General features: G+C 53.7%; 4 protein-coding genes across 7 annotated transcripts in view; 3 read left to right on the forward strand and 1 right to left on the reverse strand.

Annotated features, from left to right (window-relative positions):
- Positions 1–8,291: 8,291 nt before the first annotated feature.
- Positions 8,292–18,300, forward strand: LOC144717959 (uncharacterized). Of its 4 annotated transcripts, none has more exons than XM_078593802.1 (10): positions 8,292–8,506; positions 9,724–9,816; positions 10,616–10,740; positions 11,548–11,697; positions 12,147–12,199; positions 12,790–13,291; positions 13,646–13,989; positions 14,319–14,383; positions 14,802–14,873; positions 16,014–18,300. In XM_078593802.1, exons 1-10 carry the CDS (start codon positions 8,344–8,346, stop codon positions 16,235–16,237), a joined length of 1,791 nt encoding a protein of 596 aa, XP_078449928.1. In that variant the 5' UTR covers positions 8,292–8,343; the 3' UTR covers positions 16,238–18,300. The 4 variants fall into 4 exon arrangements, with proteins under 4 accessions (XP_078449928.1, XP_078449929.1, XP_078449930.1 ...); XM_078593803.1 differs by having other exon boundaries at positions 16,017–18,300; XM_078593804.1 differs by having other exon boundaries at positions 14,802–14,845.
- A 1,979-nt stretch (positions 18,301–20,279) lies between these two features.
- Positions 20,280–48,111, forward strand: LOC144717960 (CYFIP-related Rac1 interactor B-like). Its single transcript, XM_078593806.1, has 11 exons — positions 20,280–20,395; positions 33,444–33,527; positions 34,374–34,495; positions 35,212–35,317; positions 35,979–36,115; positions 37,647–37,724; positions 38,186–38,302; positions 39,853–39,935; positions 40,532–40,658; positions 41,391–41,461; positions 42,127–48,111. Exons 2-11 carry the CDS (start codon positions 33,452–33,454, stop codon positions 42,188–42,190), a joined length of 981 nt encoding a protein of 326 aa, XP_078449932.1. The 5' UTR covers positions 20,280–20,395; positions 33,444–33,451; the 3' UTR covers positions 42,191–48,111.
- A 1,583-nt stretch (positions 48,112–49,694) lies between these two features.
- LOC144717961 (N-myc proto-oncogene protein-like) lies at positions 49,695–52,557 on the forward strand. The gene is made up of 3 exons (XM_078593808.1): positions 49,695–49,996; positions 50,965–51,625; positions 51,955–52,557. Exons 2-3 carry the CDS (start codon positions 50,998–51,000, stop codon positions 52,554–52,556), a joined length of 1,230 nt encoding a protein of 409 aa, XP_078449934.1. The 5' UTR covers positions 49,695–49,996; positions 50,965–50,997; the 3' UTR covers position 52,557.
- Positions 52,558–58,780: 6,223 nt separating this feature from the next.
- LOC144717987 (retinol dehydrogenase 10-A-like) overlaps positions 58,781–69,540 on the reverse strand; it is a 16,345-nt gene continuing 5,585 nt past the window's right edge. The window contains exons 5-6 of the mRNA XM_078593846.1: positions 59,128–59,170; positions 58,781–58,918 (exon numbers count right to left, since the gene is read on the reverse strand). Coding sequence (XP_078449972.1) covers positions 58,781–58,918; positions 59,128–59,170 — 181 coding nt within the window. The remainder of the gene's footprint in view (positions 58,919–59,127; positions 59,171–69,540) is intronic.

The raw sequence follows: 69,540 nt of genomic DNA on the forward strand, positions 1-69,540 counted from the left end.
ATCCGTGAACATAAAGCTGACCTGAAACACTGTAGGACAAACACCTCAGCCGTGGCAGATCACTGTTACAACTCAGTGGGCTCACATGACATTGACTTCTCCAAGACAGAGGTTCTCTGCAAGCCATCTGGCTATCATGAGAGATTCGTACATGAGGCGATCCACATTTACAAACACAGAGACAATTTTAACCGAGAAGATGGATTCTGGCTTAGCAATCACTGGAAGGACGTAATAAACCATTTTGATACACATTAGGGTGGGTAGAATAATACATAGTGTTATATTAAAAATGTATAAGGTATAGGGTGGTTTATAGCAATACAGTATGTAATTTAATGTTGGTTTTGCCTATGGAAGTATATAGTACGGTATAGACGCGTGTGATGTAAGAGAATAAAGTTTAGATGGAAGCATATTATATAATTTTTTTACAACGTAGAATTTTTCATGTATTACTTACTGTTAGTAACTCAGCTTATTGTAGAGTATAGTAAGTTTACTGATGATGCTATGTAGTTTATACTTTAGTTTGTCATGCAGTTTATACTGTAGTTTTTTACGTGGTTGTTTAGTAACTACAGCTACATACTATTAACATTCCTTTCCTTTGTTAATGCTCCCCCCCTTCCCCCCCCCCCTTTGATGCTGCTAATCCTGCATAATGCACGGGCATAGTATTGATTTGGAACCCCCCCCGCCCACCTCCTACGCATTTTCCATATGCTGAATTCCTCTTGATATGCAAATTATTTTGTTTAGGCGCTCTTCTTCCCACCTCCCCCCCCTCTAACCCAGCTTAAATATACGCTCCAAGCTTGGGGTGTTTCATTCTTCGCCTGAGGATGGCTGCTTGCGTTGTGGCCGAAACGTCGTGAGAATTGTTTTATTATGTTTTATTTTTATTTTTTTTATTATTTTATTACTTCCCTTCTACGTGACTTTACCGAAAGAACCAAGAAGATGAATCCCTGCAGTCACGAAAGCTTTAAATCGAAATTTAACCGCCTCTACGGGGAGGGTTTCCACATAACTTTGAGATCCTTCAACAAGCTCCGGGACAAGAAGGCTCAGCTAATCGAGTCTCTCACCTTTCTGAAGAGATGCCGCGACTCTAAGGTAATACCGAACGCATTTACACTAACATCTGCTGCTGTAACTTCTTCTAATGCGAAACGAATTCTGTCTAGAACTAGCTTAGCTCTTATCTCAGAGAAAATCAGACTTACGCGCACCGAACTAGATCAGTTAGACAAGACACTCTACAAATCACACTTATCCTTGAGTGCAACAATGTCCACATCGGATTGGGAACATGTGGAAAAAATGACTGCCTCTTCAGCTGCCGCTATGTCGACTAAATGTAAGGACAACTTGATTTCCAAATTCAACCGCCTCTCAAACAAGAAACCGGACCCACACATTAAAAAGCTAGATGTTAACAAAGTCGTAATTAATCGCAGTAACAGTCCTATTTCTGAAGGTTTGAAATCCGTTTTAGCTAAAGGACTAAACTTTGCAGTCACACCTAGACACATACCAGTTAATGATATAATTGCTCGAGTAGATGTAGCTCTCAAGGGCTTGAGTCACATCGCTGCAGACGTAGCAAGATCGGAAATCTCTGTAACCCTCAAAAACGCTAAGATGCCAGCTAGCAACATCAGCAAAGATGAGCGTTTTGAATTAGCTCAATTAAAAAAGAGGGATGACATTGTCATCCTCTCAGCCGACAAAGGCAATGCCACTGTCATCATGGACAAAATAGAATACAACAACAAAATTCAAGAACTACTCACCGATGGCAGCTATACAAAAATAAAAAGAGACCCCACCAACAGCCTCGTCTCCAAAACCAACAACATCATTTCTGCTTCAACCGCATTAATTGATCAGACCAAACAGTTCTCGTTGAAACCTTCTGCAGCCAGGCCACCAAGATTGTACGGCTTGCCAAAGATACATAAAGAAGATACACCTCTTCGTCCCATTGTCTCTACTATCAACTCCCCGACTTACAAACTGGCTCGTTTTTTGTCCGAAATCCTACGGCCTTTCACTGGAAAAACCACCTCTGCAGTACTAAACTCTACTGACCTGGTATCAACAATCAAGGGGATTGCCCTGTCCCCAGACGACCTGCTTGTCAGTTTTGATGTGGTTTCCTTGTTCACCAAGGTGCCTGTGCCTGACACCATCGCAATCATTGAAGACTTGGTTCATCAAGGACTGAATGCTGGGGTACCCCCCCTGGTGAGACACTGCTTAACCAATACATACTTCACCTGGAATGGAACCTTCTACAAGCAAATTGAGGGCACCCCAATGGGCTCCCCCTTATCTCCGGTTGTAGCCAACATCTTCATGGAGAAATTTGAGACGGACGCCATCCAGACTGCGACTCTACGCCCGACCTTATGGAAGAGGTACGTAGACGACACTTTTGTCATCTGGCCACATGGCCGGCCTGCTCTAGACCAATTTCTCGACCATATCAATTCCATACACCCAGCCATCAGATTCACCATGGAAGTCGAAAATGATGGCAAGCTACCCTTTTTGGATGTCCTAATCAAAAGGAGACCTGATGGTTCAATGAGCCACTCTGTCTACAGGAAAGCCACCCACACGGATGCTTATCTAAAACCGGATTCCCACCACCATCCATCCCAGAAGAATTCTCTCATCAAGACTCTATATCATAGAGCCCAATGCATCTCCGACCATGAACACATTTCCAGTGAACTCAAACACGTACGCCAAGCTCTTAAGGCTAATGGTTACTCCGACTACACAATCCGCAAAGCCATCACTCCAACCACCAAGAAAGATCCTGTTGAGGAGCCTTTCAAGACCATCACCTTACCCTACATTGCTGGGGTCACAAAAAAGATCTCCAAAATCCTGATTAAACACAAGATCCAGGTCCGATTCAACACAGTACATAAAATCCGTGATCTGGTACCGTCTGTAAAAGATGTGGTTCCAGACATACAGTACCCTGGTGTCTACAAACTAAGTTGCCTCTGTGGTAGCAGTTACATTGGGGAAACCAAACGACATGTCTCGGACCGCATCCGTGAACATAAAGCTGACCTGAAACACTGTAGGACAAACACCTCAGCCGTGGCAGATCACTGTTACAACTCAGTGGGCTCACATGACATTGACTTCTCCAAGACAGAGGTTCTCTGCAAGCCATCTGGCTATCATGAGAGATTCGTACATGAGGCGATCCACATTTACAAACACAGAGACAATTTTAACCGAGAAGATGGATTCTGGCTTAGCAATCACTGGAAGGACGTAATAAACCATTTTGATACACATTAGGGTGGGTAGAATAATACATAGTGTTATATTAAAAATGTATAAGGTATAGGGTGGTTTATAGCAATACAGTATGTAATTTAATGTTGGTTTTGCCTATGGAAGTATATAGTACGGTATAGACGCGTGTGATGTAAGAGAATAAAGTTTAGATGGAAGCATATTATATAATTTTTTTACAACGTAGAATTTTTCATGTATTACTTACTGTTAGTAACTCAGCTTATTGTAGAGTATAGTAAGTTTACTGATGATGCTATGTAGTTTATACTTTAGTTTGTCATGCAGTTTATACTGTAGTTTTTTACGTGGTTGTTTAGTAACTACAGCTACATACTATTAACATTCCTTTCCTTTGTTAATGCTCCCCCCCTTCCCCCCCCCCCTTTGATGCTGCTAATCCTGCATAATGCACGGGCATAGTATTGATTTGGAACCCCCCCCCGCCCACCTCCTACGCATTTTCCATATGCTGAATTCCTCTTGATATGCAAATTATTTTGTTTAGGCGCTCTTCTTCCCACCTCCCCCCCCTCTAACCCAGCTTAAATATACGCTCCAAGCTTGGGGTGTTTCATTCTTCGCCTGAGGATGGCTGCTTGCGTTGTGGCCGAAACGTCGTGAGAATTGTTTTATTATGTTTTATTTTTATTTTTTTTTATTATTTTATTACTTCCCTTCTACGTGACTTTACCGAAAGAACCAAGAAGAAGGTTGTTATGATAAGAGCTTGCGAGGGATGAAGCAGAAAGTGTGGCGAGTCAGTGAGTGGATGGGTTGGTGGACGAGTGATTGGCCGAGTGACTGAATAAGTGGTTTCATGAGTGAGTGAGTGGGTTAGTGAGTAGGTAATTTGTTGTGAACATGCAAACAAAAAAACATGATCTGGTAGTCTATGATGCATTGTCTTTGAAACTGATTGGTCCACACCAGAGACAGCTTTCTTTAGAGCCTCGTCTCAGTGTTAGACCAGAGGACGCCAAAAGGCAAACAGTGTGGACCAAACAGTTTCAAAGACAATGCATCATCATACACTGCCAGAGCAAGTTTTTTTGTTTGCATGCTCACCACAAGTACGTGTGGTTAATGCAGACAGGATTCCTTGCAGAAGGTTTCTGTTTGGTGTTATAACATCTTAACACAACTGTCTTCCATAATATAGGGGTTTTTTTGGGGTTAGATCACCTGATGAAGCTAGCAGAGGTGGGACAAAGTCATTGTTATGCAAGTCCAAGTCGAGTCGCAAGTCATCAAATTCATGACTCGAGTCTGACTCGAGTCCAAGTCACATGACTCGAGTCCACACCTCTGGAAGCTAGTTGTAATTACTGGCAAAACGTCGTACTCAGTTTGTAAATATTGTGGCTTGGCTCTCCAACACACCGGTTAGTGCTGTACTAGTGACGAATTGGCACGTTCTGTTTACGTGACAACCCTTACTAGTTGGCTGTGTCGGGTGATGGTGGGTTTTAACGACACATTTTTATAATTACATGATCTAACCCAAAAAAAACCCTCTTAAGGATGATATTGGTCGCAAAAGCCTACTACGTGTTAAACTCACAACAGTCTTGATAATTGTTTTTTACCCTTTTATCTGGCAACAAAACTGACACCTTTTTTTACAAGGAGTCATGTTTGCATTGACCACAATACCTGCAGTCGGAATGCAAACAAAAAACACAACTCTGATAATGTATGCACTGTCCTTGAAGTTGATTGGTCCACACCCGAGACAGCTTTCCTTAGAGCCTAGTCTCACATGGTGTTGGACCAGATGACGCCAAAAGGCGCACAACTCAAGGACAATGAACCATCAGAGTATGAGAGCTCGGGGTAAGCATTTACACCATTGGAACCTCATTTGCCAGTAACAAAATATGATTAGTTTTTTACCCTTTTATCTGGCAACAAAACTGACACCTTTTTTTACAAGGAGTCATGTTTGCATGACTCCTTGTAAAGTCTTATTGCCAGAAAGGGTAAAACCTATTCTTATATAAGCCGTATCGTTCCACCCACGTTTAAACCTGGGTGTGTGGGTGAGTGAGTTTGTGTTATTGTGACCTGCAGTGTGTGGGTGGGTGGATGAGTGAGTGGGCTTGTAGGTGGGTGGGTGAGTGGGTGTGTTGTTGTGAGCTGCAGTGCGTTGAGTGAGTGTGTGAGTAGGTGGATGAGTGAGTGGGGTTTGTAGGTGTGTAGGTGGATGAGCGAGTGGGTGTGTAGTTTGACCTGTGGTTTGGATGAAACAAAACAGTTGGTAGTCCGAATCCTCAACAATGAGTGAAGTTCACGGGGAACAGGAACCCTGGTAGGTAGTAGTAGTCGTAGCCGCAGCGATAGAAGAGTGATCAGGGGGCGACAGAACACCGCTGATGAGTGAGCGGAGTGAATCCGTGAGCACTTGGATCATCAGTCACCCCGACTGCTACGTTCTGCCGGGTACCGAGTAGAGCAGCAGCGGTGAGGCCGGAGCTCTGGGCGCTCCACCACAGATGTGGCAGCAGCAGCAGCAGCAGGAGGCCAACTTGGGCCAGATTGGTGCTTGGCACACCGGCGGTGACGATTGCTCAGGAGTTCGATCACGTGGGCAGCGCGTTCGGCCGCCCTCGACGAGCGAGGAGCAGCCCCAGTAACCGGAACCACATCGGCCGCACGGCGCGCGGGGGAATCCTGATAATCGAGAGTTGACTCAGTATTTTTTTAAACTTGCCGATGCTGCTGATGCACTGGCAGTGGTGCCACAAGCAGAGCCCAGGAACACGGCAAGACACTCAACACGCGTGTCAACAACAACACCCCGTGTGTGTGTGTGGCCTGAAAAGGAAAAGCATGTATCATGGGGGGAATTTTCAGCAATGGCCCTACTTGGTGGCACATTGATGTTGTGTGCTGTGAAGGAGGCCCATTGGCTGAAATGTTGCTTGTTATATATTCTCCTTCTAATGCCACACGCGGCGTGTTGTTTTTGACACGGAACCTGTCGAGACTTTTTTTTCTCCAAAAAAATACTTCCATTTTGTTTACATTTTAAGTTTATATATATATACACTGTACAGTATATTTTTTATTGGTGATTTTTTTTGGTAAATGTTATTTAATTTACTGAAGACTAACTTGACACGCATGGGAATTGAGAAGAACCGGAAATTCGTGTGTGCACAGCGTTGGAGCTGTTGTAGAGGTGGTGTGTGGTGGTGGTGGTGTAGAGGTGGTGTGTGGTGGTGGTGGTGGTGGTGTAGAGGTGGTGTGTTGGTGGTGTTGTAGAGTTGGTGTGTGTTGGTGGTGGTGGTGGTGTAGAGGTGGTGGTGGTGGTGTAGAGGTGGTGGTGGTGTAGAGGTGGTGGTGGTGTAGAGGTGGTGTGTTGGTGGTGGTGTAGAGGTGGTGTGTTGTTGATGGTGTAGAGGTGGTGTAGAGGTGGTGGTGGTGGTGGTGGTGGAGAGGTGGTGTGTGTTGGTGGTGGTGTGTGTGGTGGTGGTGTAGAGGTGGTGTGTTGGTGGTGGAGAGGTGGTGTGTGTTGGTGGTGTAGAGGTGACGTGTGGTGGTGGTGTAGAGGTGGTGTGTGGTGGTGGTGGTGGTGTAGAGGTGGTGTGTGGAGGTGGTGGTGTGGAGGTGGTGTGTGTTGGTGGTGGTGTGGAGGTGGTGGTGGTGTGTGGTGGTGGTGGTGTAGAGGTGGTGGTGTGGAGGTGGTGTGTGTTGGTGGTGGTGTAGAGGTGGTGTGTGTCGGTGGTGGTGTAGAGGTGGTGTGTTGTGGTGGTGTAGAGGTGGTGGTGTAGAGGTGGTGTGTGTGGTGGTGGTGGTGTGGAGGTGGTGGTGGTGTAGAGGTGGTGTGTGTGGTGGTGGTGGTGTGGAGGTGGTGGTGGTGTAGAGGTGGTGTGTGTGGTGGTGGTGGTGTGGAGGTGGTGTGTGTTGTGCACGCTGTGTCAAGGTGTTGAGTTGGTGTCGGGGTGTGTGTGAGTCTTGTGAGTGGCTATTGCAAATGTGAAAAGCTTTCAAAACAAATCATATCACCTGTACGGGCGACCTGTAGAGAATAATAAATTACATCACTGTGTGTGTGATGCTGTACACGGAGTCATAACGCACGCTTGTCACACACCCCTAACGCAACACCCCACTCGCCGCTGATGTGATGCGCTAACCGCTGTCCCACCGTTCCCTCCGACGTTATCACAGTCTCACTCGGTCTGGCAACACAAGCTCGCATTGTGACAAGCATGTCACAGGATAAAGACAAAGATCCCCATATAGTCTACACAGGCTGTTGGGTCAAGTGCTATTCTGCGAGCACCTATGAAGGCCAGCACGGCACACGAGGGTTTGGGTAGCCAACACCATGCCTGACCGTCTTTGTATCTCCAGTGCTGATGTTTACACACCGCATCAAGTAGGAATTTAAGGCTGGGCCAAACCTTGGGGAGGCCCAGGAACCACTGCGCCACCACTCCACACTTTGTTACGGGAACCAGGAGCACATACAAACAGTTTAATGAGTTGAATGTCCATGATAATGGAGATGATGGAGCCGCTAGTGCTGGAGATGGAGACCTGTGATGATTGATGATGTGAGTATGAACGATACAGATATGGATGATGGTGTTGGCGATGAGCGATATAGCTGAGGATAGTAATGATGATGGTGGTGATGGCGATGATAGCATTGGGATTAATATGATGACTGATTATGTTGCTATGAGACTGACGGTGGGGTTATCATAGGGACATAGGTGATGATGGTCCTTGACGTAGTGTGATGGTTCTGGTGAAGACGGTTGCTACGGTGGTGATGGTTGCCACAGTGGTGATGTTTTCCGCGGTAATTTCGGTCGGCATGATGATGATGGTTACCTAGGTGATGATGGTTGCCACGGTGATGATTGCCGTGGTGATGGTGGTTGCCCCAGCAACGGCGGTTGGCATGGTGACGACGATGGTCGCCATAGTAATAATGGTCGCCGCTTCTGCGCGGCCACGTGATGCGGCGGGGCTGAGTCACGTGACACGAATGCCGACATGGCGGAGGTCCGTGACGGCCTCATCTCCGAGTACCTGGACGCGCCGCTGCTGCGGGAGCGAGGGGACCGTCTCCTCTTCGACCACCTCTACCGACTCGCCGTCGCCTACTTCGAGCTTGGAGACTACGAGCGCCTCTCCGGCGTCTACCGCGCGGCCAGCGGTCAGTGGCAGTTGTAGGCCTCGGCCGAGCCCTCCCCTGTTGCCTGACTCGCCTGCCGCTCCCGAGGTGTACGGTTCCCGCGGAGGGATGCGTCTATGCGCACCCTCCTCGGGGCTCTCTCGTTCGTATCTCATGTCTGTCTGGTCGCTCTCAGCTCTCTCGCATCTGGCCTCTACCCATCGCTTCCCACCCGCCTGCTCCGTCTCATCTCTCCTTTCATTTCCTGCGCCCACTCTCCCGGCTCCCCACCCCCCATCTTCACCACCATTACCTCTCTGTTCCCGCGCCTCTTCTCGTGTTGCAGAACGGCGCGAGGAAGCCGATACCCACGCACACACACGGATCTACCTCCGAGATCTCTTCAAGTGTCCCGGTGCAGAAAGTAGGAGGCAGCACTTTGCAACCTGCCCTGCCACAGACGAACGAAAGATCGAACGAAAGTTCGTCTGTGGCAGGGCAGGTTGACGACGGTCAACTCGATTTTTGAATTCTGAAAAGCAGAAATTCATTCCAAATGATGAGCACGGTGCAATCATTTGTGACCATCAACTCGCTGTGCGAGTCGTTTGACCTCACATTCATGGGCACCTCTCCGTGTAGGCCTCTGGTTCTTTTTGTAAGTCTGTGGGGCCTCTCTGTAAGTCACTGGCATCCTGCCTGAGGCCGTCCAGTGGTTCTCAACTGGGGGTATGTGGACCCCTGGGGGTACGTGAGTCGATTTGTATGTGTGTGGAATTATATCATGCACGAGAGTTATTTGTGAATAGTTTAATCACGTATGAATTTGCAAATATAAAATAACTACGATACATTTGAATGCGGTGTTTAAACTAGAACGATATAAAAGGCTTTTCTAAACTCACGGATCGTAAACAATGTGGTTTCCAGGAGTAACCAGTGAGCATGCAGAGCGTCCATTGAATAGTGTTATTCCTTTGCAGTTAGCTCGTTACCTCACAACATTGATAATTGGTTAAAATATTGATGTTAATTATTTATACGTTTGATTCTCAGAACCATTTTGGGCCAGGCAAAAGGGCCTACTCCGTTAAAACAGATTTCAACAAGGCGGGGCGGGGGGCGGGGGTAACAGTCGTATCCAAAAAAGGTTGAGAACCACTGCTCTAAGCCAAGCGGGAATCTCGTCGTCGTCTTTGCGGAGTCCTGCTGCTGCTTCAGCTCCACCACGTGTGCGCGTACCGTGCTGGGTGACGCAGGCGCCCTGCAGTTCCTGCGGGAGGAGCAGCCAAGGCAGGTGCAGTGGAAGTTGATCCAGCTCATGGAGATGGTGATGCGAGGACAATTCTTTGGTGAGACGCGCGAGCACTGGAGGTGGTGTTGGTTGCTGTGATTATGGTGGCGGAGTGATGGTGCCGGTGGTGGTGATGGGTGGTAATCGTATTGATGGATTTCGGTGATGGCTGGTATTGGATGGTGGTATTGGGGGAGTTGTTGATCGTGATGGGCACTGATGTTAGTGGTGGTAGTGCAAGAACACCTGCGCCTGCTTGAAAACAATTAGGCTGGCCTGCCTTTGATTCTGCCTGGGTTTATTCACATGAGATTGTGTGAGGTGATCACAAAGCATTGAAAGATACGGACTTTTTTTACAGAAGTGAGATCCTCCGGCAAGTGATGTTGCATTTGCTGTGTCATGTAGCCCACATGGTAAACCACTCTAGTCGACTTTATGATAAAAAACAGGTAATGGTGCAGTGCTGAAATGTCTTGCTTATGCCACTGCTGGCAGAAGGGCCTCCACTGACGGGGGCTCTACAGAGCCCACCCCCTATAGAGTATTTTGGCTTATGGTTTCACATTCGTCAGCCGCCACGGAACAGGTGGAATCACCTAATCTACTAACTGCTTTGTGCCAATTTATACTTGTGGGTGGACAGAGGCGTTTGAGAAATTTGTCCATTTGAACTGAAGCGTGATCAAATTGGACTGGTGACGTCTGTATTGCAAGTCCAGCGTGTTAACCACTACACCATGGACCTTATGTCATACGGTAGGGTATATCCTAGCATTGCCAGATTGTGGCAACCATTGTATGGGGGGTGGGGGACGGTCGGCTGAGCGGACGCTTGCTATGTTTTCCGTCGTCAGACCCCGTCCGCGAAGGCAACCAGATGCTGCTGGAAGGGGCCGTGGAGATGGTGGACATGCTGGGCAGGGAGTGTCAGTTGGAGCCCGAGGTCACGCAGGAGGTCACGAGAATACTCAGGCTTAAGGTGCGACCCCCCCCCCCCCACTGACGGTGGGAGCCTCTAGACATGACCGCAGAAGTTGAGTTCTGTGATGATGTCATCCTCTGCGGCCGCTTTCCCACAAGGTGGTTCGCTGCTCACTGTGAGAATTTCGGACGGAGATTTGTTTGTGGCACTGGTAGTGAGTGAAATTTAATTCGACGGTGGAACAAAAATAAAAGTTTAACTTTTGCAGATAAAATTTGGATGGGAGATGGGAGAGTGGTTTTCTGAGGCCATGTATCCTCATTGCCCGTGGAGCATGGGAACAGGAACCTGGGTCCTGGGCCCATGCTGGTTCACACGGATGCTCATTGGATGCACAGCTTTGTTACCAGGTCTCTGTAGAATCTTTTGGTGCCTTATCTGATGACTTTGTGTCTCAACGATAGGCCTCCGCAGGGCATTAAGATGAGGCGTAGCTACCTGCATGATGAGAATACCAGCTATGGCACTTTGGGTACTCAGCTCCTCGCCCCTCCCTTGGTTCTCTGAACTAGAGAACCTCGTGGGTGGAGGAGGAAAGGGTGATGGTTTGGCCACAGGCTCATGGCTGCATCAGAGAGCCTGCGATTGTCGACACTCAGGAATTAGAAGGGGGCTCACTTGGGCCTTTGCCAGGAGGGACCCTAGGAAGGGGGCTCGTTTGGGGGGCTTGGGGCAAGAGGTACCATTGGGGTTGGTGCTGGATAGTGGATGCTGCTTCGTGGTATCTTGGAGTTTGCTTGACTTGAGCGCGCGTGTGCGCTGTGCTTGTGTGCGTGTGGTGACTCGGTCTTCTCTCTTGCTCAGCTCCTGACGGAGGCGCGCGTGCAGGTGCAGCGAAACAAACGGCTCCAGACCGACCTCGTGGACCCTTGGTACTCGCTCGACTTGAAGCCGCATATCTTACGATTCATCGACTCCGTCCCCCAGAGCAGTCAGACGTCCTCCTATGTTCAGGTGCCAGCCCCCGAGCTCTCCGCCAGCTCAGCTTGGTTAACAAAGCGATGTTTCCATCAGGCCCGGCTAAGCTCCTGTTGGGTTGTGCGGCCAGCCAGTATCCTGCGAAGGAGAGTATGTATATATGTATGTTGAATTTCTTTCGTTCTGTACGTAGCCAACTGTGTTAATCGGATGTGCAGGGAAATCTGAGGTTGTTCTGTTCATTATAAAACCACCCTTGTCGACTTCCCCAAAATGGTACTAATTTTTCGACCCTGGAGGGAGAGATGATTGGCTGGGTAAACCCCAGACCAGGATTTGAACTCGCAACCTTCTGTTTGCGAGCCGCTCGCTCTTCCGCCGAGGCATCTTTGAGACCAAACACCTCGCACTGCTGTTGGTGAGCGGTGTGGACAGGAGGGGGAATGTAACACGACTGATGCTGTTGTTTGTGTGTTTGAAAAAAGCTCCTGAAAGAAAGCCTGGCTCAAGAGACACCTCCAGCTGACAAAACAAATGGGTAGGTGGTGTCCGTGTGTTTGTGACGGGAGTCCTTGGTGTGGCTGTCGAAAGGAGAAGGTGGAGTCGCGAGTGACGCCTAAGAACCTTGATCTGGTTAGAGAAATGGAGGCGTTCGAGGAGAGATCGCGAGGCCCAGAGTCACAGCTGCGAGGCGGCAGTGTACTCCGAGAGCATCTCGGATGTAAAGGCGCGTTGGTGGGGTCGACAGGTGAAGTGGAGGGGCTGTCATCTGCGTAGGAATGATAATTGACTCCTAAGCCGTCGACGTGACAACGAGCAGGAGACGTGTTGGCATCAAACAACAGGGAGCCGAGGACAGCATCCTGAGAGACTCCCGTGTTAGAACGTTGATGCTTGCCCATCCAAACACCATCGAGACTCGACGTCAGCATATAATCCGCATATAATTTGTTTAAAACGAATAGCGATTCAATGCTTGAATCGTGAGCATCAGAATCGAGGTTTTAGTGGACGAGTCGATTGAGTGGCCGCCGGCTTGTCGCCCGGCACCGGCTGTGGTGGCATCGGCTGGCATTCCTCCTCCGGTCCGAATGACACCGGCCTCTACCCGTGTCCTCATCCCCACAGCGGTGAATTCCTACACAGAGGCCACATCAAGGAGGCCTTCCTCTCCATCTCCGACTGCCGAGAGGCCGCGCTCAATACCTTCGAGGTCCTGCTGCTCACCGACGTTCCGCCTCTGGGCCTCAAACTCGCCCAGCCGGCCATGGGCGCTGCCAAAAGCTCGCCAGGGCCCAAGCGCCGGGAGGACTCCTCCGAGCCCGACGGCGCCGCGGCCAATAATTCGGTGGCGCCGGCACGGGTCATCTCTGTGCCGCCGAAACAGTCGTCCCCGGCTAAGGGACTCGCGGGGCCGGAGACTCCTCGACGCGTTCCTGAGGGCAGCCGGGAGGAGAAGGAAAAGGTGGTGGCAGCACGGCAGGCGACACCACCATCGCCACCACAGCCACCACCGCTATCCGCTCTCGTTTTGAGCGACTCGGAGGAGCTGCTGCCGATGCGGATGATCGTCCAGAGCAAGCGGAGCGACCCGAGCACAGCTGAGGCGGCGTGCGACGATGCCCACCAGGTCAGAGCCACCACGTGCGAGCGTGGGGAGCGGCGGTGCAGTGGTTAGCGCACTGCGCGAGGAACCCGACGACCCGAATTCGATTCCCGTTCACAGCCAAGACCGGTGACGATTATTTGAACCGGAACCGGTCTTGGGCCACCCTTAGGTGGCTTCAGCCTTGACCGAGTACCTGGTGTGACGTGTTAACATCAGCACTGTAGTGACCAAGTCGGCAGGGCGTGGTGCTGGTCACCCAACCGCTTTCCTGTTCCGTGCCGGCCTTAATAGGTGTTCACTAACACCTTCTACCGCAACAGTCTGTTACAGGCGATATCGGTGGGGGTGTTTGTTTTTCATTGTGCACGCGTGAAGATGAGCACCACCGACTTCATCCCCTCCACTTACGAGGAGATACCGCCCACCGCCCCCGCCAGGGATGTCGCGCATCCCGGCTCGACTCCACCGATTTTGGCGATCATCGGAAGGAAGAGGAGGAGCGACAGCCCCAGGGGGCGGGTGGAGGAGGCGGCCGCCACCCCGCGGCTCGTGGAGGACGGCGAAGTCCCGGGGCCCAGCAAACCCAGGGCAGCCAAGATCTCGCCAGCGAAGGCGACCTGCGACAACTGGGCCAAAGGTCACGGGCACGTGGCGCGCAACCACGTTGAGCGGACCGGCAGGTTTCCCGGCGACGGCTTCAGCTCAGCAGAGATACGGGGGTGAGTTGGGCGCGCCTGGCTCGGTTTAGGCCTGAGCTGTGGAAGGGGGGTGGGGCTATGTGGAAGCGGGGTGGAGCTAACATGACAGGGGGTGGGACTATAGGGATTTCTTGCAAACTGCTTTTTGTGTTTAGTTTTTGTTCTTCCCCCGCACTTCCGATAATCAGGGTTGGCTACGTACGGTGCGAAAGAAGTTCCACATACGTACATACATAAGTGGTAAGGGGGTCACTGTCGGGGTGGAGGAGTCGAGCTGTTTATGACCCCACCGCTAAAGTCGTGTCGATTGTGTTGCCCTCTCTGACCCTTGCCCCCCCCCCCCCCCGCAGGCAGCCCCTCTTGATGATAAAGGACGAGTGGTCGGATGAGGAGGACTTGTTTGGGCCGAGCAAGGGTGAGTGTCGTGCGTGCGACATTGCCACAACCGGTGGGACAGGGAGTTGGTGCGTGACGTGATGATTGCCAGCAACACGCGTGCATGTGCACACACGTACACACGTACACACAAACCTGTTTGCGTGTGTACGTGTGTATGCGTGTACGCGCGCCTCAAGACTTTTTCAAGAGTGTACGGCTAAGACTTCGCAGTAGCAGGGGCGATGTTGCTGCTGCTGTGTGTAAAACAAATTGAGAAATGTGCAGGTCAATACCAGTTACATTATTTGCGTGTGGGAGGAAAACAGGAGGCAAACGTACATACTCCAAGCAGCAAGGCACCCGAGTCGGGAGTCGAACCCAGGCCTCTCTTGCTGTGAGACACGAATGTTACCGCTGCCGCCCGAAACCAACGTCTCCCATGTGCGCGTGTGCAGTGGCAGGAAGACAATCCAAATTCGGCTCGTCGGCAAAGAAGAAGGTGAGGGAGGCTCGGGCCCCGAGTGAAGGTTGTTTATCCACTGTCACCACCACCACCGTCACCACCACCACCGTCACCACCGTCACCACCGCCGTCACCACCACCATCACCACCACCGCCGTCACCACCATCACCGTCACCATCACCGTCACCACCACCGTCACCACCGCCACCGCCACCGCGTGGGTTGAGAACGAATTCCCGTTGGCCACTGTGGCGGTCGCTTGTTGAGACTTGGCCCCACAGCAGCGACGTGGCCCAGCTCGCCCTCGACCACACACACGCGCAGTCTCCGCCCTTTGTCGCACCGCGCGCCTCCCACTCCCGTCCAGCGTCGACGAGCTGTGGTCTCGGGGTCACTCCGAAGGGCGGCGGGGTCAGGGACGTGTGACAGCGGCGGTGGTTGGAGGGGGGGGGGGGTCGCGGACAGTGCGGTTTCACAGCCGCGTTCACCGGACCGTCCTCGCGGTTAATCCGCGTTGGTGTCACCACCACCCTGATAATGTCTGTCGTAGTGATCATCTTAAGTCATTGTCATCATCATTGTTGGGCATGGACTATCCACTCCCCCCCCCACCAATCCAAGCGATGGCTTGTGTTGGGGGCTTCATTGTAGCAGTTCACGTTACATTTTTTCCCCCCTTCATTTATTTCTCCACGTTTACCCAGTAGCAGAGGAAGATGATGAGGTGCATGCTGGGCAATGCAGTTGAGAGATAGAAAGAGGAACACGGAGCGTGGAAAACAAACGCAGGTTGTAGGCATCATCGTGTTGACTGCGGGGTAATTATTGGTCCAATTAATATCGAATTCGACAGCTTAAGCTGTACGATAGTAATTCACAGCCCTTTGTGATATTTCACTGCTGGATAAATACTTCCCCAGGCCGTGTCGGGTCGTGGGGGGTGTTTGACCATACTTCACCATGCTGGTCAGTGCAGCTCTGTCAAGTGGGAGGATGGGGTGGGATAGTGATGGGGGAAATGGTTCAATTATCACCACTGATGTTAGCCGTCGGTCCCTGTGTGCTTGTCTCCTCCCGGTGTCCTCTTGTCCCCAGTGTCTACATCTCACTCATGTCCCCATCTCTCCTCCTTGTCCCCATGTTCCCATCTCGCCCCGTCCCTGCCTCCCCGCGTGTGTCTCCGCATCTCTGCGTCTCGGGTAGAAGATGTGGACAGAGACGGAGACACAGTGTCTGAAAGAGGGTGTCGTAAAGTTCGGCGTGGGAAACTGGAGCAAGATCAAGCGGCACTACTCCCTGAGCCGTACCACCGTGCAGCTCAAGGACCGCTGGAGAAACATCTCCAAGTAGGGGGGCAGCACTGGGCAAGTGGGCAGCACAAGGTTCCTACAAACTTAGGTTGGAGGGCAGTACGGCTTAAAAACTAAACTATAAAACTGTTTTTGATTTGACCAGGTAAGGGGTGTACTGAGCTATTTAACTCTTTTTCAAAAGCGTCCTGGCTATCACAAATGGTAACTCATCGAAGTGGCTTATATGTGGAAATTTAGAGCACCCAAATACTCTAAACGCGTGATGTTGATTCTAAATGTGGAGGGGAAAACTGGAGGACCCGGAGAAGAATCCACGCGGCCATTGGGTGAGAGACACGCAAACTCCAAATAATCAGGCGTCATGGTGGGGATCGGACCCACGGCCTCCTGCATACCAGGCGAGGTAGTTAACATCTCGCTACTGTGGCTTAGGCGGGGAGGGGGAGCGACGTGGGACACGGCGTCTGGGCTGGGAAGAACACGCCGGGCATTGTCGGGCGACGTAGCATCTCCGGGCGAGAGCGTGCGCCGTCGCGAGGGGCGGCCGTGAGAGAACTCGCAGAGGGCCCGACGGTTGGCAGCGCGGCCCCCGCGGCTCGTCGGTGCAGGAAAACCTCTCGACGCAGTGCGACGGGTCAACCAACAAAGTCTCCTATGGCTGCCGTGGACAGGGGGACAGTCCGAGAGACGATCGTCGTCACTGCTGAAAGGTGTTTTTGACATGGGAACGGCTGGCACCCACGTGTCCATTGGCGTGCATTCCTCTCGCTGGCACTTCCTGCCACAATGCAGCACTCTGCTGGGAGCAGTGAGGGGGGGGGTCTCAGGACAGCTACCCGCGCTGTTGTGCGCAGGACACCACCCCCCCCTCCCTCCACATTGGCGGGGAGGGCACCCACGTGTCTTCTCTGTGCCCAGCCTCGGGCATGGATCTCAGCGCCACCTTCCGACCCTCTGGAGTTTGTTTTTTGACGGTCAGGAATGGATGCCGTGGGTCCCTGGCGCATCACGTGGGAGAGAATGAGCGTGCGAGACGATGGCATTCAACGTTGGTTGGTAAATTAAGTCGTCGGTCAAGTTTGTGTCGTGACGCCGCTACTGCGAGGAAGTCCGTGTTGCATTGCAGTGGCGTCTGGTGTGTGTGGTGCGTGTGTGGTGTGTGGCCAGGTAAACACGCACGGGGTGACGTGAAGACGCCATTACAATGGGTTATGTCAAAAGACACACGGTCGACCCTTGGGGTTGGGAGTCATAAACCCCTTAACCCCCTTACCCCCCCTGACCCCCCTTACCCCCCCTGACCCCCCTTACTCCCCCTGACCCCCCTTACCCCCCCTGACCCCGCTTACCCCCGGACCCTTCCCCTCCTTCCCTGGATGTTATGGTTTTACATTCGAGATCTTGGTTTCCTTAGGCCCTAATTTTTTAATGTTTGTCTTTTTTTGCAAATAAATCTTGGCTGTTCTGGCAGTTTGTTCTGCTGGCGTCACGTGCTGAGATGAAGGATCCACTGGGATCTCTCCGCAGAGCAGTGCTAAGAGACTGTAACCTGCGGAAGTGGATATCGACGAGTGACAGCTGAGATCCATTCAAGTGACCTGGTCTGAATTAGTCCAGGCCTGAAGAGTCCTCTTCCGTTCTGAGGGTCCGATTCGAACTCTCAAATGGCGGACAAAGTAAGAGTGATCTCCTGCTGCTCAAATGAACATGCAGGCACTAGTGCTCATCTTCTGTTCATACCACTGAGCTTGTGGAAATTCCACGTTCATATGGCGGGGCGAGTATATCCAGAGGATAATCACTGTTGACTTCCCAAAATATTGGAACTTATTTTATCTGACTCACCCCCCACCATCCAGGATTTGAACTAGCAACCTTCGGATTGCGAGGTGCTCGCTCTGCTGATGAGTCACCTGATGGGCAAAGACAGAGATCCCCCGTGCAGCCTTAACAGACTTGGTGCTGTTAGCGAGTCACACCTATGAAAATCGGCACGGCGCACGAGGGGTTGGGTGGCCAGCACCACGACCTGCCGCCTTTGTCTCCCCAGTGGCGATGTTTTCTGCACACTGCTCACATTGCCGCACGTGTCGGGCACAGGAGGAACGTCATACGTGCAGAGTCGGGGTCGTCGTGATGTCATGTTCCACGATACGCTATTAAACGTGACGATACGACTTATGATCTCCGTTTCCCATAACTGTCTCCTTGCATTTCAGGATTTGTTTTTGTGCGTTTATGCAATTCTAGTGCGGCAGGGCGGTGGTGGTGACAGAGTGGTAATTCTCATGCCTCACAGCAAGCAGGGCCTGGGTTCAATTCCTGACTCGGGCACCTTTCTGCATGGAGTTTGTACATTTCCCCCCTGTTCTGCAGTGTGAGTGTGTGGAGTCTGTATGTTCTCTCCCTTGGTCTGCAATATGAGTGGAGTCTGTATCTTCTCTCCCCCGGTCTGCGTGTTTCCTGCGGGTCTCCCCGTAGTTTTCCATAGCTAAAACAACAACAACCTACGTACAATGTAGCCGTGGTATTGGTCAACCAAAACATCCCAACGCTGAAAAATGACACCTGATAATCACTCAGCTGGCAGTATACACAAGTGGCATCGTCTCGTTCTCCCATCGAAACTTCCCATGATTCCTCCACGCGTAATCATTGCAACTTTACAACCTATAACGTCTTTACGCAAAATGTCATGAGTTAATTACGGATATGACCATCGTGCTGTCAATTTGTAAGACATTTTAAATAGTACATATTTTGCAAAGCGCTGCAGTTAATGGTTAAAATCGCTATATTTTATAAGCGCGGATTTTGCGTGTAAAAGTTCATAATTTTCGACATTTCATACGTTTTATGTCAGTGTTAAATCTTTGTCGAAAAATGCAACGTGCAATTATGGTCACGGCAGTAGGACGACGTTTTGGTAAAGCAGATGATGTGCGATTATCGTGGATCGTATATCGTGGACCGATTATCGTATATCGTGGACAGATTATCGTATATCGTGGACCGATTATCGTGGATCGTATATCGCCTCGACCCCAATACGGACACCATGCACACTTAACACACAGATCCCCCGTGTAGCTTCAACGGACTGTAGGGACAAGTGCTGTTATCGAGCACCTATGAAGACTGGCACGGCGCAGGAGGGGGCGAGTGGGCCAGCGCAACGCCCGGCCGCCTTTGTCTCCCCAGTGGCGATGTAAACATCGCACCAGGTACTCATTTGAGGCCGAGTCGACCTAGGGGAAGCCTAGGACTGGTTCAAATAGTCGTCACTGGGGTTGGTCGTAAACGGGAATCGAACTTGGGTTGCCGGGTTCGAAGTGGACCACCACACCATCACACCCCCCATGCATCACACACCATCACACACCATCACCCCCCCCCCATGCATTACACACCATCACACACCATCACACCCCCACCCCCCATGCATCACACACCATCACACACCATCACCCCCCCCCCCATGCATCACACACCATCACACCATCACACCCCCCCCCCCATGCATCACACACCATCACACCCTCCCCCCCCATGCATCACACACCATCACACACCATCACCCCCCCCCCCCATGCATCACACACCATCACACACCATCACCCCCCCCCCCATGCATCACACACCATCACACACCATCACCCCCCCCCCCCATGCATCACACACCATCACACACCCCCCATGCATCACACACCATCACCCCCCCCCCCATGCATGGCACGCCATCCCCATCGCGCACGCGCGGCGCTCTCATCTCGCGTGGCCAATGAGCGGAGGCGACGGCGGCGTCAGCAATGGGGGAGGAGGAGGAGGAAGAAGCCGGGGCGAGGAGTGGAGAGAGGAGCAGGGACGGCGACTAGCGGAGACTCGAGGGATCAACGGGCAGGGAGCAGCGACGGGGAGGGAGGAAGAGGAGGGAGGGAGGAAAGGAACAGCGATAGAGGGGGGAGATAACGGAGAATCGAGGGGATCAAGGAGGAGGAGAGAGCAGGGAGGGCGAGGGAGCAGAGGGGAGGAGGGATCAGAGGGGACGAGGGACGAGACCGACGAAGAGGAAAGAGAGCGGAGAATCGAGGGGATCAGCAAGGTGGGGGAGCAGGCGGAGGAGAGAACGGGGAGGAGGAGGAGGAGGGAGAAGCAGGGAGGGGGGAGTCGGACGCGGGGGACCACGCTCGCTCGCTCGGGACAAGCCGGGCGACTCGAGGCACCGCCGCGCGCCCCTGCAGGAAGGAGCCCCGCACCGCCCGGCCGAGCGAGGTCCGTCCCGACCCCCCCCCCTTAGCGCGCTCTGCGCTGCTCGAAGCGCCGCGTCCATTGCTCGGTACCCGTCGGGAACGCGCGGCACTGTTTGTTGTTGTTGTGTGTGCCAATGTGTTGTTGTTGTTGTGTGTATGTGCCAATGAGTTGTTGTTGTGTGTGTGTGCGCCAATGTGTTGTTGTTGTTGTGTGTGTGTGTGCGTGCTAATGTGTTGTTGTTGTGTGTGTGTGTGCTAATGTGTTGTTGTTGTGTGTGCCAATGTGTTGTTGTGTGTGTGTGTGTGCGTGCTAATGTGTTGTTGTGTGTGTGTGTGTGCGTGCTAATGTGTTGTTGTTATTGTGTGTGTGTGTGCCAATGTGTTGTTGTTGTGTGTGTGTGTGCCAATGTGTTGTTGTTGTGTGTGTGTGTGCGTGCCAATGTGTTGTTGTGTGTGTGTGTGTGTGCTAATGTGTTGTTGTTGTGTGTGCCAATGTGTTGTTGTGTGTGTGTGTGTGCGTGCTAATGTGTTGTTGTGTGTGTGTGTGTGCGTGCTAATGTGTTGTTGTTATTGTGTGTGTGTGTGCCAATGTGTTGTTGTTGTGTGTGTGTGTGCCAATGTGTTGTTGTTGTGTGTGTGTGTGCCAATGTGTTGTTGTTGTGTGTGTGTGTGCGTGCCAATGTGTTGTTGTGTGTGTGTGTGCCAATGTGTTGTTATTGTTTGTGTGCCAATGTGTTGTTGTTATTGTTTGTGTGCCAATGTGTTGTTGTTGTTTGTGTGCGTGCCAATGTGTTGTTGTTGTTTGTGTGCGCGCCAATGTGTTGTTGTTGTTGTTGTTGTTTGTGTGCCAATGTGTTGTTGTTGTTTGTGTGCGTGCCAATGTGTTGTTGTTGTGTGCGCGCGCGTTCTGTGCGTGTATGGGGAGCGGTGGCGCAGTGGTTTGCGCCCTGCGCTTTGAATGAACCCGGAGATCCGAGCTTCGAAATTCCGCTCGCGAACAACGCTAACAACGTCTGAATATATCTTAGTCGGTCCTGGGTCTCACCCAGGTCGACTCGACCCTAAATGAGTAACAGGATGCCTGGCGTAAACATCGCCACTAGGGGAGACAAAGGCGGCCGGGCGTGGTGTTGTCCACCCACCCCCTCGTGTCTCCTGCCGGCCTTCATAGGTGCTCGCTAACAGCACTTGGCCCAACAGTCTGCTGAAGGCTACAGGGGTCATCTTTGTCTTTGTATGAATGTGTGTGTGTGCCGCTAACAGCACTTACACAAACAGCCCGGGCTGTCTATATGGGGGATCTTTGTCTTTGTTGTTGTTGTTGTGTGCGCGTGTCAAGGCGTTGTGTGTAAATGCATGCGAATGTATTCGTGTGGGGAGCGGTGGCGCTGCGGTTAGCGCTACGCTGCGCTACGAACCCCGCGTCCCGAGTTCGATTCCCGCTCACGATCAGCACCGAGTGACGATGATCTAAAGCCGGTCCTGGCCCTCCGCTAGATCGACTCAACCTCAAATGAGTAATCTGGGGCGATGTGTAAAATAATCGCTACAAGGGAGACAAAGGCGGCCGGGCGTGGTGTTGGCTGGCCACCCACCCCCTCGTGTGCCGTGTCGGCCTTCATAGGTGCTCGCTAACAGCACTTGCCCCAAGTCTCTTCAAGGCTATACGAGGGATCTTTGTCTTTGTGTGTGGGGGGTGAAGGGGGGGTAGTGGGTAATTCCGTGCGCACACGATTGTTCATGCACGCGCGTGTGCGTGCGTGTGTCAATGTGTACCCGAGCGTGCGTGTGTCATTACGTGTGTGTGTGTGTCATTACATGTGTGTCATTACGTGTGTGTCATTACGTGTGTGTGTCTGCGTGTGTCATTGCGTGAGTGTGTGCGTGTGTCATTACGTGTGTGTGTCTGCGTGTGTGATTCCGTGAGTGTGTGCGTGTGTCATTGCGTGTGTGTGTGTGTCATTACGTGTGTGTGTGTCTGCGTGTGTAATTACGTATGTGTCATTCCGTGTGTGTGTGTCATGACGTGTGTGTGTGTGTGTCTGCGTGTGTCATTACGTGTGTGTGTGTCATGACGTGTGTGTGTTTGTCATTACGTGTGTGTGCGCGTGGCTACGACTGTCGAGTGTGCAGGCGGTGCAATTGCACCGGAGAAGATTGCGGGGGGGGGGGTGATCTGTGCGCGTGTCTACTCCACGTGTGCGAGTCTCTTCGCCTTTGTATATTCGCGCGTGTGTGTGTGCTTGCGTGTGCTTGTGTGTGCACGTGTATGTGTGTACACGTGTATGTGTGTACACGTGTATGTGTGTACGCACGTGTGTGCACGTGTACGCGTGTGTGTACACGTGTGTGTGTGTACGCGTGTGTGCACGTGTGTGTGTACACGTGTGTGCACGTGTGTGTGTACACGCGTGTGCACGCGTGTGTGTTGTGTGTGCGCGTGTGTGTACGCGTGTGTGCACGCAAGTGTGGTGTGTGTACGCGTGTGTGTACACGTGTGTGTGCACGTGTGTGTGTGTGTGCACGTGTGTGTGTGTGCACGTGTGTGTGTGTGTGTGCACGTGTGTGTATACGTGTGTGTGTGTGCACGTGTGTGTGTACTATGAGGATGTTGCGGTCGGAGGAAGCTGCTCCCTGCACTGTATGTGTGTGGCTTTGCGTGTGTTCGTGTGTGTGTATGCGTGCGTGTGTTCGTGTGTACGTGTGTGTATGTATATCTGTGTGTGCGCATACACACGTGTGTGCGTGCACTTGTATGTGTATCTGTGGGGAGCGGTGGCGCAGTGGTTAACGCACTGTGATACAAACCGGTTCCAATCTCGCCTATGACCAATAACAATGTCTGAATATCTGAACCGCTCTTGGGCCTCCCCTAGGTCGACTCGGCCTCAAAAGTACCTGGTGCGGTGTGTAAACATCGCCACTGGGGAAACAAAGGCGGCCGGGCGTGGTGCTGGGCACCCACCCCCTCGTGTGCCGTGCCGGCCTTCATAGGTGCTACTCGCTAACGGCACTTGCCCCTGCAGTCTGTGAAGGCTACACGGGGGATCTTTGTGAGTGTGTGAGTGTGACAGTGTGAGTGTGACAGTGTGAGTGTGGGGAGTGGTAGTGTAGTGGTTAGCGCGCTGCGCTACGAACCCGGCGGGCCGAGTTTGATTCCCGCTCACGGCCAACACCAGTGACGATTATCTGAACCGGTCTTGGGCCTCCCCTAGGTCGACTCAGCCTCAAATGAGTCTTGGTGTGGCGTGTAAACATCGCCACTGGGGAGACAAAGGCGGCCGGGCATGGTGCTAGCCACCCACTTCGCGTGTGCCATTCCGACCTGCATAGGTGCTCGCTAACAGCGCTCGCCCCAACAACCTTTGTCTTTTGGTGTCATGTATGAGTGCACACGTGTGTGTGTGTACACGTGTGTGTGTACACGTGTGTGTGTGTACAAACACGCGCATCTCCCTATGGGGGTCATAGGGGGCACGCTTCTCTGATTAAATAGCTGCCCTCTCCCCCTCCCCGCTTCTCCCCTATGCTCAAAGGTGCGCGCAGGATCGGTAAGGGGGGATTGGGAAGGGAGAATAGGAAAGAGAGGCATGGATGATGGAGGGAGAGGTTTTAGGTGATGTGAGGAGGAATGGCGTGATGATGATGATGGTGTGTAGAGGGGAGCGGTGGTGTAGTAGTTAACGCGCTGCGCTACGGACCTGGTGATCAGAGTTCGATTCCCGCTCACGGCCAACACCAGTGACGATTATCAGAACCGGTCCTGAGCCTCCCCTAGGCCTACTCGGCCTAAATAAATGGGTACCTGGTGCAGTTTGTTAAAACATTGCCACTAGGGAGACGAAGGCGGCCGGGCGTGGTGCTGGCCACCCACCCCTCGTGTGCCGTGCCGGCCTTCATAGGTGCTACTCGCTAACAGCACTTGCCCCAACAGTAGGTTCAGGCTATACGGGGGATCTTTGTTTGTCTTTGTGTAGAGGTGGTGGTGGCATAATGGTACTGATGGTGATGATGATGGAGTGACATGGGGGGGGGGGGGGGAGTTGATCACCACATGTCTCGATAATTGTTGTTAACCTTTTTGCCCACTCCCCGTACCAAGGACGAGGACGAGAGGCTCGCCACGGGGTGAAGGGAGACCAGAGAAGGGAGCAGAGAGAGAGAGAGGACGACGACAGTGGCCTAGGAGACAGGCGACTGAGGAGATAGCGAGATCGGAGGACGAGGAGACCAGGGAGACGGGGGATCAGGGAGACGAGGGATCAGGGAGACAGGGGATCAGGGAGACGAGGGATCAGGGAGACGGGGGATCAGGGAGACGAGGGGACCAGGGAGTGATGGGGGCAGGAAGAGAGGGGACCGCAGGGTCCCCCCCACTTCTCTCTGTTTCCCTCTGACCCCTCGGTGCATTTTCCGCTGATGGAGCCGGGTTTATGTTTCCGTATTTAAATACTTCCGCTTTTTGTAAGTGTGTGTGTGTCTTAGTGTATGAGTGTGTGTGTCTTAGTGTGTGTGTTTTAGTGTGTGTGTCTTAGTGTGTGAGTGTGTGTGTGTGTGTCTTAGTGTATGAGTGTGTGTGTGGTCTAAGTGTATGAGTGTGTGTGTGTCTTAGTGTATGAGTGTGTGTGTCTTAGTGTGTGAGTGTGTGTGTGTGTCTTAGTGTATGAGTGTGTGTGTCTTAGTGTATGAGTGTGTGTGTCTTAGTGTATGAGTGTGTGTCATAGTGTATGAGTGTGTGTGTCTTAGTGTATGAGTGTGTGTGTCTTAGTGTATGAGTGTGTGTGTCTAAGTGTATGAGAGTGTGTGTGTGTGGTACTGACCACCCACCCCCTCGTGTGTCGTGCCAGCCTTCATAATATAATTGGTATTGTTCCCTAACATCACTTGCCCCAAGTCTGTTAAGGCTATAGGAGGATCTTTGTCTTCGTTATGGGCCTGACGAAACGAGGGTGAACGAGGTGGTCCCAAGACATGCTTCTTCTGCTCAAATGTCCATTGAGGTGGTGCTTATCTGTCGAGTCAATGGTGGACCATCCACGTTTCTATGGCGCGATGCAGAATGTGTCCATCAGACAAAACCGAATGTGGACTTCCCCAAAGCGTGGCGCTCATTGTATGGACACTGGAGTGTTCATGGGCTGAGGCAACCACCTCTCCATCCCCCCACCCCAAGCCAAGCAGGAGTTGACCTCACGACCTTCAGCCGCTTGCCCCACCACGGAGCCTCCTGTCCGGTTCCGTGACCAACACCTGGCGATGAACCCCTTGTGGTCAGGATCTCAGTCACCTATCCCATTTTTTACGAAACAAGTATTTCCCCCAGTCAACATGCAAATGTTTGCTCAACTTTGGCATGTGTTTGGACCAACGTTGACATGTGGTTGGAGCCGTTGATCCAATGTTAGGCCAACGTTGACATGTGGTTGGAACCGTTGGGCCAACGTTGGTCCAACGTTAGTCCAACGTTAGTCCAACGTTAGTCCAACGTTCCCTTGCTTTTTTCCCCCTAAGGTCGCTCTGATTCCTGTCTCAAAGATTAACCTCTCAAAGTGCTCGCTCGCTCTGTGCCATGGAATAGGCCCCCGCGTGGCCACTCGGTGGGTTGAACCACGACGGTTTGGGCAGGCCCTCACCCAGCAGTGGATTGATCATGGATGATGATGATGTTGATCATCATCTTTGTCATTGCCATGATCATCATGACGATGATGATGCGCTTAGTAAATACCAAATGTGATTTTGAGTGTTTGGTGATGCTGCTGCGTTGGCAGTGGTGCACAAACAACAACAACAACACATTAGTTAATAACACTGCGTGCCCTTAAAAATATGCATATACTGGACGACGTTTTGGGCAGTGACTCTTCTCTAAATGCGCTCTGAAGAAGGGCCATTGCCCAAGACGTCGCCTGTTGTCCATTTTAAGGTCACGGTGTTATTGATGAACACGTTGAGTTAATCGATAGTGCGCCGTGCCGACGTTCAGCCAACGTTGGGCCAACGGTTCCAACTTCACGTGCCAACGTGTTGGCTCAACGTCGTCACGTTTACTTTCCAGCAGTCCGTTAAATACTTGGTGCAAGTACACGCGCCTGTGTCTTTGACTTTGTTCGTGAGGTAAAGCGGCGCCCGTGAGGTAAAGCGTTGATCGTGAGGTAAAGTGTTGATCGTGAGGTAAAGCAGCCCTCGTGAGGTAAAGCAGCCCTCGTGAGGTAAAGCGTTGATCGTGAGGTAAAGGTGAGGTAAAGTGTTGATCGTGAGGTAAAGCGTTGATCGTGAGGTAAAGCGTTGATCGTGAGGTAAAGGTGAGGTAAAGTGTTGATCGTGAGGTAAAGCGTTGATCGCAAGGTAAAGCGTTGATCGTGAGGTAAAGCGTTGATCGCGAGGTAAAGCGTTGATCGTGAGGTAAAGCGTTGATCGTGAGGTAAAGCGTTGATCGTGAGGTAAAGCGTTGATCGTGAGGTAAAGTGTTGATCGTGAGGTAAAGCGTTGATCGTGAGGTAAAGCGTTGATCGTGAGGTAAAGCGTTGATCGTGAGGTAAAGCGTTGATCGTGAGGTAAAGCGTTGATCGTGAGGTAAAGCGTTGATCGTGAGGTAAAGCGTTGATCGCGAGGTAAAGCGTTGATCGCGAGGTAAAGCGTTGATCGTGAGGTAAAGCGTTGATCGTGAGGTAAAGCGTTGATCGTGAGGTAAAGCGTTGATCGTGAGGTAAAGCGTTGATCGTGAGGTAAAGCGTTGATCGTGAGGTAAAGCGTTGATCGTGAAGTAAAGCGTTGATCGTGAGGTAAAGCGTTGATCGTGAGGTAAAGCGTTGATCGTGAGGTAAAGCGTTGATCGCGAGGTAAAGCGTTGATCGCGAGGTAAAGCGTTGATCGTGAGGTAAAGCGTTGATCGTGAGGTAAAGCGTTGATCGTGAGGTAAAGCGGTGATCGCGAGGTAAAGCGTTGATCGCGAGGTAAAGCGTTGATCGTGAGGTAAAGCGTTGATCGCGAGGTAAAGCGGTCTTCGTGGTGTTCGGCCTCCTGGAACAAACTCGGAACTATTTTCGGAACTTCGCGCTTGTGGTCGTGACGTCACTCCACTCCTTTGGGGGAAACTCTCTAAATAATAATATTAATTTGCCCTTATTTGGTGCCTTTCGCAATCACGTCTCAAGGCGCCCGACAATGAAACTTAAGAATAAACCTGGGGGGGGGCAGAATAAGCGCCAGGGAGGCACGAAGCCGACTCTTAAGAAAGTCATCTATGGGACGACCTCTTGGATTTATGTATCCGACAACAACCGCTGAGGCGAGCTGTCAATGCTCTGGGTGTGTGCATTGTCCTGGTGCTGGTCGCCTTTTGGCGACCTCCATTGACCCCCAAGTCTGTGCGGTGGATGCAGACTCGATGATGCCTCGCAAATTGGTGTCTACGGGGCGTTTGAGAACAACTTCTTGACAGATCTCTGCGTTTATGCCAGAAAGGGTGAAGCCTTAAAAAAATGTTTCACTGAATAGAAGAAAAGTGTTTCAAGGGGCATCAGTGGGGAGTTCCAGAAATAGGGGGGGCACCAGTAGGGAGTTCCACAGCTGGGATGGAAGGGGGGGGGGCACGACCGCTAGGTGTTGGGGACCTTGACGGGGGGACGCTGCGTGTAAGAAGATCTCCAGTCGGCTCCTGAATGTAAAGTGGAGGCGGCCCTGCTCGTCCGCCCGTGTTGGAGAGTAAATCCACAACATTTTCTGTCCAACACACACACACACACAGACCGTGTGTGTGCTGTCCTAGTGACGAATTGGCACGTCCTGTACACGTGACGAACCTTACTAAATAAAACCTCACCTCTATTATTATGGATATTGGTCGCGAAAGCCTGCGTGTTAGAAGCTATACGGGGGGATCTGTGTCTGTGCGTGTACAGTGCACGCTGTCGTGTCTGCCACAATCACCGTGGGGGGGGGGGGGCGGGGGGCTCAGGTGGCACGCTTGGGCCCCCCGCAGAGAGGCCACGGAGAGAACCCCCAGTGACGGACTAGACTCTCCGGGGTGTAGGGGCGGGGGGGGGGCAACCCTTAAATCACACAATCATCACCAGCAGCATCACCACCATCATCTTCATCACCACCATCATCATCACCAGCACCATCATCACCAGCACCATCACCACCATTATCTTCACCAGCACCATCACCACCATCATCTTCATCACCACCATCATCACCATCATCACCATCACCACCATCATCTTCATCACCACCATCATCACCATCACCACCATCATCTTCATCACCACCATCATCACCATCACCACCATCATCACCAGCACCATCATCTTCATCACCACCATCATCATCACCAGCACCATCACCACCATTATCTTCACCACCACCATCATCATCACCAGCACCATCACCACCATCATCTTCATCACCACCACCATCACCAGCACCATCACCAGCACCATCACCACCATTATCTTCACCACCACCATCATCATCACCAGCACCATCACCACCATCATCTTCATCACCACCACTACCATCATCATCATCACCACCGCCACTACCATCACCATTCTCATTACCATTATCATCACCACCACTACCATCATCATCACCACCATTACCATCACCACCACCAACTACCATCATCATCACCACCACCACCACTACCATCACCACCACTACCATCATCTTCTCTAGCTCGCCATTCCTCCCGACATCACCCTCCCCGCAACGGTCGTGCATAATGATATGCTAATGATATGCTAATGAAGTGATAATTGGGCACGTACACGCGGTTGTGTAACAGAGCGAGAGAGATGCCTGTCACTCACGGACGCTCACGCGGCCCCTCACGGTTCATTGTTTGCTGTTGGAAACAGGCTTCTTTAACCCAATGGGTTTTACCTGCGCAAAAATAAATCCTATTAACTACCCCATAAGTCGCTATCATCATCATGCTTCCGATCAACCACTACACCATCACAGCCACCATTATCATCATCACCACCATCACAGCCACCATCACCATCACCACAATCACCATACACATCATCATCACCACAATCACCACCATCATAATTATCTTCACCATCACTACCCCATCACCACCAATATCATCACCACCACCACCATCATCACCATCATTATCATCATCTTCACCATCACCCCATCACCACCAACATCATCACCATCACTACCCCATCACTGCCAATATCATCACCACCATTATCATTTTCACCATCACTACCCCATCACCACCGTTATAATCTTCACCATCGCTACCCCGCCACCACCATCAACTACCTCATCACCATCTTCACCATCACTATCCCATCACCACCAACATCATCGCCATCACTACCCCATCACTGCCAATATCATCATCACCACCATCAATTTAATCATTTTCACCATTTTTACCATCACCACCAACATCATCACCATCACTACCCCATCACTGCCAATTTCATCACCATCACCACCATTATAATTTTCACCATCACCACCAACATCACCATCACTACCCCATCACTGCCAATATCATCACCACCACCACCATTATCATTATCTTCACCATCACTACCCCATCCCCACCGCCACCATCACGCCGTCTCACGCCGCGTGTCGTCACGTCCCCGTGGGGCTGCTGCGGTATAAAATTGGAAGCCGGCAGGAGAGCTCTCGCCATGTGCACGGGGAAGCCCGCGCATCCACAAGCTGCCCGCACACCCACGCACACAAAAGACAAAGCTTCCCCTGTAGCCTTAACAGACTGTTGGGGGCAAGTGCTGTTAGCGAGCAGCACCTATGAAGGCTGGCACTGTGGCACACGAGGGGGTGGGTGGTCAACACCACGTCCGACAACCTTTGTTTCCCCACCGCATATGTTTACACACCGAACCAGGTACTCATTTTCTTTAAGGCTGAGTAAACCTAGATGAGGCACAGGACCGGTTCAAAAATTCGCCACTGTTATTTGTCGTGAGTGGGAATGGAACTCGGGTTGCTAGTTTCACAGTGCAGTGCACTGACCACTGCACTATCGCTCCCCACACATACACCAGAATTCACAACAGTGGTGGTGACGTCACCACAGCGGCTTGTGCTCGGCCAGGTGCACCTTGAGGCCACGTAAAGTGTAGAAGGCTCGCTGGCAGGTCACGGAGCAGACCCAGGGGTTTTGGGTTGACTGAGACAGCTGGCAGATGCACCACCTGTGCCCTCTACTGTGCCAACTACTGTGCCAAAAATGGGCAGATCACCTTCATGCGAGGTTCGCTGTTCCATCGCTGTAATGTATAGTCCAATAGATATTATTACTGGGACCTGGCATGTATCCATGATATTGGTTGAACTTATGTTTGTGATTACAGATGTCTAGCAGCCTCCTACCATTGTCATTGAACTGATATGGCCCATGCCTTACAAGCAATCCAACCTAGGTGCGTCCACCAAGACGCACTCGGGCTTTACCCGGGACCTGGGTCAGGGCGTGATAGAGGGCATCTGACTCATCAGCTCTTGATTGCATCCCTCCACTGACGTTCATCTTCAGTGGAAGCGTAAAACACCAGCACGAATCTTAATTGCCTCATTTATGGGGAGGCGAGGCCACAAGAGCCAGAATCTAGCAGCTTCGCACACCTCGCCGCCACATTACAACACCACCTCCATTATTTCGTCGAAAATAAGAGCCACTTCTTGTTGTTTGGCAGTTTCCAACCCCAAGTGAAGGACTGTCCACCCCTCATGTTGACCGAAGCCAGAACCATTCCCTCGGACTTCCTATATTCCACAGAGGTTCAGACGGTACCGGCCCAGCTCCCGACAACAGGAAAGGCAGCCTCTCCTCCACAATGTGTTTGAACATTCCACGTGGCCAAACGCAGTAGGATTTTGTGGTTGGTCGGAGGACGTCATGATGCCTGCCCAGCTGGGGCCTCCAGCACGAGCCTTTTTTGGTGTTCTTTTCGTGGTTTTTGGGTCGTGTGAGATGCAATTTCCATGAACGATGCTTTATAAAACGAAACATTACACTATTTTCCACACGCATTACACTGCACACTACTTTACATCACACGCTAGTGTACACCATAAATGCTACACACTAAAGCAGGGGTCGGCAACCAGAATAACAATGAGCCATTTTTTTTCATATTCGCTAAAAAATAAACACCTCAATATTTCAAGTGCCACAATGCAATGTGGGGTGATTTCGAGGTGATGGCTTCTTAATAAGCGACGTCACGAATCAGCAGTCTGTAAAGAGCCGCATGCAGTTCTGGAGCCTCAGGTTGCCAACCCCTACACCAAAGGGTACATTGTGCCACACACTACATGTAAACTAATTGCACGTACACACACAAAGACAAAGGTCCCACGTAAAAAAAGTGTCATTAGCGAGTGTCACCTATGAAGGTGCTGCATGACACACAAAGGGGTGGGTGGCCAGCAACCACGCCTGTCTCCCCATTGGTGATTATTAGACACCGCACCAGGTACTCATTTGAGGCTGAGTCGACCTAGGGGAGGCCCAGGACCAGTTCAGATAATCGTCACTGGGTGTTGGTGGCCGTGAGCTGGAATCGAATTTGGGTCGCGGGTTCGTAGCGCAGCGCGCTAACCGCTGCACGACCGCTTCCCACACTCACACCCGCGCACAGTCGTGCGATGAGGACGCGGTCTTGGTCTATTAATGTGGAGTGGAGAGGAGGAAGGGAGGGTGGAGAGAGGGGCAGGGGTGCGGGTGATCACGTGACTCGCGAGGAAACACCTGGAGCGCGTGGGCACAGTTCCGGGATGATTGACAGCTGAGTGTGTTTGTGTGCGTGTCTTTGTGTGTACTCTATGTACATTTATGTATACGTGAATGCATACGTCTGTAAGGGTGTGTCTTTGTGTATATGTGGAGAGCGGTGGCGCAGTGGTTGACGCGCTGCGCTGTGGACCTGGCGACCCAAGTTCAATTCCCGTTCACGTTGCACCATCAACATCAGTGACGATGATCTGAACTGGCCCCTGGGCCTCACCTAGGGTCGACTCTATGTCAGCGTGAGCGTACGAATGTGCGTGTCTCTTTGTACCTGGGGAGATAAAGGCGGTCGGCCGTGGTGCTGGCCACCCACCCCCTCGTGTGCTGTGCCGCCTTCATAGGTGTTCGCTAACAGCACCTGCCCCAACAGTCTGTTGAGGCTATACGGGTGATCTTTGTCTTCGTGTGCAGTGGGGTTTTCCCACCGCACTACAAACGTGGCCAACCGGGTTCAACTCCGGTTCACGCTTTACAATGGAAATTTTTATCGGAACATGGTCCTGGGCCTCTCTCCTAGGTTGACTCAGCCCGAAATGTGTACCCCCAGTGTGGTGTGTAAGCATCAATCACTGCTGGGGAGACGAAGGCGGCTGGACGTGGTACTGGTTATACTACACATCACCGCCCTACCCCACCTCTTACATCGTGCAGCCTTCATAGGTTCTCGCAAACAGCGCTTGATGTAGGTAATGTATTAGTGACGGTGTAGTGAGATGATGGTCATTGTGGTGGTATAGTGAAGGTAAAATGATGGTGTTTTAATGGTGTCGTGTTCTGATGGTGGGTATTGTGATGGTGGAGCGATGGTGTGGCGGCGACGTATGTACGTTGAGCTTCTTTCGCACCGTACGTGGCCAACCGCACTAATCTGAGATGTGATGGTGTTGCGTGCTGATGTTTGCAGCGGTGGTTCGTGAAAGCTTCCTTCGCGAAAGTGTTGAGGGGGTGGAGGGAGGGGGATCCAAGCTCTTTCAACAGGGCCTCACGGCATGAACGAAATTAAAATATTCAATTTATTTGTCTCGGGCAAATATCAATAAAATATCAATGTCTCGGGGGTCTCAAAGGGGGGGAGGGCATCTTACCCATCGCCTCCCCCCCCACCGGATCCGCAACTGCTGATGGTGCAGTGATTGTTTTGATGGTGGTGGTGATGTTTGTGGTGTTAATGGTGTGGTGATAATGATGGTGTGGCGGTGGCGATGGCGAGTGTGTGGCGATGGTGATGTGTTGGTGGGAATGGTGATACTCATGGCGATGATGTCTCCAGGTTCCGTCATGGGGAATCTACTCAAGGTTCTCAACAGCCCCGACTTGGAACACGAAGGGCCCAACTTCTTCCTGGACTTTGAGAGTGAGAGGGGGACACACGGGGGCACGGGGATAGAGGGGCACTGGGTCAAGTGAGGACAGACATGGACACACAGAGACACACGGACACACGAAGACACAGGGACGCACAGAAACACACAGAGACACGTGGATATACAGGAGCGAATGCATGGGGAACACGTGGAGACCAGGGACAAATGCTTATACAGGGACACCAAGGGACACGTGGGTACATGGTAACACAGAGACACACGGGGACACACGGGGACATGGGTACAGACACCGGGGCAAACAGGCACATGGATACACAGACATACACGGGGACACGTGGGCACATGGTAACACAGAACCACACAGGAACATGGGGACATTTGGGGATATGGAGGGGGAGGGGGGGGACAGGACACACGGGGGGACATAAGGTGTCTTGTGTGGTTCAGTATGTTGTGATGTCGTCTGGTGGGTGTGCGCGTTTCTGCTTGGGGTGGGGCGGTGTGGTGTGACGTGCTGTGTTGCGTGACTGGTTGCTGCTGTGTGTTAAGATGTGCCGTGCGGTTGTTGCTGTGCCTGTGTTGGTGTGGTATGTTATATCTGATGAGTGGTTGTGGGGCAATGTGCAGTGTGGGTGGTGTGGTGTGCGGTGTGTGTGGTGCATGGTGCGGTGTGTAGTCGTGTACAGCCGTGCGAGGTGTTTTGCGTGTGGTGCGTGTGGTGCATGGTGCGTGGAGTGCGGGGTTCAGCATGCGGTGTGCAACGTGGGTGGTGGTGCGTGGCGTGCGTGGTTCCCTGTGGACACTGCAGTGAGGAATGCGGTGGTGAGCGGTGGTGAGCGGTGGTGAGCGGTGATGTGCGGTGGTGTGCTGTGTAGACGCGGAGCCGAGCGAGGCGGAGCGCGACGTTTGGGAGGAGGTGAACGCCGTTCTCTCGGTGGCCGAGACGCTGCTGTCCGAGCTCAGGGACTACCCGGGCGCGGGAAGCGAGATACGGGAGGTACGCCACCCCCCGCAGACCCCGACAGAGACCCCTGCACGGTGTAACACGCAGGAGGCTTTCGCCACCAAAATTATTCATAATAAAGGTTTTTTGGGTTAGATCGCCGTAAGTATAAGGGTGTCGTAACCCTCCACCACCCGACACAGCCAGTAAAGTTTGTGACGTAAATCACCCGATGCTGCTTACCAGCGAAACGTCACGGTACCCACATTGTAAATGTTGTGGATTTACTCTCCAACACACCGGTGGGCTGAAGTAGTAAACTAATTGTCGCGTTGTTTATGTAACAACCCTTATTGGCTGTGTCGGGTGGTGGAGGGTTATGACACATTTATAGTTACGTGATTTAACCCAAACACCCTTATTATGGACCCCTACACAGAACCGCGCACACACACACACCACTACACAGACCCATATACAGAACTCTACACACACCTGCAGAGACCCCCACACACACCCCTACCCAGACCTCTATACAGAACCCTACACCCCAATAGACACCCAGATAGACCCCTACACACCCCTACAGAGACCCTACACGCACACCCATGGACCCCACAGTTCCAACCTCATGTATCCCCGCGTCTCATTGTCCCTCCCACTATGGGTGCCAGTGTATCCCCATGTATTTGTGTCTCCTCGTGTCTCGCCATATCTTCACGTGCCCCCCCATGTCCCCCCCACGCCCCTCCCGCGTCTCCCTCCCCCAGGCGATCTCCCACCCGGAGGACGAGGCAGCTCAGGGCCGCGTCTGGGCGGCCGTGTGTCCCCTCGTCTCCAAGCTCAAGGGCTTCTACGAGTTCTCCGTGCAGCTCGGTGAGACGCGCCACGGGGAGACGATAACGGAGGAGACACGCGGAGACACACGGGGAGACACGCGGAGAGAGTGGGACACGGACAGACGCCGGGCAGAAGAGTGAGACACGGAGAGACATGGGGGGAGAGTGATGCACAGAGAGACATGGGAAAACACAATGAGACACGTGAAGAAACGGGGAGACATAGAGAAACACGGAGGGAGAGTAAGATACGGGGAGACACGGGGGGAGAGTGAGACACAGGGAGACATGGGGGGAGAGTGAGACACGGGGAGACATGGGGGGAGAGTGAGACACGGGGAGACATGGGGGGAGAGTGAGACACGGGGAGACATGGGGGGAGAGTGAGACACGAGGAGACATGGGGGGAGAGTGAGACACGGGGAGACATGGGGGGAGAGTGAGACACGGGGAGACATGGGGGGAGAGTGAGACACGGGGAGACATGGGGGGAGAGTGAGACACAGGGACACGGGAAGACAGAGAGGAGGCGCAAGAAGACGGGGAGAGACATGGACAGACGCGGGGAGTGGAATTTAGAGTGATTGTTCTAGGCGACATGTGGGGTGGCGTGGTTGGGGAGGTCCCGTGCCCCCCTCTCCGCCCTAACGTGAGTTCCCCCCCCTCCCGTCCCTCCCCCCCCCCCGTCTGCCCCCCAGAGCGAGCCATGGTGCGGCTGCTGGAAGTGCTCACGGCTCCCCCCTGCACCCCCGTGCAGCACCTGGAGCGGGAGCAGGCGCTCGCCAAGCAGTTCGCTCAGATCCTGCACTTCACCCTGCAGTTCGATGAACTCAAGGTAACCGTGATAATCATGGGCCGCAGTTTACCACGAGGTTGCAGTTTACCATGCATCGCAGTTTCACATAGCTCACCGTTTACCATTGTTCAGAGTGTACCATGGTGTGTACCGTAGTGTCCCACGTGTGCAGGGTATCCACAGTGTTGTGTGTAGGGCATCTATAGTGTTGTGTGTAGGGTATCTACAGTGTTGTGTGTAGGGCATCTATAGTGTTGTGTGTAGGGTATCTACAGTGTTGTGTGTAGGGTATCCACAGTGTTGTGTGTAGGGTATCTACAGTGTTGTGTGTAGGGCATCTATAGTGTTGTGTGTAGGGTATCTACAGTGTTGTGTGTAGGGCATCTATAGTGTTGTGTGTAGGGTATCTACAGTGTTGTGTGTAGGGTATCCACAGTGTTGTGTGTAGGGTATCCACAGTGTTGTGTGTAGGGTATCTACAGTGTTGTGTGTAGGGTATCTATAGTGTTGTGTGTAGGGCATCTATAGTGTTGTGTGTAGGGTATCCACAGTGTTGTGTGTAGGGCATCTATAGTGTTGTGTGTAGGGCATCTATAGTGTTGTGTGTAGGGCATCTATAGTGTTGTGTGTAGGGCATCTATAGTGTTGTGTGTAGGGCATCTATAGTGTTGTGTGTAGGGCATCTATAGTGTTGTGTGTAGGGTATCTATAGTGTTGTGTGTAGGGCATCTATAGTGTTGTGTGTAGGGCATCTATAGTGTTGTGTGTAGGGCATCTATAGTGTTGTGTGTAGGGCATCTATAGTGTTGTGTGTAGGGCATCTATAGTGTTGTGTGTAGGGCATCTATAGTGTTGTGTGTAGGGCATCTATAGTGTTGTGTGTAGGGCATCTATAGTGTTGTGTGTAGGGTATCCACAGTGTTGTGTGTAGGGTATCTACAGTGTTGTGTGTAGGGCATCTATAGTGTTGTGTGTAGGGTATCTACAGTGTTGTGTGTAGGGTATCCACAGTGTTGTGTGTAGGGTATCCACAGTGTTGTGTGTAGGGTATCTACAGTGTTGTGTGTAGGGTATCTACAGTGTTGTGTGTAGGGTATCCACAGTGTTGTGTGTAGGGCATCTATAGTGTTGTGTGTAGGGTATCTACAGTGTTGTGTGTAGGGTATCCACAGTGTTGTGTGTAGGGTATCCACAGTGTTGTGTGTAGGGTATCCACAGTGTTGTGTGTAGGGTATCTACAGTGTTGTGTGTAGGGTATCCACAGTGTTGTGTGTAGGGTATCCACAGTGTTGTGTGTAGGGTATCTACAGTGTTGTGTGTAGGGTATCTACAGTGTTGTGTGTAGGGTATCTACAGTGTTGTGTGTAGGGTATCTACAGTGTTGTGTGTAGGGTATCTACAGTGTTGTGTGTAGGGTATCTACAGTGTTGTGTGTAGGGTATCTACAGTGTTGTGTGTAGGGTATCTACAGTGTTGTGTGTAGGGTGTGTATCATGGTGTATGGTGTGTACCATGGTGTGTGTACCATGGGGTGTACCATGGTGTGTGTACCGTGGGGTGTGCTCTGCAGATGACAAACCCGTCCGTTCAGAACGACTTCAGCTTCTACCGCCGAACCCTGAGTCGCATGCGCATGACCAACAGCAACGTGAGTACGGCACATGCCACCCTCGCCCGCGTGTACACCCTCGCCACACCACACCCATGCCTACCACTCTGCTCACCTGTACCAGCCTACCCACCCCATCCACGCGTACCACCCTACACACGATATCCATGTATACCACCATTGCCCTACCATACCCACGTGTACCACTTTGCTCAAACGTACCACTCTACCCACGCATACCACCCTACTCACCCCACCCACCCCATCCACGCGTACCACCCTACACACGATATCCATGTATACCACCATTGCCCTACCATACCCACGTGTACCACTTTGCTCAAACGTACCACTCTACCCACGCATACCACCCTACTCACCCCACCCACCCCATCCACGCGTACCACCCTTATCCCACCCTACCCACGTGTACCACCCTTATCCCACCATACCCACGCTGTACCACCCTGCGCACCCTACCCACGCATGTCCTGCGCTAGGCTGGCACGGAGGCGGAGGTGAGCAATGAGATGGCGAACAGAATGTCGCTCTTCTACGCCGAGTCAACGCCCATGCTCAAGACGCTGAGCAACGCCACCACCAGATTCGTCTCAGAGGTACGGCACGGGACCACGTGGTAGAGCTCGTAGTGGTGGTGGTGGTGGTGATTTTGGTTGTGTTGATGTTCATAATTTGGGTGGTGGTGGTGGTTATGATGATAGTGATGGTGTTAATGACAGTGGTGATTGTTGGTGGTTATGTTGGTTTTTGTTGATGATGGTGGTTATGCTGGTGATTATGCTTGTTGATGTTTATGATGGTTGTGGTAGTGGTGATGATGGTAGTGATGATTATGGTGGTGTTGATGGTGGAGATGCACATGGTAGTGATGATAGTGATGATGATGTTGATGATTGTGGTGGCGGTGATGGTTATGGTGGTAGTGGTGGTGTTGATGTTGAAGATGACGATGTTGATGATGCTGGTTATCATGGTCATGATGTTGATGTTGGTGGTGGTGATGGTGGCGCCACCCTGTGGTTTAAATGAACAATTTAAATAGTGATTTCACTTGCAAACGTTGCAATACTTGTTCATCATACAAAATAATGTTTTACACGCTTAGACGTGTACAACATATTAGCACCACCGATTGGTACAGTCAGCTACGTACGGTTCAAGGTACGTTGACAATTTATTGTGTGTGCTTTGATTCAAAAATAGAGATCACAACGAAACTGGATAATTCAATGCCACTGAGCTATTTATTAACCTTAGAAATGGTGATGCAAATGCAGTTTATGATTTTACTATTACATGTACAAGAACACGAGGGAGACAACTCAGCTGCAGGAGCTGAACCTATGCAACTGCACTGAACTTCATTGTAACTGCACTCCAGTAAACGTGCCAACGTTGAGCCAACGTTGAGCCAAGGTTGGCACGTGGTCAGAACCAACGTTGGGCCAACATTGGGCCCCAAGGTTCCACGTTCGCTTGGTATTTTTTTCAGTCGTACTTGCACAAAAACGGGAAGTGGAAACGGCGCTACAGTCCAGAATTACGGTGGCACTGCTAGAAAACAGAGCCCTTGAGAACCGCAAGCAAGCCATTTTTGTTTAGGGCGTCGGGCCCTGCGTGGAAGAGTAGGCCAAGATTCTCCCCCAGCCACGACCAGGCCTACCTCAACCCCTCCTCAACCACTCCCGCCTGTTTCTGTCACCAAAACTACACCACCAACAACAACCCCACTACTCTTAAATATCTCAACCACTATCATCTTACGTGCAATTTTCTAATTGTTGTTACGCGCCTTGCAATAAGGCACTACTACGGCAGTGTTCTTCACTAATTTTCAGAGGGGGCGGGGGGCACTTTCGCCGATAAGACATCGCCAGTGTGAGGGTCGCCACACAGTTGAAACCATTGGGGGTTGACAGCAGCACGTCGACGACGATGATGATAGTGGGGGGGTTATTCACTCGTTCTGTATTGTCGGGGGCCGCATCAAAGGCCATCAGGGGCCGCCAGTGGCCCACGGGCCTTGCAATGAAGAACGCTGCTCTACAGAGTGTATACATTTCTATGCGACGAGATAATGAATTGCAGTGTTGAGCCTTGGTCTTGTTTGTAATGCACGGATTGGGGGTGGGGGTTGTTGGTGCAGCACGAGTCGGTGGTGCCTCTGGAGAACACGACGGACTGCCTGAGCACCATGGCGAGCCTGTGCAAGGCCATGCTGGACACGCCGTGAGTTCACCACCACCACCACCACCACAACAATACTCGTACACAACAACAACACGATAAGAACAATATTAGTACACAACAACACTATACCACAACAATACTAGTACACAACAAAACTACACCACAACAATTTTAGTTCACAACAACACAACAATTCTAGTTCACAACAACAACACTACACCACCATGGCAAGCCTGTGCAAGGCTATGCTGGACATGCTGTGAGCGGGCCCACCACCACCACAACAATACTAGTAAACAACAACACCGCACCACAACGATACTAGTAAACAACAACACGGAAACACTACACCACCATGGCGATCCTGAGCTAGGCGCCATGCTGGATACGCCGTGAACTTCCACTTGCTATTGCAACAACAACCACACAACCACTACAACCACAACACAACTTAACCACCATAACAACATCACCACAACACCGTCAGACCAGCCCAACACAACTTAAACAGCACAACACCACCACAACCACGCCCAGCCACAACACAACGCACGGCCAGAGGCTCGTGTAGTACCCTGGGCAGTGCAGCAAGTAGGTGGTTTTGTGTGGTTGTGGTGGTGGTGGTTCTTCCGCAGGGAGTACCGGTGTCGGTTTGGCAGCGAGGATTCGATGCTCTTCTGCCTGCGTGTCATGGTGGGCCTCATCATCCTCTACGACCACGTTCACCCAGTCGGGGCCTTCGCCAAGACCTCCAAGCTGGACGTGAGTGGAGACGGGGTGGGGGGGGGATGGTCCGAGTCGTCTCCTGTCGTGTGGAAATAGCGACAGAAGATGATGGGTGGTGAGATCGCGTTTAACGAGCCAGTCAAAGAACATGACATCATCGGAAGCGGATCGAACGTTTGTGTCATCCCGCCGGGAAGACGAAGTGAAATCTGAATGGCGACTCTTCGCGCCGCGGTGTTTCGCCTGCGCAGCTGGAGTGAGTGGTCATCGTCGTCTTGCAATCGTCGCGCCTCCGATTAGCACGGCTGGCTGCGTACGCGCGGTGCGAAAGAAGTTCAACATACGTACAACAATATACACGCATCGCCACTCGTGCGTCATCGGATAGAATCCAGGTGGGCCGTGGGAATCCCTGGCGCAGGTTTAGAATCACCCACGGCGACCCGGACAGGAGGAGGCTGCTGATCGACTGTCGGATCGTTAACGAGGCTCCAGTGTTCCTCGAGAGCGAGGTGCATGTGCTCTACATGTGCACTGTTTACTGTGTGTGCTGTCTGTGCTGTACATGTGTATACTAAATGTAACGTGTGCTTTACATGCTGTGCTGTGTGCACCGTGTGGTGTATGTAATGTATGTGCTCTGTGTAAGGTGTGTGCTCCGTGTAATGTCTGTACTGTGTGTTGTGCTCCGTGTAATGCCTGTACTGTGTGCACTGTGTGTGCTCCATGTAATGCCTGTACTGTGTGTGCTGTGCGTGCTGTCCACAGATGAAGGGCTGCATTAAGGTGCTGAAGGAGCAGCCCCAGGCGAGTGTGGAGGGGCTTCTGAACGCACTCAGGTAACAACTTGGGTAACAACGGTGGAGTGGTGGCTCAGTGGTTAGCGCGCTGTGCTTATGAATCCAACAACCTTGGTTTGATTCCTGACCATGGACGTCTGTGGCGAAGGATATCTAAATTGGTCTCAATCCGCACGACCACCATGTTGAGCTATCGTGAAACAACCCCCTTGACCGACACAGGGAGCGAGGCACATCCATCCTGGAAAGGCCTTCATCCAGCAGTGGATTTTAAAAAGGATGTAGATTTTTTTTTTTTTTTGCTGGCTGGCTGGAGGGACCGTCAATTCCAAAGGATGTGCAGTGCGATCGTTATTATGAAATAAAAAGTCTTAATTGAACATAATGAGATGTTGTTGTGCAGTCACTGGTGCCTGGGCTGGGACGAGCAACTAACACTTGCGAATCCGGTTTCATGACAGCCCAGTCTGTGTGAGTCTCTACAGGTCACTTTGTGAGTCGTTGGTGATTGGGCTGAGAACATTAACTCATTACGATTGAGAATACATTTTTTATTCCGATTTAGTTTGTTGTCCTTCCCCCCACACCTCCGATTTAGCACGGTTGGCTCCATACGGTAAATACAATAACCAGAGGTGTCTGAATCCTGTATTCACATCCAGTGGTGCCAACAGCTGAGCATCTCTTTTGTCGTTTCTCCCAAGGTACACGACACGACATATCAACGACGAGACGTCGTGCAAACAGATAAAGAACATGCTGCAGTGACGACGCCAAGCCACCTCGAGTCACCCTGGGCCTATCCTGGGGCCACACTGCGACCAGGCCGGGCCCTCGCCCCACCCCAACGGGGTTTGGACGGGAGAAGAGAGTCACTCCCTTGGCCCCCCACCCGGGGTCTCAGGGACTCGGGGACAAGGGGGGTGGTGGTTTGGTGGGAGGATGGGGGAGCTGGCGGGCGGGTGGATGGGTATTTGACGAGTTCGGTTGACTGTGATGTTATTTTATTGGTGGGCTGACCGTGTGTGTGTGTGTGCGCGCGTGCGTGCGCGTGTGTCTCTGCGCACGCGTGCGAGAGAGATTGCTGGTCACTGCAGTCGAGGCCGAACGTTGAAATTCGTGACGGAATGATTTTAATTTTAAACCGCGGCTAGCGGAACGTAGCGACGTTCGTGAGCGGACGCGATGCCCTCGGTACGACTTATGGTACGGAATTTGAGCCAACGGGGAGCGAAACACATCCATATCCTGCGGGACAACCGCCCCTGTGCCCTGCGATCGACACACAGGGGGCGATCATTGAACATCCACGGGACATTCTGCGCCACAGGTCGCACGTGGTGATGGGTACATACCTCTTCCAAGAAGTCTGGCCAGGCTGGAAGAGTAGGTCAAATATCACTCTTCGAGAGCTCTCTGTAGTGGAGATCCTTCTGCGAGCAGTGGCGTGATCAAATAATTGCAGGGCCTGCGCCTTTAATCCTGTGCCCTTGACGCTACGGGCAGGCGCGGCTGTCCCTGCTGGATGGAGCTGCATGATATTGTAGTTTATATGAGCGCCGCCCCACCTTGCTGTGTTTTCAGTGACGTATGTGGATCCGTGAACAGGGCCCGTTGGTACGAGAGCCTATGACGTGGTGAGAAGAGGGGCGGCTGGGATTCGGGGCGTACAAGAACCACCAACGACCCCCTTCCCCCCCCACTTCACTCTGCCCCATGTGTCCCCCCCCCACAGGTGTAGCAATAACATGAGGGGTTAGGGGTCAACACACACACGACCACCTGTGTCCGGCGACCAGAGCCGTCCCTAGGGTACGGCGAATCGGGGCGACCACCCCAGGTCCCGCGCTTTTGGGGTTGGGAGGGGGGCTCCGCGCTTCGATGTCACAGTGTCAGATGTAATAATTCCGGTTTAGTTTGAAAGTGTCGGGGGCCCACACGGTATGGTTAAACCCTCCCCCCCTCCCCATGGACGGCCCTGCCTGTGACTAACCGCATCCGTGTGGTGTGCGCGGCAAGCGCGGCTCCGTGTCCATCTCTGTGCCCGTGTGCGTGCCCGTGTCTGTGTGAGTGTGGCTGTGACCCATGGACCAAACGCGAGTTTTTGTATCGTCTGTGTTGCATGCCTCCGGCGCGTAGAGACGGTGACTGTTCGCACACAGAGGCCAGCCCCATGGCCATCGCCACCGCAGGGAGACGCAGTCATCGCCGATAGTGACGAAGGAACAAACGGTGGAAAGGAAAATCTGGGGTTTAGGGTTAAGGTTGGTGTGAGGGGTAATACTCGTGGCTAGCTGGTTGGCTAGTTACATAGAATTAGAGTGATTTGGCAGGGTTGGTATATTTATGGTGAGGTTAGGTTAGTGAGAGGGCTAGTGGTTAGTGGGGAGCAATGGGGGTTAATCTCCCCCCCCCCCTCCTTTGAGACCCCAAATATGTATTATTTTGGGGGAGGGGTGGTTATTAATGTCGGGCCCTGTTTAAACAGCTTGACATTTTTAAACTGCCATCCCCCCTTGGGATGTATTTGATCCGCCGGAGTGGCTAGTTAGCCAGTTATGGACAGTGACCGTGTTTGTACGAGGAGCTGGTGGTCTGTTAAGAGTTGGAGTCTGTGGGAGGACTAGCGGTAGTGGCTGGTTAGGGGTTATTGTTCGTACTAATTTGACATACTAGCTGGTTGCGGTTAATGGTTAGCATTTGGTTGGCCAGTCGGCTCATAAACAGCTGGCAAGGTATGGCAATCTAATTTTTTGGGTGCTGGAGTTTACGGTCAAGTTTCCTCTCCGTGGTGCCATCCCCACCCAACTAGAGGCAGCCAGACCGCTGGGAGCCTGTTACCAAGGCAGCTCCACCTGCTCCATCCACAGCATTACCCTCACGTTGCAAAGTTACCAACTTAGCGGGGTATCGACTTCCATCACATCCACTCACTCACTACTCAGCCTTTGCTCTCGAGCACGAGACAAGAATAATTCAACTGGCAGCCAGAATAGCTTAGGGGGGGGGTAGGTGTTGGGACATACTTTCTGCACCACCAGGACTTTTCTGGCCAAAGCGGGACGTTGGATCTCCGTACAGGACCCCCCACGCCCCCCCACGTAGCTGTTGGTGCGACTTTCCCTGCAGACACGTTGCGAGCGACCACGATTTCTGTGTTGCTCTTTTCGAATGTTGCTGTTGCACAACCTCGCACCGCGCTTTAGGTGACGGTCATTTCCCCATGTGGCAAAATTTGTTTTATGCCTGACAGTTTTATAGGAATACGGGACTTTAAGTATTATGTTTTATATATACATGTTACTGCCTTCATTTGCACCTTTAATGACTTATGTAAAATACCGGATTGTTTTGTTTTTAGTCATAGGCCGAGAAGACGCCTTTGCTTGCCTAGATCCTCTGCCGGGTTGCCTTAGCTGGGTCGCTCAGGCAAGAGAGGAGAGCGAGGGTTGGGCCTCGCGGCCTGAACTTTATAATTTATTAAGAATCACTGGGCCACCATTGAGCTCATTGCCTCGGTAACACGCAACTGCAACGACGAACATGCGACATTTTGTGCAACATTTAAAGAATACAACAAAGCATCCTTTGACATCGGGTTAACCCTGACCCTGCCTCCAACACAAACCCTGGTTCTAAAACTGACCATGACCCTGGCTCTGACCTTGGCTGTAACACTGACATTGGCTCTGACCCTGACCCTGGCTGTGACACTTACCCTGGCTGTGACCTTGGCTGTGACCTTAACATTGGTTCTAAAACTGGCCGTGACCTCGGCTGTGACCTTAACCTTGGCGCTCTATCACTGGCCCTGACCCTGGCTGTGACACCGACTCTGGCTCTGACCCTGACCCTGGCTGTGACACAGACCCTGGCCGCGACCTTGGCTGTGACCTTAACCTTGGCTCCAACACTGGCCCTGACCCTGTCTGTGACACTGACTCTGACCCTTGCTCTGACCCTGACCCCGACCCTGACCCCGCGTCCTGTGGACACATTTAGACCCGTGCAGTGGCGAGAGGAAAACAAATGTCGCTGTTGCAAACTCCTCAAAGGCGAAAAGTCGCCCAAATATCCTCAAAGCGGTCGCTAGGTGTCGCCAGATAGACGAAGTTTACAACCAGCTCACAAAACAACGCACCGAGCCTCGTACACGCGAAGCGGATGCGGGGTCCAGAATGGATTTTCGTGGAATTGCGCCTAAATCTCCACAGTGCCCGCGCATGACAACAACTCTCCCGAATCGGAGTCGCGCGTTCTCAGTGCGCCCAGTACAGCTGTACACACAGCACCCACAATGTGCAGCTGTACACACAGCACCCACAATGTGCAGCTGTACACACAGCACCCACAATGTGCAGCTGTACACACAGCACCCACAATGTGCAGCTGTACACACAGCACCCACAATGTGCAGCTGTACACACAGCACCCACAATGTGCAGCTGTACACGGTGCAGCTGTACACGCGGCAAGCGCAGTGTGCAGCTGTACACACAGCACCATGTGCAGTGCATTCGTGTCCAGTTCGGTGTGCGCTGTATAGAGCGCATATAGTAGGCACAATGCACACACGCGGTGTACAGTGCGTGCACGTGACGTGCGGTGCGATGTACAGTGCATGCGGTGTACAGTGTACGCGGTGTACAGTAGGTGCGGTGCACGCACTGTACAGTGCGTTATGCGGCGGTGTACAGTGCGTGCTGTGTACAGTGCACGGTGTTGTCCGCACAGCGAGCGGTTGATGGCGCCGTTGTGCAGCTCCAAGCGTCACCACGAACGCGATCAAACACATTCCCAACATCATCGTCATCAGTGATTGTGATCATTATCAACGTCATCGTGATCGCGGTCATCGTAATCAACATCACCATGATCACTGTCATCATCGTGATCACCATCGTGATCAGTGATTGTGATCAGTACTCGTGATCATCGTGATCAACATCATCGTGATCACTGTCATCATCGTGATCACCATCATCATCGTGATCAACATCCTCACCATCGCCTGCACAAAGCTGTGAGGGAACAATCCCACGTTCGTGCGAGTCGGCCAAATCGCGTTGGCGGCATCGTGATCATCCATACTGTGCCAAAATTAACCAAACAAAAGCAAATTACCCATCGAATGACTCAATTTGTTAAGGACACAGCAAGTAAAGAGTCAATCACACCCCCCGTCTGCGATAACGTGGCAGGATCCTGCTAACAAAGAGTCATGGGATGATCCAGTGAGCCTGTGCTGGTTAAACGAGGTGAATAATAATATATAATAGTTGGGTCTGCGCTGTGATTGACAAAGTCGAATCGCTTAATTTAACCCTCTGAATGACCACCCGCCCTGCCCAACGCATCCCAAACCTCCGTCCAAGATAATTGGATACGCGCTGCACGAGCCCGATGCTTGGTAAACACGTGCCACGCCAGCCCACAAGAGTCAAGCAACAAAGAAACTCGTTGCCCGATGTCACCTTAAAAGGGAAAAATAGAACCGACGTTTTGGGCAATGGCCCTTCTGCAGAGTACGCACCATCTACAGCCCACCGGTGTGTTGAAGCGTGAAACCACAACATTTACAATTTGAGTAGTTCGACGTTTCGCTGGTAATTGTAAATGTTGTGGTTTCACGCTTCAACACACCGGTGGGCTAAAGTAGTGAACTATTTGTCTTTTGTTAACGTGACACTTTTTTTGCTGATTGGCCGTGTCGGGTGGTGGAGGGTTACGACACATTTATAAATAACGCGATCTAACCCAAACACGTTGATTATGAATAATATTGGTCGCGAAAGCCTCACACGTGTTAAACTGAACACGACCGCCGTCGGTGTGCACGCGTGTGTTGTGCGTGTTCGTTGTGGCAGAACGCCGTCTGATTACTTCCGTTCATGATTGCGTTTGCCGTGGCCACTGATGCCACCAACTCTCCCACGAGCGAGGAGCAGCTTAATCACCGTAGCGGCAGCGCGTTTGAAGATGGGTTAGTTTCAAGGGTGACCGGCATTTGAACTCTTCCCACAAAAAAAAATTGGTAAACGTGGATAGGCGACGCGAGAACTTCCGCGGATTTTTTTCTTGGGGTTCCCAATCGGGTCGGCAGAAACGATTAATCGATGATGGTGATGATGAGTAATCCTCATGATGCACCCGTCCAATCTCGCGCGCACGTGTTTGTGTGTATGAACCAAAATATTTATCGTTTTCGATTTTTGCAAATGGTCCCTTTTTAGGCTGAGCGGTCCGAACCGACGAGACGTGACTGACCAAACAGAACAAACGAGACGCAACAAACGATACAGATGGTGCAAGCTGATTAATAACAACAACATTGAAGAAGCAATACAGACGAGGCCAGTTCAAACTGGAAAACGATACAAAGGAGTAGGTAAATACGATGCAAATATTTTTTGTTTTACGTTTAAATTTTTTTTTATCGAACTGGGATCGCTGGTGCTGTAAGAGGGGGGGGGGCTCAATTGTTAGATAACTAGAACCCCCCCCCCCCCACAAATGTGTCAGGTTAACTACCGGGGGGGGGGGGGGGGGTGGTGGGATTTAATTGCGGTGCGCGATGAGGATGTCAAGACTACTGATGATGATGGCGACGATGATGATGGCGATGGCGGTAATGTTGGGGTCCTGCCTGCGCGTGTGTCGTTAGTGTATAAAGCGCGTGAACGTCCCGATCCGTCTCCTCCGTGTCCACCTGGGACGTGTCCGAGCGGTGTGCGAACCACGTGGCCTGGCCGCAGCGTCTGTGTCACTCTCTCTCTCTGGTCACCCCCCCCCCCCCCCCACGTGTGCTGTTTCTGTCCTCATAGGTGCTACGTACTCAACTAAAAGCACTTGCCCCCAAAAGTCTCTAAATGTTATACGGGCGATCTCTGTCTGGTGTGATGTGTAAACATCGCCACTTGGGAGACAAAGGCGGCCGGGCGTGGTGCTGGCCACCCCACCCCCACGTGTGCTGTTCTGGTCTTCATAGGTGCTACGTACTCAACTAAAAGCATTTGCCCCCAAAAGTCTGTAAATGCTATACGGGAGTGCTTCGTCTTGTGTCTCTGTGGCTGCCTCTGTACCTTTGTGTCTGTGTGTGTCTCTGTCTTTCTCTGTGTCTGTGTGTCTCTCTGCCTCTGTGTTTGTCTGTGTGTCTCTCTGCCTCTGTGTGTACCCCGTGGTCGACTGAGCCAACAATGTGCCGACTTTGGGCCAATAGATGAGTGAGTGGGTGGTTGAGTGAGTGAGTGAATAGATGAGTGAGTGGGTGGTTGAGTGAGTGAATGAATAGATGAGTGGGTGGGTGGTTGAGTGAGTGCGTGAGTGAATAAATGAGAGTGGGTGTTTGAGCAAATAGATGAGAGAGTGGGTGGTTGGTTGAGTGAGTGAGTGAGCGAATAGACGAGTGAGTGGGTGGGTGGTTGAGTGGGTGAGTGAGCGAATACATGAGTGAGTGGGTGCTTGAGTGAGTGGGTGGTAGAGTGAGTGAGTGAGCGAGCGAATAGATGAGTGAGTGGGGTGGGTGGTTGAGTGAGTGAGCGAATAGATGAGTGAGTGGGTGGTTGAGAGCGAATAGATGAGTGAGTTGTGACCAGCAGCATTAGTGAGTGAACACTGCGTGAAATGAGACGGAACCGCCAGTATGGTATGGAGGGGGGGGGAGGGGGGAGAGAGTGGGGTTGAGGTGAGGGATCCGGGGGGGAGGGCGGGAGTGGGGCCCCCCCACCCTTACCCCCACCCTCGCCCCCACCCTCGCCCCCACCCTCGCCCCCACCCTCACCTCCACGTGCACCCGGTCGGATCGCTCAGTCGGGGTCGCGCGTGGCTCCGTGTCGCGTCGAGTCCCGCGCGCTCATTCAATAGAGACACGCAGAGAGACGTAGACACACACACAGATAGAGACACACACCGAGACAGAGATACACACACCGAGACAGACATACGTACATAGACGGACAGGGACGTATACGAAGATACACGCAGTGAGATGCAAAAATACACACAGATTCAGGGATATTCATAGCCACATAGAGACACAGAAACGTATACAGAGATACATAGACGCGTAGAGAAACGCGCAGAGAGAGACCCACAGAGGTAGACTGAGAAACACGAGACAGATTACGTCTACACACACACAAAGTTTACACACACAGTCTACACACACACAAAGTCTAAACACACACAAAGTCTAAACACACACAAAGTCTACGAGACACACAAAGTCTACACACACAAAGTCTACACACACACAAAGTCTAAACACACACAAAGTCTAAACACACACAAAGTCTACTAGACACACAAAGTCTACACACACAAAGTCTACACACACACAAAGTCTACGAGACACACAGTCTACACACACACAAAGTCTACACACACAAAGTCTACACACAAACAGAGTCTACGAGACACACAAAGTCTACACACACACAAAGTCTACACACACAAAGTCTACGACACAAACTGCAGGTGGCGACGGGACGCGGGGGATGCCGCCACTGCTGCCCGCAGGAGGAGCTCGGAGCTGAAGGATCGGAGCCGGCTACGAGGCACCGCGAAGAGAACGCCGTGAGTCTCCGTGCGTGTCGTGTGCGCTCACAACAACGAGCAGAGCGCCGGGCGGATAAAGCACAGCAAGTTGGCACAGTCGGGGGGGACACAGGTGGTGCACCCGCCAGTCATCTCGGTCAACCCATGGCACCTGCTGGGTCTGTCCCGTCCCGTGACCTTTTTACCAGCGGGCGTTCGACACTTCACGTGGCCTTAAAGTGCACATAGCCTGGCACAAGCGCCGTGGTGACATCACCGCCACTTAGTGGCGAATGTCGATTGTTGTAGTGTGCGTAAGCAGCACCAGTAGGGAGACAAAGGCGGCCAGGCGTGGTGCTGACCACCCACCCTCTTGTGTGCCGTTCCGGCCTTCATAGGTGCTCGCTAACAGCACTTGCCCCTACAGTCTGTAAAGGCTACACGGGGGATATTTGTATTGTTGTGCCGCGGTTCTCTCGCTTTGCTACGAACCCGGTGACCCGAGTTCGATTCCTGCTCACGGCCACCAACACCGGTGACGATTTTCTGAACCGGTTCTGGGCCTCCCCTAGGTCGACTCAGCCTCAAATCAGTACCGGGTGGCTGGTGCGATGTATAGAGAGTGTGTGGGAATGTCAACACGCAGTAGCGTGTGGATGGCGTGGGCACGTCCCACCACTCCATAACGTGACGCATGCGTGGTTGTTGAACTTTTTTCGTACCGTACGTAGCCAACCGTGTTAATCCGAGGTGTGACGTGTGGCCATGTGCTCATGTAATCCATCACCACCACCACCCACTACGACCACCTCCATCACCACCACCACCCACCATCACCACCCACTACGACCACCTCCATCACCACCACCCACGATCACCCCTTCCATTCACCACCACCACCCACCATCACCACCCACTACGACCACCTCCATCACCACCACCCACGATCACCCCTTCCATTCACCACCACCACCCCCCCCCCATCGCCACCGTCCATCACCCCGCAGGACGCGCGTGGAGGGAGGTCGGAGCGGCCCGCCATGTCCACCCACGACCTCTCCGCCTGCTCCTCCTTCTTCTGCTGGGACCCCGAGATGGGGGGCTCCCTCGCGGGGGGCCCCCTCCAGCAGCAGCATCAGAGCACGGCGCTGAGCGATGACATCTGGGACAAGTTCCAGCTGCTGCCAACTCCTCCGCGCTCCCCCAGCCGAGACTCCTCGCATCACCAGCACCAGCAGCAGCATCGCCATCAGCAGCAGCAGCAGCTGGATGAGCATGAGGTGGAGGAGGCGTGGGGGGGGCTCGTGGATACAACGTGGGGGTGCGAGGAGCAGGCCGAGGAGCTGGGGGAGAAAGCGGGGGGCCGTCCCCCCGTGGTTTTGCGAGACTGCATGTGGAGCGGCGGGGCTGCCAAGTGGCGGCTGGAGGCGTTCGTTTCGGAGCGCCTCGCCGCGCTGTGGGACAGCTGCGTGCTCAGGGCGGCGTCCGGGGGGGGCGATGCGGGGGGTGAGCAGCTGCAGGGGGGAGGGGCCCCCGGAGCGGAGCTCCTCCTCGGCGGGGTGCCGCCACAGCAGCAGTGGAGCCGGGGCCCCGCGTCTCCCCACCGCGAGAGGCGCGGGAGGAGGAAGACGGCGTCGGAGGGCGAGAGCGACTTGAGTAGCGAATCTGGTGAGTTGGGGGGAGTGGGGTGAGTGGGGGAGGAGGGCTGGGTGAGTGGTGGCGGGGAGGGGGAGGTTGGGTGAGTCGGGGGGGGGGTCCTGGTGAGTGGGGATATTGAGTGAGTAGGGGGGCCAGGGTGAGTTGGGGAGGTTAGATGAGTGGGAAGCTTGGCGAGTGAGGTGGCCGTGTTTAGGGGGAGGTGGGTAAGTGGGGGTCTGGATTCCCGTGGGGGTGAGTGAGTGGGGGGCTGTGAGGACTGGGTGCGGCAGAGCCGGGTGAATTGGGGGGTGGGGGGCTGGTGGTGCTCATCCCCTGCTGCTCTCCCCGCTCCACCACAGACAGCGAGGGAGGGGGACGCGAGGGCAACGACGGCGATGACGATGACGATGCTGACGAGGACAACGAGGAGGAGGAGGGAGAGGAGGAGGAGGAGATCGACGTAGTCACGGTGCGTGCGCCTCGACCGACCGGAGCTCGGCACCGCCCCGCTCTCCCCACCTCGTCCACCTCGTCATCCCTGCACCGCCAGCAGCACAACTACGCGGCGGCCTCCCCGCGCGAAGGCCCGAGGGGCGCCCCGCGGCCCCGCAGGCCGGCGGCCCCGCACGGGGACACGGAGCCCGGGGCCCGCGCCGCCTCGGGCGGGTCCCCGGGCGCCGCCTCCGACTCGGACGAGCCGTGCGAGAGACGGCGCGCGCACAACATCCTGGAGCGGAGGCGCCGCGACGACCTGCGGCTGAGCTTCGCGGCGCTGCGGGCCCAGCTGCCCGAGCTCGCGGCCCGCGCCGCCAAGGTGCACATCCTGGAGCGGGCGGCCGAGACGGCGCGCGAGTTGGGCGCTCGTGAGCGCCGCCTGCGAGCCGAGCGAGGGCGACTCCGCGCGCGGCTCCACGCGCTGCGCGGCCCGCGTGCGGGAGCTGAGCGAGCGACCCCACACTGACCCCCACCCCACACTGCCCCCCACCCCACACTGACCCCCACCCCACACTGACCCCCACCCCACACTGCCCCCCACCCCACACTGACCCCCCACCCCACACTGCCCCCCACCCCACACTGACCCCCACCCCACACTGACCCCCAACCCCACACTGACCCCCCACCCCACTGACCCCCACCCCCACTGACCCCCCACCCCACACTGACCCCCACCCCTACTGACCCCCACCCCCACTGACCCCCCACCCCACACTGACCCCCACCCCCACACTGACCCCCCACCCCACACTGCCCCCCACCCCCACACTGACCCCCCACCCCCACACTGACCCCCAACCCCCCACTGCCCCCCCACCCCACTGACCCCCACCCCCACTGACCCCCCACCCCACACTGACCCCCCACCCCCACACTGACCCCCCCACCCCACACTGCCCCCCACCCCCACACTGACCCCCCACCCCCACACTGACCCCCAACCCCCCACTGCCCCCCCACCCCACTGACCCCCACCCCCACTGACCCCCCACCCCACACTGACCCCCACCCCCACACTGACCCCCCACCCCACACTGCCCCCCACCCCCACACTGACCCCCCACCCCCACACTGACCCCCAACCCCCCACTGCCCCCCCACCCCACTGACCCCCACCCCCACTGACCCCCCACCCCACACTGACCCCCACCCCCACACTGACCCCCCACCCCACACTGCCCCCCACTCCCACACTGACCCCCAACCCCCCACTGCCCCCCCCTCCCGCAGGGGTCATGAGCTGCTTGACTGCTGCCGCTCTGACTCTCTCAGGGATGATGATGGTGGTGATGTTGGTGATGTTGTTGGTGATGTTGTTGGTGATGTTGTTGGCGATGTTCGTGATCAAGACGGTCAGCCCTGATTCTCATCCCCTCGTGAAGATGACGGCGGTGACAATGATGGTGGTTGTGATGATGATGATGGTGGTGGTGCCTGTGGTTATGGAGTCGGTGGTGGTGATGATGATGATGATGGTGACAATGGTGGTGAACGACATGATGAAGATGCCAGCGAGGAAGAGGCTCACGCCTGCTCCTCAATCCTCCCGTGAAGATGCAGCTGGTGACGACGATGATGACGACGATGAAGACGACCATGAAAATGATAATGTTGGTGGTGATGGGACCCCAAAAAGAGGGAGGGGGGAGGAGGGTGTAGCTTGCAGAGCCGAGGGCAGCATGGAGGACTCGTGGACAATCAGCCTCCTGCCCCCCCTCCACCTCACCACCTTGACACGGCCTTCATGTTCACTGTAGAGGGACTGAGGTCACTGTGAATTCCACTGCCCCTCCCCATGGACATATTCTTCACTGTCACTCCGCTACACAGATGTCCCCCGTGTAGCCCACACGCGCTGTCGGCGCAAGGGCAGTCTGCGAGCACCTATTAAGGCCCGAAGGGCACACAGAGGGAGATGTGTCCAGTGTCTGGCGATCTGACGTCTGTGTTCGATTAATATGATATCAGTTGGTGAGTGATAACTGAACCGGTCCTCGGGCCTCCCCTAGGTCGACTCAGCCTTACATGGGTACCCGGAGTCGTGTTTAAGCGTCAGAAATAGGGGAGACAAAGGCGGCCTGGGATTGGTGTTGGCCACACCACTGCCATCGAGAAGGTGCTCGCGAACAGAACTTGCCTCAACAGGCTGTGTCGGCTACACGGGGGATCTTTGTCTTACATGTTTTTCTGTGTGTATAAATGTATGTGGGTGTTTATACGGTATGAATGCTCGTGTGGATCCTCGTGGGGAGCGGTGGCGCAGTGGTTAGCACCCCGAGTTCGTTTCCCGCTCTCGGCCAACATCGGTGACGATCATTTCAACCGGTCCTGGGCCTCCCCTAGGTTGATTCAGCCTCGAATGAGTAGCTGGTGCGGTGTGTGAGCATCGCCACTGCAGAGACAAAGGCGGCCGGGCGTGGTGTTGGCCATCCACCCCCTCGTGCCCCAAAAGTCTGTTGAGGCTACATGCGGAGTCTTTGTAGTTTCCTATCAACTTTCTCAGCAAACTATTTCAGGTCTGTATCGTTTTATGCCGGTTGTTCCGATTCAATTCAACGTCCCTTATTCAGCCAGGTGAGATCCCCTTTTGAGACATACGCTCACTGCAAGGGGGACCTGGGATCCAAAGGGCAGACGCCCTGGTGGCTAGGAGATGTTAACTACCTCGCCTGGTATGCAGGAGGTCGTGGGTTCTATTCCGACACTGACGCCTGCTGCTGCTGCTGTATATTTGGAGTTTGCATTTCTCTCCCTCTCCTGTGGTCGCGTGGATTTGATTCCCTCCACATTTAGAAGCACGCCTTTCGAGTACTCGCCTGCTATAAATGTCAACGTGACGATAAGCCACTTCACTTGTGGCCAGGTCGCTTCTGAAAAAAATGAGCTACGTGGCTCAGTGGGCCTTACCCGGTAAAACAAACATCGTTTATAGTTTTAGTTTTAATTTAGGCAGGGATTGAGATGCCTAACCACGACACGTAAATTAAGTGCCGTTGCCGAATCGTTGCTGATGATTGATTTGTCTTCTCTTAATGCCATAACACACAGACGCCTTGTTGTTGTTGACGATTGTGTTGCGCCGTGTGTGTGTCGTGTGTGTGTGTGCGTCGTGTGTGTGTCGTGTGTGTCGTGTGTGTGATGTGTTTTATACCCAACCCGAGTCGGATTTTGCTTCGCAGTGGAAAATCGTCGTCATGTTTTTTTTTATGTTGCAGGCGCCGCCAATGTAATGTGCACGTTATACATTTAATAATAAAAAAAAACTTTTCAGAATAAACCATCAAAAAGTCAGATTTTTGTCAGCGACGCAAATGTTGCGAGTTTTTATTCGCCAGCGGTTCTCTGATTGAAACAGAAACGCGAAGCATCACGACGGGGGAGAAACAAAGGCGTCCGGGTGTTGTGCTAACCCACAACACTCCCTAGTAGTGCGCCCTACCGCCCTTAATAGGCGCTCGCAAACAGCATTTACCCCAACAGTCTGTTAAAGCTGTGGAGGTGGCGCTTGCCTATGTGTCCGTCTGGAATAATGTGTGTCGATAATTGGGTGCGTGTGTGTGTGTGGTGAGGAATGTGTGTGTGTGTACGGAGGTTCGTGAAGGACGCTGCTGCTGCTGCTGGGCAGTTGGAGGCAGTCGCCCTCCAACAACAACAGCGGAGGGCAGAAGAGCGACGGTCACAACAACGAGCGGAGCGCGGGGCGGTTAAAACGCAGCGAGTTGGCACATTTGGGGGTACAGTTGGTGCATCTGCCAGTCGTCTTAGTCAGTCACCTCATGGCACCTGCTGGGTCTGATCCGTAGCCGCCTGCCGGAGAGTCTTCGACACGTCACGTGGCCTCAAAGTGCACCTAGCCGGGCACAACCACTGTAGTGACATCACCGCTACTTCGTGGAGAATGGCGGCTGTTTTTGTCGTGTGTGGGGAGCGGTGGTGGAGCGATCAGCGCGCTCCGATTTTGATTCCCGATCACGCCAACACCAAGGACGATTATTATCTGGACCAGCCTTAAAACGAGTCTCTGGCGCGGTGGGTAATCACCAGCTTTGAGGAGACAAAGGCGGGTGGGCGTGGTTCTGACCACCCACTCCTTTGTGAACAATGCGAGCCTTAATAGGCGCTCGCTAACAGTACTTGCCCCGAAGGCTATAAGGGGGACCTTTGTCTTTGTCCAAGAATGTGTGTAGGTGTGTATCGGGGGTGGGTGGGTGTGTGTGCTGTATGTTTATATTTGAGAAGCCGATAGCATCAGTACCAAGCAATATCTGATCCGGTCCTGGGCATCCGCCAGGTCTACTCGGCCTTAAATGAGTACCTCGTGCGGTGTGACAAGTACCGGCAGTGTGCGTGGCCATACCGCCCACTCGTGTGACGTGTTGGCTTTAATAGGTGCTCGCTAACAGCACTTGCCCTACTTTCTACGTGTCTATATGGGGGATCTTTATCTTTGTGTGTGCAGTGTTGCGTGTGCGGTGTGGGTGGGATGGGTGAGGTGTGGGTGGTGGGGGAGGGGTGTGTGGTGGGGGAGGGGTTAGTGGATGGGTGAGGTGTGGATGGATGGGTGAGGTGTGAGTGGTGGGGGAGGGGTGAGTGGTGGGGGAGGGATTAGTGGATGGGTGAGGTGTGGATGGATGGGTGAGGTGTGGGTGGTGGGGGAGGGGTGAGTGGTGGGGGAGGGGTGTGTGGTGGGGGAGGGGTTAGTGGATGGGTGAGGTGTGGATGGATGGGTGAGGTGTGAGTGGTGGGGGAGGGGTGAGTGGTGGGGGAGGGGTTAGTGGATGGGTGAGGTGTGGATGGATGGGTGAGGTGTGGGTGGTGGGGGAGGGGTGTGTGGTGGGGGAGGGGTTAGTGGATGGGTGAGGTGTGGATGGATGGGTGAGGTGTGGATGGATGGGTGAGGTGTGAGTGGTGGGGGAGGGGTGAGTGGTGGGGGAGGGGTTAGTGGATGGGTGAGGTGTGGATGGATGGGTGAGGTGTGAGTGGTGGGGGAGGGGTGAGTGGTGGGGGAGGGGTTAGTGGATGGGTGAGGTGTGGATGGATGGGTGAGGTGTGGGTGATGGGGGAGGGGTGAGTGGTGGGGGAGGGGTTAGTGGATGGGTGAGGTGTGGATGGATGGGTGAGGTGTGAGTGGTGGGGGAGGGGTGAGTGGTGGGGGAGGGGTTAGTGGATGGGTGAGGTGTGGATGGATGGGTGAGGTGTGAGTGGTGGGGGAGGGGTGAGTGGTGGGGGAGGGGTTAGTGGATGGGTGAGGTGTGGATGGATGGGTGAGGTGTGGGTGGTGGGGGAGGGGTGAGTGGTGGGGGAGGGGTTAGTGGATGGGTGAGGTGTGGATGGATGGGTGAGGTGTGAGTGGTGGGGGAGGGGTGAGTGGTGGGGGAGGGGTTAGTGGATGGGTGAGGTGTGGATGGATGGGTGAGGTGTGGGTGGTGGGGGAGGGGTGAGTGGTGGGGGAGGGGTTAGTGGATGGGTGAGGTGTGGATGGATGGGTGAGGTGTGGGTGGTGGGGGAGGGGTGAGTGGTGGGGGAGGGGTTAGTGGATGGGTGAGGTGTGGATGGATGGGTGAGGTGTGGGTGGTGGGGGAGGGGTGTGTGGTGGGGGAGGGGTTAGTGGATGGGTGAGGTGTGGGTGGTGGGGGAGGGGTGTGTGGTGGGGGAGGGGTTAGTGGATGGGTGAGGTGTGGATGGATGGGTGAGGTGTGAGTGGTGGGGGAGGGGTGAGTGGATGGCTGAGGGGTGGATGGGGGCGAGTTGGACCCCCTCCCCTCGCATTCCTGTGACGTCACTAATTGCTCTCTCAGATCGGATCTCGAACTGCGCGAGAAATTTCAAAGTAAATGAGGCGCGTGGCGCGCCTTCACCACACGCGACTCAAGCCCCATCAAAGACAAAGATCCCCCGTGTAGCCTTAGCAGACTGTTGGGGCAAGTGCTGTTAGCGAGCAGCAATGAAGGCCGGAACGGTACACGAGGGGGTGGGTGGCCAACACCACGCCCGGCCGCCTTTGTCTCCCCAGTGGCGATGCTTACACACCCACCAGGTACTCATTTGAGGCTGAGTCGACCTAGGGGAGGCCCAGGACCGGTTCAAATATTTGCCGCTGTTTATTTGTCGTGAGCGGGAATCGAACTCGGGTGTCGCAGTGCAGCGCTCACCACGACCCCAAAACACTGCAACGTCAACGGCTCGTCTCGAACCATTCTCCAACGAGAACCACGCGCATGGAAAGGCAGAGCCACGCGTATGGAGAGGCAGAGGTGCAGAGATCTAGATCATGAAAAATAGGAATAGAGGTTTTACCCTTTATGGCACTAAAACATAGTTGTTAAGATGTTCGAACACCAAACAGATACCTTTTGCAAAGAATTACGTCTGCATTAACCACTTATGGCAAAACATGATAGTGGCATAATTTTTTTTACCATAGAGATCTCGATTGAAACTTCATTTCTTTAGAGTTGATCCGAGTGTTTCGTTTGTTGCACCCCCCCCACATCTCCGATTAGCACGGTTTGGCTACGTACGGTGCGAAATAATTTCAACATGCAGCACATACATAGATGGAAAGGTCACCTTTCAAAGGTGACTACCAGATTTGCTACTGCAGTGAGATTTCAGCGAGGTGAGTTCAAGTATCGGCCCGAATAGACAGCCATCCAACACCGAGGTTCAAGTAAACATCTTTGCGTTTTAGTTTGAGCCGAGCTCGAGGAAGTGCACGTTGAGAGGCCCAGACGGGCAACTGAGGAACGAGGCGGTCTTGATTTTACCGGACAAATCCCACACCGCCAGGACTCTCGGCGCGACGAGCGAAGCGTCCCTTGACAGCTGCACGCGTGGACAACACGCGACCTCTGACCCCAAATGCCAGTGGGAGTGCGGGGTGGGGGGTCGTGGAGAGGGTGTAGAGGCGAGTAGGTCTCGAGCAGAGGTCGGCAAGCAACATGACAAGAAGAGTCGCCCCCTTTTTGTTTGTTTCGAATTCGGTAATAAAGTAAACATTGGCAAGGGCCGCAGTGCAACGTGAATATCGTCACGAAGCCGCAGTCCTTAAAGAGCCGCAGGGTGCCGACCCCTGGTCTAGAGGGGCGTTACGGATGGAGGAGGCATATCGGGGGTAAAGAAGGGAGTGGATTTATAGGGGAGTGGGGGTCGGGGGTAGAGGGAGCAGGGGGTAAATCGGTCCTCTCGGTCACGGGAATACCCCTCCCCCCTTCTTTTAGAGTGACCGAATTCCGGGCATTGATGGGGCGACTCGAGTCGCGTGCCACACTCTATCGACCGTGATTGATGATGAGTCGGGGGGAGCAGGAGGTGTGTGGCGAGACGGGGCCGCGTGGACTTCGTGGCAGGGCTCCCACCGACTGACTCGCCGAGCGCTGCCCTGGGACACGGACTCCGCAGGCCGCCGACGACTTTGTTGATAGATTTGAGTTGGGATCACGCGCGCACAGCAGCAGCAGCGAACCTCGCCCACTCCCTGCTACTGGCGGCAGACTGAAGCCGCGGGAGTGACTCACCTCGTGCATGGTGTCTTGAGTCCTCACCGCCAACTGGTGAAAGAAAAATCAACGTGGAATTTATCATCGTTCGAGAAAGGTCAACTGTTCCTTGGAGCAGTCATCAGCCATTGTTTTTCCACTGCTGGATTAAGGAAGGCCGCCTCTCTCCCCCCCTCTCTCCCCTTGCCCCTCTCACCCTCTCCACTACTGCCCCTGCCTGATCACGTTCTTGCCAATAAATATCTGGAAAATTCCCCGTTGCAGAAGCGTTGAGACAAGCAAGGGAGCCCGACTCTGCTGTCTGAACGTCGAAACCATTCTGGAGTGGTGCACGTGTTGAACCAATGCTGCTGAAATTACAGCACTCCCAGAGAGAGCCGCGTGGCTGATGGGATACGTCAAAAACATAGTTTCACATTCGTGTTACGTGGAGGAAGCGATGATGGGATGGAGGCGCGGTGTCTGCTGACGTAGGCGTGTGCAGGTGTGTCCCGTGCGGGTTTTGGAGAGTCGGGGAGTTCGTGACCTCTCTCTCTCTCGGGGGCTGGAATTCGCGGCGAGGGTTGTGAGATGCGGAGAGCGCGCGTGGATCGAGCGGCCTCGGTGCGGTTTCAGAGCGGATTGAGGCCAGCTTCGGACGAGACGCGAAACGTGGAGGAGCGAGTGTGAGAGTGTGTGTGTGTGAGACTGTGTGTGTGTGAGACTGTGTGTGTGTGAGACTGTGTGTGTGTGAGACTGTGTGAGAGACTGTGTGTGAGAGCGTGTGTGTGTGAGACTGTGTTTAAGAGAGTGTGTGTGACAGTGTGTGAGAGCGTGTGTGTGAGAGAGTGTGTGTTTGTGAGACTGTGTGTGTGTGAGAGTGTGTGAGAGACTGTGTGTGTGAGAGTGTGTGTGTGAGAGTGTGTTTAAGAGAGTGTGTGTAAGAGTGTGTGAGAGCGTGTGTGTGTGTGAGAGTGTGTGCGAGTGTGAGAGACTTTGTGTGAGTGTGTGTGAACCGGTCCTGGGCCTCCCCTAGGTCGACTCAACCTCAAATGAGTAGCTGGTGCGGTGTGTGAACATCGCCACTGGGGAGACAAAGGCGGCCGGACGTGGTGCTGGCCACCCACCCCCTCGTGTGCCGTGCCGGCCTCCATAGGCGTTACTCGCTAACAGCACTTGCCGCAAAAGTCTGTGAGGGCTATCCGGAGGATCTTTGTCTTGTCTGTGAGATGGTCAGGGGAGCCCAAGTCACATTGATCCATGAGGTCACACAGGTGGTGGGCGGGGTGGGGGGCCCCCACCGTGGCCTCCCTTGCCCCGAGAGCCGCAGAGTCCGGGTTGGACCGGGACGGCGCTGAGTCTGGTTCGGTCCGGGTCCGTGCCACCTGCTCCACCTCTCCCAACATCAACAAAAGTCCGGCTCCACCTGGGCCAAGCCAGCCCCCCCACCCTCCTCACCCCCCTCCCTCACCTGGCCCCGCCCCCCCCCGGGCCCACACTCTCTCTGTCTGTCGCTCGTGTTTTGGCAACAGGATTGGGAGGCTCTGGCACGCGACGGGGAGATGTTATCTGTCGACGGGCGGGGAGATAAGAGAGACGAGCTACCCGCTCCGCAGAGGCATCCGTCACCCAACCCCCAGTCGCACAGCTCCCTTTAATCATCACTCATCACGCATCGGCCATTACGCATCACCCTTCACATGTCTTCGGGTGAGTCTCCAGATTTCTCCAAGTGAGTGTCTCCAGGTGAGTGACTCCAGGTATTGATGTGTACACACCTCACCAGGTACTCATTTGAGGTTGAGTCGACGCAACCACACGCACTCACGACCCGTACGCCGCTGCGTTGTGATCCCTCCCGCCCTGCCCTCACCTCCAGTACCCCCCCATCCCCCACTCCCCCTGCTCCCACCCCGCTTGGCTTCACATCTCAGTCCAGGATTCGAGTACGAGTACAGCACTCACCTGCTCGGGCGGGTGCGGGGTTGAGCTCTGATAGTGAGATGACAGAACGTCAACCACCACAACCACCACCACAACAACAACCACCACAACAACCACCACCACAACAACCACCACAACCACCACCACAACCACCACCACCACAACAACCACCACCATAACCACCATCACCATCACAACAACCACCACCACAACAACCACCACAACCACCACCACCACAACAACCACCACCATAACCACAACAACCACCACCATAACCACCACCACAACAACAACCACCACAACCACCACCACAACAACAACCACCACCACAACAACCACCACCACAACCACCACAACCACCACAACAACCACCACCATAACCACAACAACCACCACCATAACCACAACCACCACCACAACCACCACCACAACAACCACCACCATAACCACCATCACCATCACAACAACCACCACCACAACAACCACCACAACCACCACCACCACCACAACAACCACCACCATAACCACAACCACCACCACAACCACCACCACAACAACCACCACCATAACCACCATCACCATCACAGCAACCACCACCACAACAACCACCACAACCACCACCACAACAACAACCACCACCACAACAACCACCACCACAACCACCACAACCACCACCACAACAACCACCACCACAACCACAACAACCACCACCACAACCACCACCACAACAACCACCACCACAACCACCACTACAACCACCACAACCACCACCACAACAACCACAACAACAACCACCCGAACCACCACAACAACCACCACCACAACCACCACAACCACCACCACAACAACCACCACCACAACCACAACAACCACCACCACAACCACCACCACAACAACCACCACCACAACCACCACTACAACCACCACAACCACCACCACAACAACCACAACAACAACCACCCGAACCACCACAACAACCACCACCACAACCACCACAACAACCACAACAACAACCACCCGAACCACCACAACAACCACCACCACAACCACCACGCCAACTCGTAGCATTAGTGGCGGCGGCTTTTTGGCTCAACCGTCGGACAAAGACGGCGGTCACCGCATCGCGCTGCGCTTTCGGATGCGCTTATGCGGCCGTCTGGAACGCTCTTCCCTTCCGATATTAGAGAGCCACTGGAGCTACGCACTTTTATATCATCTAGGATGACATACGCATTTCTTTAAACCAGTTTTTTTGTGTTCAGTGTTGTTGTCTTTCCCCCGCACCTCCGCTTAGCACGGTTTGGCTACGTACGGTGCGAAAGAAGTTCAACGTGCGTACTTAAATACCCGGGCCGATGCACGTTGAACTTCTTTTGCACCGCACGTAGCCAGCCGTGCTCATCGGAGGTGCGATGGCGGTGGGCACGCTGCTGCTGCTGCGCTCTGATCCAGCGCCGTGGAGGCAGCAGCGAGGGTTGGTGGATCACGCACAGACACACACAGCCACACAGACACACACACAGACACACAGACACACACAGCCACACAGACACACACACAGACACACAGACACACACAGACACACACACAGACACACACAGCCACACAGACACACACAGCCACACAGACACACACAGCCACACAGACACACACAGCCACACAGACACACACAGCCACACAGACACACACAGCCACACAGACACACACAGACACACACACAGACACACACACTCACACAGACACACAGACACACACAGACACACACAGACACACACACGCAGACACACACACAGACACACACACAGACACACACACAGACACATACACAGACATATACACACACAGACACACACAGACACACACAGACACGCAGACACACACACAGACACACAGCCACACACACAGACACAGACACACACAGACACACATACACACACAGACACACACACAGACACACACACAGACACGCACAGACACACAGACACACACAAACGTGTTGCGAAACTCCCTTCCCATAGGCACCTCGGATTCGCACGGTTAGCCACGTGCGGTCCTCTCTCTCTCCGAGAGCATCGGATACCGTGCTGCGGTGGCGGAGCAGCGTTACGAGTCGTCATCATCATCGTCATTATAACTCGTCTCAATATTCTCATGATTTCCGCATTCTCATGTTGCTATTTGTTTGAGACCTGTGGCTCACTCGTCCGTCTGAGTTTACCATCCGCACGAGGGGGATTGAAGATTCTAGAGATGGGAGGGTGGTGCTGGCGGATTGGAGTGTGTGTGGGAGTGTGTGTGTGGGAGTGTGTGTGTGGGTGTGTGTGTGTGTGGGTGTGTGTGTGTGTGTGGGAGTGTGTGTGTGGGTGTGTGGGAGTGTGTGTGTGGGAGTGTGTGTGTGGGAGTGTGTGTGTGGGAGTGTGTGTGTGTGTGGGTGTGTGTTTGTGGGAGTGTGTGTGTGTGTGGGAGTGTGTGTGTGGGAGTGTGTGTGTGGGTGTGTGGGAGTGTGTGTGTGGGAGTGTGTGTGTGGGTGTGTGGGAGTGTGTGTGTGGGAGTGTGTGTGTGGGAGTGTGTGTGTGGGAGTGTGTGTGTGGGTGTGTGGGAGTGTGTGTGTGGGAGTGTGTGTGTGGGTGTGTGTGTGTGGGAGTGTGTGTGTGGGTGTGTGTGTGTGGGAGTGTGTGTGTGGGAGTGTGTGTGTGGGTGTGTGGGAGTGTGTGTGTGGGAGTGTGTGTGTGGGAGTGTGTGTGTGGGAGTGTGTGTGTGGGTGTGTGTTTGTGGGAGTGTGTGGGTGTGTGTGTGGGAGTGTGTGTGGGAGTGTGTGTGTGGGAGTGTGTGTGTGGGTGTGTGTAGGAGTGTGTGGGTGGGTGTGTGTGGGAGTGTGATTGTGGGAGTGTGTGGGAGTGTGTGTGTGTGTGTGTTAGTGTGGGTGTGGGTGTGTGTGTGGGAGTGTGTGTGTGGGAGTGTGTTTGTGGGAGTGTGTGTGTGGGAGTGTGTGTGTGGGAGTGTGTGTGTGGGTGTGTGTGTGGGTGTGTGTGTGTGTGGGAGTGTGTGTGTGGGAGTGTGTGTGTGGGTGTGTGTTTGTGGGAGTGTGTGTGTGTGTGGGAGTGTGTGTGGAAGTGTGTGTGTGGGAGTGTGTGTGTGGGTGTGTGTAGGAGTGTGTGGGTGTGTGTGGGAGTGTGATTGTGGGAGTGTGTGGGAGTGTGTGTGTGTGTGTGGGTGTGTGTGTGTTAGTGTGGGTGTGTGTGTGTGTGTGTGGGAGTGTGTGTGTGGGAGTGTGTTTGTGGGAGTGTGTGTGTGGGAGTGTGTGTGTGGGTGTGTGTGTGGGTGTGTGTGTGTGGGAGTGTGTGTGTGTGTGGGTGTGTGTGTGTGGGAGTGTGTGGGTGGGGAGTTCATAATGACCATGTTGTGGAAGACCCTAACCCGGTACAGCTCGGTTCGAATCCGGGTTCCAGCAGTCGAGCCAAATGAAAACCGGTGTTCTTAACCGGGTGTGGCGAGTTGGTGCTATTTGCCGCTGGCCGTTTGACGTTTTGGGGCCTTGAGGCCTGTGTTCAACAGTTGTTTTAAAATAAAAAATAGACAGGTCAAAAGTGGCTCACATAGAGACCCATAGACTCACACAGAGACACACATACTCACATAAAGATAGATTCACATAGAGACACATACACACAAATACACGTAGACTCACACAGAGACACGTAGACTCACACAGAGACACACAGACTCACACATAGACACATAGACTCACATAGAGATACATGCATTCACACAGAGACCCACCGACTCACACAGAGACACATAGACTCACAGAGATACACATACACACAGAGACACGTAGACTCACATAGAGACACGTAGACTCACACAGAGACACATAGACTCACATATAACTCCATAGGCTCACACAGAGACGCACAGACTCACAAAGAGAAAAATACATTCACATAGAGACACATACACACAGAGACACGTAGACTCACATCGAGCTCCATAGGCTCACACACAGAGACGTTCATGGGGGGGTGGAGCAGGGGGAGGGTGGGAGTCGCGGGGGAGGCCGCGCGCGATGGGAGAGTGGTGGCAGCAGCTGCAGCAACAGCTGCCGCGTCACTGCGTGAGTGTGCACGCACGCGCCTGGTGTAAGGGCGAGTGCGTTAAAGTTTGTGTGTAAGCGTGAGTGTGCACGCGTGCCTGTGTAAGCGTGGGTGTGATCTGCATGCATAACAGTTGGGAGCGGTGGCGCAGTGGTTAGCGTGCCGCGCTACGAACCCAGCGATCCGAGTTTGATTCCTCCTTACGACAGTGATGATTATCTGAACCAGTCCTGGGCCTCCCCTAGGCCGACTCGGCCTAAAATGAGTACCTGGTGCGGTGTGTAAAGATCACCACTGGTGGAGACAAATGCGTGGTGCTGGCCACCCACTCCCTCGTGTGCCGTGTCATCCTTCATAGGTGCTACTCGCCAACAACACTTTCCCCAAAAGTATGTCAAGGCTATACGGGGGATTATTTATCTTTGTTGCGTAAGAGTGAGTGTGCATTTACATTCACCTTCCCACCGCTCCACTCACGACTCTGCTCCAAACTGAGACAGAGAGACAGAGGAGAGACTTTTTTTTGACTTTTTAACAACTTTTATTGCCACCAGCAGCAAAAGCACTGGAGGCGATTTCAAAATGAAATACACAAAGTCACCAGCAAACAAAAGAAAATAAACGCTACAAATCGACGCGCTGTGGCGCTGAAAGCACCGCGCACAATACAAGAGAAAAGTCACGTGGTTGTGGTGTCATCGCGCACGCCACGGTGACGAGCGAGCGCTTCAGAGGAGAGAGACAGAGACATGGAGAGACAGAGAGAGACAGAGACATGGAGAGACGCGCGCGGAGGCTGGAGGAGACACGGGGAGACAGGGGAAAAGGCACGGGGAGAATTAATTCCGCTCACAGATCCTGATCATGTGAAGTTTACACAGAACGTCGGCAGGTTGTTTGGTCGTGTGCAGATGCACACGTGGGCGTGTGTGATTGTGTGTAGGTGATTGTTTGGGTAGATACGCGTATGTGGGTATGCGATTGTGTGGCTGTTTATGTGGGTATGTGTGTAGATATGTGTGTGTGTGGATCGGTATGTGATTATTCCCGTGTCTTGCTTGAGCAGTGTACCCATAACCTACTCCGGTTTGGCAGCGGAGGTCTCACTCCGAATCTTTTCATCGGCTGCGTAACGCTGCGTGGAATCCGCCTTTCTTTCCCTCCCTCCGTCCACACGAAGGCTGCGGGTTTTCTCCAACTCTCGTTGCCCTCCGTCTCCTCCCTACGCTTGCGAAACGTGATTCCATTTACATAACCGTCTGCGCCCGTCAACGATCTCCATCCTGCATGTTTTATTTTTTCACCACCAGACTGCACTGATACAGCCGGAGGAGCGCGCGTGCCCTTGAAAGTTCTGGACGGGGCCCCGTCGTAAGTGAGCTCCTCGGCAGGCGAGGAGGCTGCTCTTGGCTTGGGCCATGCAGCCCGCATGCCGCCAGACAACAACCCGGTGCCAAAGCAGATTTTTTTGTGTTTGGCCGGATAGACGGGGGGGGGGGGCTAAACGGGCCCGGCAAGGGGCTAGAGGAGAGATGGGGCTGGAGGTTCTCGCACGTGCGCACATCCAGGTATCATTCATCATCATCATCGTCAGTCATGAACTGTCTGTCTGTCTATCCACTGCTGGATGAATGTATCCGCAATCCTTCAGCAGTCACTCGCGGTCTCGCGAGGGTCTGTCATTGTGTATGCGTGACACTACTGTGTGTTGAACTTCTTTCAAACCGTACGCAGCCGATATCCACAGTGGACGTTCCTCTTCTCACCTCGGGCGGGGTTCCGTAACATTTTTGGATATCAACTCCATCCACATCGCCACTTTCCTTACCGGTCGAGATGATGTCCCCTCGTCACTTGTGTACAAAGTATCTGGTGATGCGGCTACCGCTGCTGCTACTGCTGCTGCTACTACTGCTACTACTGCTGCTGCTGTTGCTGCCATTACTGCTGCTACTACTGCTGCTGCTGCTGCTGCTACTACTGCTGCTACTGCTGCTGCTACTACTGCCGCTACCGCTGCTGCTACTACTACTGCTGCTACTGCTGCTACTACTGCTGCTGCTACTGCTGCTGCTACTACTGCTGCCACTGCTACTACTGCTGCCACTGCTACTACTGCTGCTACTACTGCTGCCACTGCTACTACTGCTACTACTACTGCTGCCACTGCTAGGGGCGAGGTGGGTTGCTAGGGGCGAGATGGGTTGCTAAGGGGCGAGTTGGGTTGCTAGGGGCGAGTTGGGTTGCTAAGGGGCGAGGTGGGTTGCTAGGGGGCGAGATGGGTTGCTAGGGGCGAGGTGGATTGCTAAGGGGCGAGGCGGGTTGCTAGGGGGCGAGATGGGTTGCTAGGGGCGAGGTGGGTTGCTAGGGGCGAGGTGGGTTGCTACGGGGCGAGATGGGTTGCTAGGGGGCGAAGTGGGTTGCTACGGGGCGAGGTGGGTTGCTAAGGGGCGAGGTGGGTTGCTACGGGGCGAGGTGGGTTGCTAATGGGCGAGGTGGGTTTCTACGGCGCGAGGTGGGTTGCTAGGGGCGAGGTGGGTTGCTAGGGGGCGAGATGGGTTGCTAGGGGCGATGTGGGTTGCTAGGGGCGAGGTGGGTTGCTAAGGGGCGAGGTGGGTTGCTAGGGCGAGGTGGGTTGCTAAGGGGCGAGGTGGGTTGCTAGGGGCGGGGTGGGTTGCTAATGGACGAGGTGGGTTGCTAAGGGGCGAGATGGGTTGCTAGGGGCGAGGTGGGTTGCTAAGGGGCGAGGTGGGTTGCTAAGGGGCGAGGTGGGTTGCTAGGGGCGAGGTGGGTTGCTAGGGGCGAGATGGGTTGCTCGGGGCGAGATGGGTTGCTAGGGGCGAGGCGGGTGCTAGAGACGAGGTGGGTTTGCTAGGGGCGAGATGGGTTGCTAAGGGGCGAGATGGGTTGCTAGGGGGGCGAGATGGATTGCTAAGGGGCGAGATGGGTTGCTAGGGGCGAGGCGGGTTGCTAGGGACGAGGTGGGTTGCTAGGGGCGAGGCGGGTTGCTAGGGACGGCAGGGCAATGTCAACACGAGTTGGTGTTCCACTCAGCTGGGCGCGATTCCGGCAGGAAGCGAAGTAATTGGATCACGGGCGGGGGGAGGGGGTTGGGGGGGGGGCGGGGGGAGGGGGTTGGGGGGGGCGGGGGGAGGGGGTTGGGGGGGTGCGGGGGATAACTCACCTCGACCCCCTCCCCCCCGCCTCTCTCGTCGGCGGTGAGAGGTGACGTGAGCCACGCATCGCCGTCTTCGGTTTTTAGTCTCAATCGGTTACCGGTTTTCCGCGCGTTCGTCCCGGGGGTTTTGCCGGCCACGCGTCGCGAGCGCCACCGCGTGGCCAGGACCGCCTCGTCACGCGCATCGCCACGGCATCGAGACCGAGGGGCTGTTCCCACTTCTCTACCACCCCACCGAGTCGCAAGACTCATCCAGCAGGTGGTGTGTTCACGTGTAGGTGTGTTCATGTGTAGGTGTGTTCACGTGTAGGTGTGTTCACGTGTAACTGTGTTCACGTGTAGGTGTGTTCACGTGTAGGTGTGTTCACGTGTAATTGTGTTCACGTGTAACTGTGTTCACGTGGAGGTGTGTTCACGTGTAATTGTGTTCACGTGTAACTGTGTTCACGTGGAGGTGTGTTCACGTGGAGGTGTGTTCACGTGTAATTGTGTTCACGTGTAACTGTGTTCACGTGTAGGGGTGTTCACGTGTAACTGTGTTCACGTGTTACTGTGTTCACGTGTACATCAAGTGTCGAGTTTTCGTTGTTCAATATAAACCCGTCCAGCAGAGGTGGGAGAGTCGCAGCCGAGACTCAAACTCCCCCCCCCGTGCCCCTCCCCTCTCCCCCCTCCCCCACCACCCATCAATGGCATTGCTCATCGCTGCTATTAAACAATTACATCGCATCGACCCCCGATGAATACATTGGG

Source organism: Lampetra planeri, chromosome 4, assembly GCF_965212315.1.
Source record: "Lampetra planeri chromosome 4, kcLamPlan1.2.h2, whole genome shotgun sequence".
Taxonomy (NCBI): domain Eukaryota; kingdom Metazoa; phylum Chordata; class Hyperoartia; order Petromyzontiformes; family Petromyzontidae; genus Lampetra; species Lampetra planeri.

Bases quoted from the DNA above. Each gene is read 5' to 3' on its own strand.
- LOC144717960 (XM_078593806.1), top strand. From the start codon at position 33,452: ATGGGGAATCTACTCAAGGTTCTCAACAGCCCCGACTTGGAACACGAA. The intron at 35,318-35,978 runs GTGAGACGCGCC...TCTGCCCCCCAG, and splicing joins CGAGTTCTCCGTGCAGCTCG to AGCGAGCCATGGTGCGGCTG. The intron at 41,462-42,126 runs GTAACAACTTGG...GTTTCTCCCAAG, and splicing joins GGGCTTCTGAACGCACTCAG to GTACACGACACGACATATCA.
- LOC144717961 (XM_078593808.1), top strand. From the start codon at position 50,998: ATGTCCACCCACGACCTCTCCGCCTGCTCCTCCTTCTTCTGCTGGGAC. The intron at 51,626-51,954 runs GTGAGTTGGGGG...GCTCCACCACAG, and splicing joins CGACTTGAGTAGCGAATCTG to ACAGCGAGGGAGGGGGACGC.
- LOC144717959 (XM_078593802.1), top strand. From the start codon at position 8,344: ATGGCGGAGGTCCGTGACGGCCTCATCTCCGAGTACCTGGACGCGCCG. The intron at 12,200-12,789 runs GTAGGTGGTGTC...TCATCCCCACAG, and splicing joins CCAGCTGACAAAACAAATGG to CGGTGAATTCCTACACAGAG. The intron at 13,990-14,318 runs GTGAGTTGGGCG...CCCCCCCCGCAG, and splicing joins AGCTCAGCAGAGATACGGGG to GCAGCCCCTCTTGATGATAA.